This window comes from Neolamprologus multifasciatus, chromosome 9, assembly GCF_963576455.1.
Source record: "Neolamprologus multifasciatus chromosome 9, fNeoMul1.2, whole genome shotgun sequence".
NCBI lineage: Eukaryota > Metazoa > Chordata > Actinopteri > Cichliformes > Cichlidae > Neolamprologus > Neolamprologus multifasciatus.
This window is the reverse complement of record NC_140447.1, coordinates 215,750-278,926: the sequence shown is the minus strand read 5'-3', so window position 1 is coordinate 278,926 and position 63,177 is coordinate 215,750. Positions and strand designations below refer to the sequence as shown.

The following is a 63,177-nucleotide window of genomic DNA, read 5'->3' as shown; positions in this document are numbered from 1 at the left end:
TCTATGTAGATGATTTACATATATCTGACTGATGAGTTTCTGTGAAGAGTATATAAGGGGGAAACAGGAAAGAGACTGAAACAAGACTGAAAATGCCCATCCAGTGATTCTCTGTTGCCTTCACAGGTTACTTTCAAAAAATCTAGAAAAGTGGAATTTTGGAAGCCTAATAAAGACAGAGAAGAGAAGCTAGTTTGATTTTAATTGCAAAATACCATCATTACCTCTATGTCACATGATCCACACGACAGTTGATTGAGTTCAAGATATACATTTGGGTGTGAATAGTAGAAACATGTGTGAAGAGGCACTTCTGAGTTGCTGCTGCAAATATCTATAGATCTCTTGGCTGCACAGTTCTGTAATCAAGGGGAAGTTGAAAAGCTCAGTGGGCAAGACTGTTCAGAAGGAGGAATTGAGCAACAGAATCATTGGGGAAGGCAGTCCAGAAGTGAGAAAGAATTGAGAGGTGTGAGAAATGGCTAAAATTATGTGGAAGCAGAATTTACAGGAGGCAGGGCAGACTGGCAAGGCAGTTCTGTAGGATTCACAAGCTGGCCTACAGACACTCAAAGCAACAGGCACAAATGGTGCAAATCATGGAAAACATCATTAGATTGTTTAATCATTTTACAATCAGTCCAATTTCACTATTAATTTTTAAATGCCATTGCACATATTTATTTAATCTAACATTGCACTGCAGCAGATAACATACAGTGGTGTGAAAAAGTATTTGCCCCCATCCTGATTTCTTATTTTTTGTATGTTTGTCACACCTTAAATGTTTTAAATCATCAAATAAATGTAAATATTAGACAACGACAGTGTTGGGAAGGTTACTTTTAAAATGTATTCCATTACAGAATACAGAATACATGCCCTAAAATGTATTCTGTAACGTATTCCGTTACGTTACTTAATGAGAGTAACGTATTCTGAATACTTTGGATTACTTAACATATTATCATGCATTTTACAACTACGTGAATGTACTATTGCTGTGTTATTTATTACTATTACTGAATTTCCGCGGCTCCGAACCGTAGTAAAGGGACCTCTGACTAATATAGGTTCCTTGTCGGGCTCCTAGCCGAAAAATAGCTTTACTTTTTTGTTCTGGGTCAACTCTGCTTGCGAGAGACAGAGAGAGGGGTTGAAAGGCTGCTCCAACGGAACTTATTGTTTCGGAGGAAAACACGAACAGAGCGTACAGTCAAGTTTTAATAGCTTACTTACAACTGGGCTCGTCAGGCACTCTTCTTGGCTGCAGTGGTTATTATTATATTTACATGCTTCCAGCTCCCGTTTTTGCTCGATGACAACTCGTACTTTTCGACTCTCCTTTTTCTCCCACCTCGTGCTCACAGATACGAGTATGGCAGTCCATTCTCCCTGCAGCACGGACTACACTGCCCATGAAGCTACATTCTGCATTCTGCCTATTAGCTTAGCACAACAACAACAACAACAAAAGCGCTCTCTCACCCAGGAAACACGCAGAGCGAGAGCGTCACCCTGTAACCATGGCAACCGCAACGCTGCCGCCTGGAACAACAGAACGTAGCTGTCAAACAAAACCCAAACAGTCCTGACCCGCCACAATATGAAACAGGGAAGTACCGCCGTGTAATCCATTTATTTCAACAAAGTAACTGTATTCTAAATACCACCTTTTTAAACGGTAACTGTAACGGAATACAGTTACTCATATTTTGTATTTTAAATACGTAACGGCGGTACATGTATTCCGTTACTCCCCAACACTGGACAACGATAACACAGGTGAACACAAAGCGCCGTTTCTCTAATGAAGGTGTTCATTATCTGGAGTGGACTCTGGACAGGTTGTCAGTCTGACGCAGTTAGAATCGCCATCTACCCAGAGGTAATTGGAGAGAGCATGATTTGAACCCAGGATCTCCTTGTGCTGTACCACTATGTTGGCTATATACTGCAAACCATGTTTTGCATTTTAGACTTTGATTGGAATGCTCACCAAGGCTAGTGCTTATTTACTCCAAATTTTGACCCTAGCGTCTAAATATGGGACCAGCTTAATTAATGTGGTTTGTTGAGCCTGTCCAAATTGAAGTTCACTGTTCTTAGATGACTGAAGTGGCACCTAGTGTGGACTTTTATGACTCATCTGCTTAAAGGTTTGATGTGTTATGCATTCACAGATGCTTTTCTACATACCTTGGTTGTAACAAGTCGTTATTTCAGTAACTTTTGCCTTCCTATCAGCTTGATGCAGTCTGTCCATTCTCCTCTGACCTCTTGCACCAACAAGGCATTTTCGCTCAGACTGCAGCCTGCTGGATATTTTCTCTTTTTCAGACCATTTTCTGTAAACCCTACAGATGACTGTGCGGGAAAATCCCAGTAGATCAACAATTTGTGAAATACTCAGCCCTCTGGCACCAACAACCATGCCATGTTCAAAGTCACTTAAATCCCCTTTCTTCCTCATTTTGATGCTCAGTTTGCACTTCAGCAGGTTGTCTCTAAATGCACTGAGTTGCTGCCATGTAATAGGCTGATTAGGTATTTGTGTTAACAAGCAGGTAAACAGACGTGGCTTGATACACTTGATTCTGTACGTGACAACATGAGTGTATAAAAAAAATTCTACTGAAATGTATGTCTATAAAGTCCCTTCATGATTCATACATTGTTATAATAAATGTATCAATGCAATTATCAGTTTTACTTAAGAAGTTAATTTGTTTAAATTGCTTAAATGTTTAAATGATTGCATTATAGTTGACTACTAAATATCAAAAACGTAAAAGTATAAAAATATGAAAATGTAAAAAATATTCACATGATATATATCTGCTATAAGGTAGATTAAATAAGTCTACAAAATAACTTATTTTGATTTTAAATCATGAAGAAATGTTTCTGACATTAAGATCTCCCCAAACTTTGATCTATTACATTCTGTTATCCATATGAAGAAATTTATATGAATTTTGTGTTCAGCAGCTTAAATTAAATGTTTATTAAGATGGCAAATATAGACTATTTCTTCTCACGCTTGTACAGCTGCTGTTTCATTCTCTGGGTTATGGAGGACGATTAATGACTAGATAAAATTCATGAAATTTTCAGAGCAGACTAAACAGAAGGCAAATGACAAATCTCTGGATTACATTTGATCTAGAAAGAAAAAAAAATCGGACATTTCTTTTCTTTAAACAACCTTCCCTATTCCTATTGGATAACAGAACATCTCCCCCCTCCCCGGCGCTTCTGCGTGGACTCTTGGAGCACCCTGCAGACGCTTTAACTGATCCTGATTCACCTTCAGTTTGAGGTCTGTGGATCAAAAAGGAGCAGACCGCGTATCTCTCTTGGACAGCGTGTTGGAGATGCTAAATCAAACGGTTTGGGAAATCGCAGACTTCTAAACGGACCAACTTTCTGAGAGACTTGAATAATCAGTGCATCAGCAGGAAAAGTGTGGAGAGGGGAGAGGTGAGGATACAGAGGGGAGGGGGGCTGTACTTTAAAAGTTAATTAACATTAGCAAAAAAGTGTAGCTGTGCTACATTTTTTTTCTTTAAAAGGGTCTGCTACCTAGCCAGCAAAATTTCACCTAAAAGCAGACAACAGGATCGTCCTGCGCTCACGCGGCTGGTCGGCAGGAAGCGGCTGGTGGCGGCGGGGGTCCTGGGGGTCGTTATGGTACTGGTTTTGGTCATTCTCATCCCTGTTCTAGTCAGCTCAGCGGGGACAGCTGCACACTACGAGATGCTCGGTACTTGTAGGATGGTGTGTGACCCATACGGCACCAAATCTCCAACCAGCACTGCCACAGCCGATACCGTGCGCGACAACAGCTTAATGCAGTCTTTACCCACTTTTATCCAAGGTCCGAAAGGAGAACCGGGCCGTCCGGGTAAGGTAGGGCCAAAGGGATTGCCAGGTGAACAGGGACCACCCGGTCCAGCCGGCCCACCTGGTGAAAGAGGTGAACCCGGCAGATCCGGTTTACCGGGACCTCCGGGACCGAGCGGTGCTGCCAGTGCTATTAGCGCGGCCACCTACAGCACCGTACCCAAGATTGCGTTTTACGCAGGGCTGAAAAAACAGCACGAGGGTTACGAAGTACTCAAGTTTGACGACGTGGTGACCAACCTGGGAAACCACTATGACCCGACCACCGGAAAGTTCACGTGTTCCATCCCTGGGATTTATTTCTTCGCTTACCACGTCCTGATGCGCGGAGGGGACGGCACAAGCATGTGGGCTGATCTGTGCAAAAACAATCAGGTAAAACAAACGGCACGTAGAAGCAAAGATTTAAAGCAAACTCTGCAGTTCCACGAGGTTTCCATTGTTAGGTGTGCGTGTCCACAGTATCTGACTTTAATTTAACACGTCACATTTTGTTAGGTACATTTGATACATCTCTGGACTATCTACAAGTTAGCAGCCAGATATATCCTAATATAAAAACATTTTAAAGTTCTTGACAGCAACTGAACTAATGTAAAAGCCGTTCCTATTGATAGACCTGCAGTATGCAAATAACAGGTGAACAGGCATGCTGTCAGTCAATCTAACAGAGAAACAGTGGGACTAAACGAAGTGGAGTCTGTGGTTTTTGGTGAAACCGCAAGGCAGTGATGCTTAGACTGAGCAATGCATTTCTACAAGAGGCAAAATACAGTGTTGGCCACCTAATAGGACAGAGGAGAAGATGACACTAAGTAATATTTATGCTAAGCGCAATGGTTAGAGAAACAATAAAGAATTCGACAGGATCTTTGTACATCTTTGAAATGCTTTTTGACTGATTAAATGAGAACAAGAGTGTTTTTTATCATCCAGTAGCCACGTATATTTAAGAGTACAAACAAACCCACACAACTTTACCAGTGTACTTTATAATGATATTTAGACAAGTCTAATATTCAAACTGGCCAGTGAGTTCTATTCCAAACAATAGACTGCCATGGTATTTGTGCATTTGATTAATTTTATCTGTTTAGGTAGTAAGATATGTAACCGTAGTTTGTTTAAGCTGTAAAACCTCTACATGTTAGCAAAATAAATCACTAAAGAATATACATAATAATAGATTTTGCACTCACTTTCCAACATCTCAAGTAATATGGATTCCAAATCCACGGCCTGAATAAAGGAAATAAGAAAGGAAAATGAAATATCACATAAAGGTATTTTATGATACAACAACAATAATAATAAAAGTAAAAAAATAATAATGACGATAACAATAATAATAATTACAGACCGAGTGAACTACAGAAGCCATTTACTGCCTCTGTTTCATCTGGTATGTGTTTGTTCCATCACGGTGTCCTGCTCTCTGTGCGTCTCTGTAGTGATCAGGCTGTCAGCGATAGATCTAATCTGTGGGGCAAACCAGTGTTGCAGCACCGCTCCACCAAGCACATCTCTTCTGCCTGTCAGCCGACTACTGTAATACTGCTGCAAAGCACAAGGAATACAGCAAACATCTTTGGGATTAATGCAGTAGAACTGCACACCATGACAAATCAGATGCTGAAATACATATTTCAATTATGGTTACTGGTATTGGGATTTTTGACCATATATTCAGAGTGTCATGGAGGAAAATAAGCAAGACCTGCTGAAGTGATTGTTACGATTATTCCTAAAATATTGTCAAAAACAAATATACTTGTGAAAAAAATTAAATCAGCCTTATCAAGTAATTTTGTCTCTGGAAGGTACTACAACTCTTTGAGACATATTTTATATTGAAAAGTAAATTCTGAGGAGACTGTTCAAAAACTCAAACATGATTTATCTTCAAAATGTAAAGTGGCCTTACATCTTACATATAACTATGTGTGTTAATTGTGGACTGCATAGTGTGACTGTCAAGTAAAGGTGAAGCTCTCTCCGGTTCTTGATTTTCTCAGATTCTGCAAAGAAAGATGCGTCCGTCTTTGCCTCTTCCTCCATATGCTGGCTCTATCAGGCTATGAAAAAAAATTCTTAGATATCATTTGCTAAATATTGATGAAACCACTCCATATTTTAAGCCAACTTATTAAAAAAAGATAGAGTTAAGATTTATCATATCCTAAGTTCTGTGGCATTCTGTGCACTAATCCTTGTCTGAGTTTCAAGTTTGTTTTTTACATTTATGTTTTGAGACAATTTAAGTTCACTGCGTATGTGGCATCCCACTAAGTCAGTTAATTTAGAAGAAAAGTAAATAAGCACAGTTTATTTATATAGCACTTTTCACAGACATATGTCACAAAGTGCTTCACAAGAAAGGTAACAAAACACAATACACAATACAATACAGTCATAAATACATCATAAAAACTCTGGTCTAATTAAACGCTTTTTGAAATAAAATTTCTTTAGCTGCTTTTTGAAGGTCTCCACCGAGTCCACCGTAGAAATAGTCCACAGTCTGGGAGCAACAGTATGAGAAGCAGAATTAAACTGTGAGTGCATTTCATTGTTGACTCTGTAAGATTAAATTATTATTTTTAAATTATCTGTTGTTGCCTTTTCTCTCAATATGACTTTTATATGACCGAATAATAAAACAAGCTTTAAAAAAGTAAATTGACACCTAACAGTAACCACAAATAAACAAGATGTTACAGTGATAGTCGTAAACCGATTATAAATATTTATGTACTTTTCTTTTCTTTAATTCCATGCTGTTTTATAGTACATTAGGTATTCCATACAATAATAATCAGGCTCATCTTATCTTAAAGACCTCATACGTATCACCCCAAAAGAACCCGCTTTCAGACTGCTGGTTTAATTGGGGTTCATAAGGTATTTAAAAGTAGGATAGGAGGCATCCAGCTTCCAGCTCTCAGACACCTTCTTTATTTTAAAGATTAGGCTTAAAACTTTCCTTTTTGCTAAAGCATATAGTTAGGGCCTGAATCCCCCCTTAGTTACACTGCAATAAGTCTATCCTACTGGGGGCTTCTCATGAGGTACTGAGTGTTTCCTCTTCACTGAACTTTATCACTGACTATGTTTTTGAACACCTCTCTGCATTTAATCATAAGTTATTATTAATCTCTGGCTCTCTTCCACAGCATGTCTGTCCTGTCTCCCGTCACCCCCAACTGGTTGTGGCAGATGGCCGCCCCTCCCTGAGCCTGGTTTTGCTGGAGGTTTCTTCCTGTTAAAAGGGAGTTTTTCTTCCCACTGTCACCAAAGTGCTTGCTCAAAGGGAGTCATATGATTGTTGGGTTCTTCTCTGTATGTATTATTGTAGGATCTTTACCTTACAATATAAAGCACCTCGAGGCGACTATTGTGTGATTTGGTACACAAATAAAATTGAATAGAATTATTCTATATTACAGATCTATCCATGTGTTTGGACTGTGTGAGAAAGGTGCAGTACCCAGAAAGAACATTTCGATCCCACAACCTTCTCAGTGCTAACCACTGTACCGCCTTCTGAGTTTAGATAGATATTTTAAATGTTCTAAACTTTTTACTTTATATGAACACTCAAAGGGATTTTTTTTCTACAAGTAATATTCAGACACACACCTTCAAACAGTTCTGTACTCTATGTATTTAAGGGATTAATTATTATGCGACAGCAGTGAATCCAGTGGGAGCAATTTGGGGCCCTGTGGCAAGCAGAATAAACTAGCCAGCTGTCCACCAGCTTAGAATACAGGACCGTTTTGCCATAAGGTGATAAGCAATAACCACGGTAGCATCTTGCTGCCCACACTACTTGTAACGCTGACGTTATGCAATATATATACAAAACCTTTTATTCTTCTCAAATAACACAACCATACTTTACCTATTGTAATGCTGAACAGCCAACAAATACAGTAAACCTGTATGGTTATGGTAATATCAAAGGAACTAAATCCACTCATTTTATATTCATAACAATAACAATAATGATTAAAGGAAACCACGCTGACTCATAGAAGACAAGATGTCAGCATTGAGTTCATATGTATGTGGAAATAATCTCATCTTCTAGTAGTTTTCTAGACTAACGAATACAAAATAAATAAATAAATAAAAATACTTCTTGCTGGAACTGCACTAGGCCATGCTGCGTTGAAGTTGCAATTTTTTGCTGTTTTCAAGTACATAAAAAATATGTTTCACTGAAAGGTTTTGTGATGCGCTTTCATGCTATCTTAATACCATCTAAATCTGCTCTAACCACAGCCATCTCATAGAGATTAACATTTTAATGGATTCCTCCTTTAGCCACACTCCCTCAGTTTTCAAAGTTATGCAAAACAATAAAAATTCGATGTAAACTCTACAACGACTCCACTAGCGTGGCCTTTTGAGCTTCACCATCCCAGTCTTTTGAAACTGTGACATATTTATTCAAATGAGAGATGTGAAGTCAGTAAGTTAATGCTAACAGTAGATAGCTGTGTTATTAAGGTGCATTCATTAATCTCTGTGCTATTAATTAAAAATCTATTCAAAGTTAGTGAAGAACATTTTGCATCTTGTAGTATAACTGCAGGCTTTGACTAGCTGGTGGACTCTGCATTCATATTGTAATGAGTTGTCACTCACAAAGTTGCCTAAAGCATAATTTAATTCTAGTATTTTAAGTTGATTGGAACCATAATTTACAAATTGTACATTATTTTGTATTATTTTGTATTCAACAACAGATACTTCTTAATCAGGAATTTATCCACTTACCTCATTTTCTCTCAGATGCAATCAGAATTTTATTTTGCAATGAGAGGCACGTTCTTCTGGGTATTCAAATGGACACAGCTTTTAATCACTCTCTGGTGGCTCCATGCATATGTTACATACTGCACACTCCAGTGGGACACGTTTGTTTGTCCAAAAATATATCTAAAAGTAAGAACTAAGAAGAAAAAACAAACTGGCAATTAGTGACGACAACATATAAAGAGGATGCAAACAATTTGCAGAAAACAACTGTTTTAATATTAACTATTCACAAAACATTTGTGACTATTTGTTATGCTGAACCTCCACCACAACTGAAAAAGCTTTAAGGAATGATTAAAGCAATATTGTTGGCATACTTGGACAAAATGTTCACTTTTGATCATTACTGTAGAATTTATCTCTAATGTGATTGCAATTCAAAGTAAGAGTCCAGTGAATTCAGCTGAAAAGCTAAGCTCCATGTTTTCAGCAAAAGGAACTTCTAATTGTGCATGTGGAGCCTTGAGAAATATTTAAATGTGACCTGCTCTATTCTGGATGGAAATAGCAAAATAGAATCAGCATGGACTAGACTAACTGTGTATATTAAAATTAGGGCCGTAAAGTTGTGGAATATTATTTTGGAACAATTAAAGTATATGCAGTGCATACAGACTTATATACATTTATTTACTTCTTTTTGTAGTATTACAATGTACACTGCACAGGTAACCCAGCATATTTGTAAAGCAGTAAGAGTGTTTAAGTGTCTAGTCACACATTTAAATATCACTTTATTTGGCAGCACTTTATAATAATGGCACACTATTAAGTATTATTCAGGTATTAGCAAGTGCTTACTTGTCTGTTTTTATAAATGACATACTAGGGAGAAGAAATTATATATATAATTGATTGAGTACTTGCTAATATCTTACTAATGCTTAATAGTGTGACAATAATATATAATGTTATGTTATATAAAGCGTTACCCTTTATTCTACGCCCTTATGTACTTTACTTTTCACTCTATAGCCATACAATATAACAACATCCACCACACACCATGAACGTCTGTTCTGTCATATCCTTCTCTGTTTTGTGCCATTGCTCACATTTTGGACTAAGAAGACAGGATCTTATATTGCGCTTTTCTACACTGAGGACTCAAAGCGCTTTTATACAACTTGCCTTAGTTGCCCATTGACACAAGCACTTCTTTTTTTCTATGCTCTTTCTATGTAAGTGCTTTCTGTGTAACATTCACACACATTCTGATGGATTCATTGGAGAGGAACTTGGGTTAGTATCTTACCCAAGGATATTTGGCATGCAGACTGGAGGGATCAAACCAGAGAGGAGCAAATGAGGCTCTGTCCACTGTGTATGACCATTGTTGAAGTGAGGTCATGGTTTACAGCACCAGCTGTCAGTCACCAACAATTGAATCCCGAGATCCCTTCCCAGGAATTTCAACTCTCACTTACTAGTAGCCTCAGGTGACCTCAATAGCTCACAAAATGGTGGGGTGGGGGTAATGTCTCACAGAATATTAACCTGTTGGCTCAGGTGATGGGAATGACACATCTTTTTTTCACACATGCCTCATGTGAGGACATGGTCAAGTTGTAGGTTACCAAGTAAATGGTTAACAACCCTCAGGAATACATCGAATGGGACAGTCCAGACAAGTGGTTTACTACCTGGCGCTCTCCACCAGTTCTTCTATAACCAAAGAAGCCTCATGGAGAGGTGAGAGAGGTAGAAAGTGTTCAAAAAACCTAAAGAAAACCAGCTGCCTTCTTTTCAAGATCTCAGGACTAACATGACCCAGATAACCAAGAACCACACAGACATAGAGAAAAGGAGTTTAACTAGAGTTACTCCTCTGTTTTTTGCTTCTCTATCAGTAAGTCTTCTTGTACTGTCTTTGTGGATACCTATTTGAACAAGAGTAGTCAGTGACGATGGAGTTATGAATGGACAAAATTTATTTTGAGGCAAATGTTCTATTATGCCATCTATTACCCACTGACTTAACTGCTTGTCCACAGGACAACACACCGGACAGGAGACTGCCAGACTAAAACAGGAAAAACACACTAAAGGGCAGACTGAATAAATACAGGGAACAGAGGGAAGAAACAGAGAGGACTAGAGAGCTAGGGATGAAGAGAGCAAGAGAGTGAGGGACAGAGAGGGTGAGAGAGTGAGGGACGAGAGGGTGAGAGAGCAAGGGACAGAGGCAAGAGAGCGAGGGACAAAGAGGGTGAGAGAGCGAGGGACAGAGAGGGTGAGAGAGTGAGGGACGAGAGGGTGAGAGAGCAAGGGACAGAGGCAAGAGAGCGAGGGACAAAGAGGGTGAGAGAGCGAGGGACAGAGAGGGTGAGAGAGCAAGGGACAGAGAGGGCGAGAGAGTGAGGGACGGAGAGGGTGAGAGGCACACATTTCATAACAGTATGTCTTTCAGAAAGTGCTATAATTACTAATCAATTACTTACTGAGAAGACTTTCTCAGGTCTTACTCTTGGTGGTCTGCGGATGGCCTGGATCTCCTAGATCCAGGATCCAGATCCACATAGACTGCGGCTTCCTATCCTCATTTTCAAGTACATTTTGTGACAAAGTCACATACACATATACCACAATTTCTAACCTTTCTTTTTTATTTCAGAAACTCTTAAAAGAACAGTTTTCAAACAGTTAACTAATCCAAGGAGCTTGGAAAGAAAAGCGACTTGACTTATTTAAGTTTCTTGAAAACGTTTCACCTCTCATTTCAGAAGATTCAGTTCTAAGACCAAATCGGGGATTCCCAGATATTTAAGCCCCAGTGGGAGTTGTCCCTTAAGAGGGTTGTTGATCATGTGCCTCATTAGATAAGCCAAGGTGTGAAAAAGCTTCTCGGACAAGAGGTAGTCTTCGAGAAACTTAAATCTTAAATCTTTCAAAGCTCCTTAGATTACAATGACCTGGATGACTGAGAACCTACACAGATAAACAGTCACCGTATTGTTTATCGGATTATAAGGATTATAATAACCGGATTATAAGGTACATTGTCGATAAATCGATCTGTTTTCATACATAAGGCGCACCAGATTATAAGGTGTGTTAAGCGAAACAAAACAGTCAGATAAGTCAAACTTTGCTCAACTCATTCTTTTTGCTTCCTCCACTTCTGTACCATTGATTCAGTAATGTTGAAGAGAGCTGCTCTATTCCCATGTTCCCATTAATGACTAACCTCGTATTGTGGATGAATTATCTCAGTTGTTCTCCTGACTGAAGTTTGTTCCCTTTAAAGCATCCTGCCACGCGATTGCATTTGTCTCTAACCATCAGGAACCCTCACATTAACTTTTATCGAGTGGAAAAAAGTTAGCGTTCATCCTCCAGCTTCACTGTGTTTATATTATGCTAACATAGCTATGTTGCTAGCAGTCACGTAGCACATTATTATATACCAGCTAACCCAACTTCAGTAACCCTACAAAAGTCACTGCTGTTTAGTTTTCTGTCTTCATTTATGTTGGAAGTGATAGCAGAGCTGTGCGTTTTAATTTTTTCAGAAATTTCTCAGTCAGAACATGCTATATGATGTAGGGCTGGGTATCGTCACTGATTTCTAGAATCGATTCAATTCCGATTCACAAGGTCCCAAATCGATTCAATCCACGATTCGATTTAATTCGATTCAATTTGATTTAATTCGATTTAAATCTGGGAAATTTTGACAGTCAGAAATATTATAATTCAGATCAGTACATTTACATATTTTTGTATCTATAAAAAGGAAGCTGACCCTTTCCAGACTTTATCAAAGGTGTGAGCATCACAGCAAATACCTTTGTGTCAAAGTAGCTGAAGATAAAACACAGAAAAACATGAAGGTGATTTTCCTGGCATCAGATTTTATAAAAATATTCTGCAGTAGATCAAAAACGAAAGAAAACCATTAATCAACACATGAACGTTACCTCTGAAGTTACAGCGGTTTTATTAGAGACACAGCGTTTTGCATTTTGCATAATTTTAAAAAGTTGAAATTTGTTCAATATTGAACGGCAGAAATTAGGTTTTCTTTTCGGAAGTATGTAAAACGAAAAAAAAAAGTCGGCTGACAGCGACTTTTTGTAAACAACGGTAGACTTGTGCGTAACAAGCAAGCGAATAATGCAGAAAACAGACAGACAGGGAGAGACAGACAGAGAGAGAGAGAGAGAGAGAGAGAGAGAGAGAGCTGTGCATGAAGTGTGATTTTATCGTGGTGGAAGCAAAACAGCAAAAGTCAGAGTGAATTCATGACGATGTTTATGTGAAGCGTAGTTTGGATCTTCTTTTGCTGCTGGTTCGGTCAGTATTGTTTGGAGAGACATCAAACTAACAGCTTTATGATCAGCGCAAAAAGGGCGTAAACACAAAGCGCGGATCAGAATCAGCGAGCTGTCGGCTTTCAGCCCCGACCGTCAGCTGAGAAAGGCGACATCTCACTGATTCTGATCCGTCGGCGGGTCCGCGCTGTGTGTTTACGTCTTTGTGCAGAATCCGTGTACCTGCTCTCATTTACTGTCTTAGCTGTTTGGTGGTTGTTGAAATTTTGTGATCTTTCACCTGAGATTCTGGCATTTCGGGCAAAATAATTTTATATTAAAAAATCGATTCAGGATTTTAATGAATCGATTTTACGTTATCCAAGCCAGAATCGATTTTAATCGATAAATCGATTATAAAAACCCACCCCTAATATGATGTTTAGGTGGAAACTAGCACGCTAACTTCCTGCTAACTTCTAACTCTATTAAATGTAGGGGTGGGTTTTTATAATCGATTTACTTTGACACAAAGGCCTCTGCTGTGATGCTCACACCTTTGATAAAGTCTGGAAAGGGTCAGCTTCCTTTTTATAGATACAAAAATATGTAAATGTACTGATCTGAATTATAATATTTCTGACTGTCAAAATTTCCCAGATTTAAATCGAATTGAATCGAATCGAATCGAATTAAATCGAATCGTGGATTGAATCGATTCGGGACCTTGTGAATCGGAATTGAATCGATTCTAGAAATCAGTGACGATACCCAGCCCTAATTCAGTTCAGTTCAGTTCAGTTCATTTTTATTTCAAACATTTCAAACATGAGCCTTCACAATCATTACAATATATTATTTCATTATTTGTTTGAAAAGGAGTAGGTAGAAGTATTTACTTATTTGTCCCTACCCCCTCACGTTTTACCTCTCATTCATAAATTTTCTTAAATTAAAACAAACAACATATGAAACAAAAGTAAAGCAAAACAAAACAAAACATACATAAATCAAAAACAAGAAACTAGCAATCCCCACCAGGGTATAGTTTCTTTCATATGAAAAAAAAAACAGAAGGTTTATATTTGCAGATGCACAAATTATGGAAAAACAAACAACCAAAACAAAACAAAACAAAACAAAGCAAAACAAACAAAAAAAAAAAACCCCCAAAAAAGAACCACAACACCATTACCAGCAACATTACCGTCCTGGGTTAACCCCGTTTTCTTCATTGTTATACTTATTTAAAATCAGGTTTTTATATTTTACTTTAAACTGTTTTATGTTTTTACTGTCTTTTATTTCTTCTGTTAGACTTTTCCATAATTTAACTCCTGCAATTGAGATAGACATCGTTCTTAAAGTTGTTCTAGCACTTTGTATTTTTAAATTCCATTTCCCTCTTAAGTTATACCCACCTTCTCTTTCTATGAACAATTTACAGATTTCTTTTGGAAGCAATTTATTTCTTACTTTATACATTATTTGTGCTGTTTTAAGCTTCACCAAGTCTTGGAATTTAATAGCTTGCATTTTGACAAAGAGTGCATTTGTATGGTCCCTGTACCCCACATTATTTATTAATCTAATGGCCCTTTTCTGTATTACAGTTATTGTTTGTGTGTTACTTTTGTATGTATTTCCCCAGACCTCTACACAGTAGCTCATATATGGCAGTAGTAAAGCACAGTATAAAATGTGCAGTGCTTTCTGATCCAGCATATGCTTTGCTTTCCCCAGGACGGCAATGCCCCGTGCCAGTTTCCCCCGAACATAAGTAATATGTGGCTTCCAACAGAGCTTGTGGTCAATGATCACCCCAAGAAATTTTATTTCATTTACTCTTTCTAAATATACATTGTCAACACATATTTCTACTTTGATGTTTCTCTTTTGGTTTCCAAAGAACATAAATTTGGTTTTATCTAGATTCAATGATAATTTATTTATATCAAACCACTTCTATAGTTAATTCCTGTGTGATCATCTCCAAAACCTGTGGCAATTCCACACCAGAACACAGTATATTGGTGTCATCTGCAAATATTACAAACTTTAAAATCTCCGACACTCTGCAGATATCATTTAAGTACATAATAAACATTTTTGGACCCAGTACTGAACCTTGAGGTACTCCACAAGCTATATCCATCAAATTAGATTTATATTCATTTATTTGTACATATTGTTGCCTATTCCCAACATAGCTTTTTAACCATTCCAAAACCACTCCCCTAAACCCGTACTTTTCCAGTTTTTTTAATAGAATTTCATGATTAACAGTATCAAATGCCTTCTTTAGGTCTAAGAAAACGCCGAGCGCATACCTCTTATTATCCATACATTCCGTTATCTTTTCCATTAAATCTATTAATGCCAAAGCTGTTGATCTGTTGCTTCTGAACCCATACTGACTCTCTGTCATTAATTCATATTTTTCCACAAAACTGTCAAATCTTTTTATGAAAAGTTTTTCCAGTATCTTAGAGAACTGGGAGAGTATTGACACTGGTCTATAGTTTGTAAAATGATGCCTTTCACCGGTTTTGTAAATGGGAATAACTTTAGCAACTTTCATTTTTTGTGGAAAAACCCCTTTTTGAAACGACAAGTTGAATATATATTTTAATGGTTTTACAATACCATCAATAACTGTCTTTACTGTTACCATATCAATATCATTCCAGTCTGCACTGGTTTTGTTCTTAAGTCCTCTAACTATGTCATAAATCTCTTTCTCTTCCACTGCTCTTAAAAACATTGAGCTACTATTCCTTTCAATATTTTCACCAGTGTCCCTTTCTATTCCATCAACCTTTATTTCTTCTGCCAGTTTTGGCCCTATGTTTACAAAGAATTCATTAAAGCCATTTACTATCTCTTCCATGTTAATAATACTTCTTGTCCCTTCTATAAAGTACCCAGGGTAATCATTATTCCTTGATTTATTTTTGATTATACTGTTTAATACATTCCATATATCTCTTGTGTTATCTTTATTGTGTTCTAACCTTTTAATATAATACTCTCTTTTACAGGATCTCATTATATTAGTTAATTTATTTTTGTAAGTTTTATACTTCCTTTCAGTTTCTATTGTTCTCTTTTTTATGAATTCTCGATATAGGGTATTCTTTTTTTTGCTGGCATTTTGTAGTCCTTTAGTCATCCATGGTCTTCCTGCATAGTTGTGTTTCCTATTGCTTTCAATTACTGGGCAGTTTTTATCAAGTAATGTGTTAAATGTTCTTAAAAATCCTTCGTAAGCTTTATTAACTTCTGTTTGTTCAAATACAATATTCCAATCTTGCTTTAAAAGTTCATTTCTAAGACAATTTAATGTCTTCTCTGTTCTTATTCTTTTGTAAATAATCTTATGTCCATCATTGTTCACTTTATAATGGCAATTATAAGATGCAAAGACTGGTAAATGGTCACTTATATCATTGATTAACAGCCCACTTTTTATATTTCCTTCTATTATATTTGTAAATATATTATCTAATAGAGTTGCACAATGAGATGTTATTCTGGTCGGTCTTGTTATCAGTGGAAATAAACCGATGCTGTACATGGAATCAATAAATTCTTCTGTACTCTTATTATGATTTGGATTCAATAAGTCAATATTAAAGTCCCCACAAATAAACATTCTTTTCTGATTTATATTTGTAAATAAGTCCTCCATTTTATCTTTAAATATCTCAATCTTAGATCCTGGTGTTCTATATATACAACTGACAATTAGTTTTTTCCTTTTTTCCATACTTAAATGGAAAAAAAATGTTTCTTTTAAAAAGTTGTGGTCATTTAAATAACATCCTGTACATTAGGTAGATAATGGATGCGCACAGGCATAATTAAATGTAATCAATTCTGATTTCATGGATGCCTGGATGTTAAACTTAATTGTTACATCTGGTAAAGCAGCAACACTGTTCATTTTATTAAAGATGAAAGAATTTAGACAGTTTTTAACTCTCTGTGATGCTGCAGTGTTCGTTTGACTTTGGGACCTGAAGCGGAGTTTGGACCCAGATTACTCCACAAGACTCCTGACTACGGTAGCTGTAATGCTCCAACAATCCATCAAGTGCTGTGGCTTCATAGCTTACTAAAGTAGTACTAAAACATTTTTTGACAGATTTTTGAGCGCTGTTTACCACATAAAATCGGTTTGAGGTCGGTAAGCACAACCAGAATTTATACATAATACGGATTTTAAGGGGCACGGTCGATTTTTGAGAAAATTAAAGGATTTTAAGTCCGAAAAATACGGTTACTAATTAATTTGTTAGGATCCTGTGTTTTGGACCCAGTGCTTTGTGTTTGTAATTCTTTCACCTTGTCTGTCTGGTCTCTCTGTTTTGTCTCCGTGTCTATCACGCTGTCAGGTTTGCATGTCCTAGTTGCAGTATTGGCATTAATTAATTGTGTTGGGACTAACTTCCCTTGTATTGTTATTCTTGATTTGCTCCTGTTATGTTTTCCATGTGTTTCCCCTTTCCCTAATCACCCTCCTGTGTATATGTTGTCCCAGTCTCTCCTTGTCCTTCATACTGTTCAGTTACCTAGTGTTACTCTGCTTTCTGGTCTTTGTGCCCACTAGTTACCTAGAGAGTTTATAGTTTGCATTGGGTTTTTTTGGTTTAATTTTGTGCTTTGCCCTATGTGTGTTTTTCTTTCACAGTCTTCTGTTAAAATGTCTGACTAACATTGGAATCAAGGACACAGCACTCTTTGACACAATTAATATCAGTTAGTATATCATCAATAATCATAGGGCTGCTCAATTAATCGAATTTTAATCACGTTTACGATCTGGGCTTTCAACGATCATTAAAAATGACTGAGCCGATTATTAGCCCCTCCCTCGTGCTTTACTCTCGCGCTGCTCCGTGTGGCAAATCGAGCGCACCTCTCTGCATTTCGAACACGCCTCACAACAATTAAGAGGACCCGAGGGCAGCTCAGAAAGCTCAGCAGAAGTTATTTGGAGAGGAGAGTGACTGCCGTTGGTTGAAAAGAGAGGTAAAAAAACTTCAGTGGTGTGGAAACATTATGGGTTCGCGGAGTCAGACGTGGATCAAGTAGACATAGTGTGTAAACTTTGCTATGGTGTTGTAGCTGAACCACAGAGCAACACTGCAAAGTTCACTAAACATAGATGTTTACATTTTTCATTTATTTTTTATATTGCAAACATTTGCAGTTATCAGTATTTGCACACTATTTTATATTATTTTTTAAAGTCATTATTCAATACATTGTTATTGTTAACCCTTTAAATCCCTGTAGAGGAACCGCATAAGCTAGCGCAATAATTTGTTTTGCATATGAAACCAGAGGAGTTGTACTTACATCTTATGCCATCAGCTTGTCCTGGGTCACGGTTTCCTTCCACATATAGCTTTGCAAAAACTGCATAAAAAGCGCTTGTAGGAACAAAAACATAATATTCCAGAAACGGGCTTTGCCGATCCGATCAGCTGTTCATAACACTTCCCACATTGAAAAAGAGGTCAACTCGAACTATCGCATGCCCGCCATTTCCTGTCCGAATCAGGAAGTGACGTCATTTTCGCAGAAAATGTAGTTTTTTACTTGTAGGCCTATACTGGTGTTTTTATAAGTCATGTTTGACTCTATACTTTTCTGAATAGTTGCTGGGATGCTTAGAACTCGAATTGCACTGCTGGAAATAGTTTATTTTGATGCACATGCTGTTTTCTTTGCAAATTTGCATCATAGGATTGCTTTTTGTTTTCCCTGCAGTATATAAAAATTGTTGTATCTCCAAAATAAAACTATGAAGACACTCAAAATAAATTTCCTGTTGGTGTAAACTATTTTTTGCAACTTTTTTGTATGTAAAGTTTAGAGGGATAAGCCTCTAAAATTTCTCCAAGTAGAAATATATGTAAAAAAAAAAAAAAAAAAAGATTTTCATTTTTTTTGTAGTTTATTGCACTTTTTTGCAATTTATGTAGTTACTAGACTTAAGACTTAATGCATACATATTATTAAAATATGGGCTGTAACAGTTGTATTGATGTATAGCAACTTGAAATGCTCCCAAAAATGGCACTACAGCATGTAAAAAAATAATATAAGCTCTGGCGGACTTGGTTCTATGGTAGGTCTTAAAGGGTTAAATAAATATCGTCAAATAATCGAGATCTCAATTTCAGTGAAAATAATCGTGATTATCATTTTTGCCATAATCGAGCAGCCCTAAATAATCATCTTGTTTTATATGTTCTGTATGTTTTATATTTTTATTTTTCCCATCTTTTAATTAGAGATGGCACGATACCACTTTTTTTATGTCCGATACCAATACCGATATCATAAATTTGTGGTGTTTTTTTAATATCTTGCTGCATTTTATATAAGTTCATACTCAAGTTTAAATAAACAACAACACTAAAGCTATTCTGTTATACCTGTATGTAAAAAAGACACTGCACCCAAAATATTTCATAGCAATACTGATCAATCTAATAAACTTAAACCTACTCCATCTTTCCTATTCTGGTATTTTAAAGAGTAATTAGCAGAAATATTAAGCAACCTAACTAATAGGGTTGCAAACTCCCAGCAAAAAAAAAATAGGGAACCACCCCCCACCCTCCACCTCATGATGCTTAATCGACGTAATCAACTTTAATTTGATGCAGTGTGAAAAAAAATGCACAGAAATAAATTATTTTTCAAGAATAATTAAATAGATTCAACATCTTTCTTCAACAGAACTGCAGACTGCACAGATGGTATCTTCCCAAAGGAAAAAGTACTACAGCTTACTAGGGTATATTAGACTTAATAGTTACTATATACAGTAATGGACTTCTATACATTTTACATCAGATTAAAACTTTGGGTGTAAGATTCAGATAATTATTTATTAAAAGCTAGACATTTTAAATGAGAATAAGAAAGAAAAGTATGTCTTTGTGCCCCCTTTTCCCTGTTCATGCCCTATCGGCCCCCCTGGCTAAACTTTGCTAGATCCGCCCCTGCACAGTTACCAGCCGTCAGCTACGTAGAAAAAGATCCTGGTGTAGAAAGTAATATTAAATAAATTCTAACAACAGCTTATCAAGCTTAAACTGCTGCTGTTGTTCAGCCGCTGGTTTCCTCTTTCTGGCACGAAGTGAGCTAAAAACAAACAAGAGAGACGGACTCGCGACAGAAAAGCCGATCAGCTGATCATTAATCAGTTTCACAATTGAAGTAGCAGCAAGAAGAGCCACTGGCTCCATATATCGGTTGTTAAGCTTAACGTGGGAATGCTTTACAAACATTCAGAGATGATGAGTTACGCCGTGTCACAAGTTTTGTGAGGTGCTTTTTTGATATTTAATGGATCGGATTACATTTTTTATTTATCTCCAATATCCGATCCAGTAATTTACGTCAGTATCGGACCGATACCGATACGTAATATCGGATCCATCTCTACTTTTAATATTGTTCGTGTTGCTTTGTGTTATAAGGTGATGCTGAGTGTTTTTAAAGCTCCAACAAATAAAATGTATGCTACTTCTACTAATAATAATAATGAACTAAATTTATTACAAAAGGTAAGGAAATTGGTGTTTGATGAAATATTTCTTTATTGTAACAATGCTTCTTGGCAACAAATCTAGGAAAGCCTTTGTTTTCTGTAAGTAAAAGGCATTTCTGGGTTGAGCAAAAGAGTTGAGCATGGGTGGGTTGTACCCATGAAAAACTTGCCTGTTCTTCTTTGCCAATGCCAAACAAACAGCTTGTTCCCCTATTGACTCTCGCTGGGTATCATTTATTAGGCTGAAGACTGAAGTCTGAAGAAACACTGGCAGTTTACAATTTCTGAGCTGGGGGTTCAGTTTATGGCTGATTTCAGCTTATGGCTGAAATCAGATTTTTCACTCCTTCTCTTCCTCTCAGAAGATTGGACAAGAAAAAAAAGTAAACCCAGCTCACACTAGACAAAAGACTAACAAAATAAAACAAATAACAAAAACAACACAAAGCATAAGAAGAACTCAGAACCGTGAGGCTGACACCATGCATGTATTAGGTCTAGGCTGGATTATTGTAATTCATTAATATCAGACTGCTTAAAATGCTCCCTGAAAAGTCTTCAGTTGAAAAGTTGATCCAGAATCCTGCAGCAAGAGTAACAACTAGGACTAGAACAGGAGCCCATATTTCCCCATAACTCCTGAGTCCCGATCATTGTCTCCCTGTTGAGTTCAGAACTGAATTCAACATCCTTCTCCTTACATACAAATCTTGAATAATAAAAACATGTCAAAGCCTAAAGATCTAACTGGACTCTGTTATCTTAACAGAGCATTTAGCTCCTAGACTGGGGACTTGTGGGTAGCATCAGTGTTATGCAGGGGCCTATGGGGTCCAGGCCCACCCAGTAAATCTACGGATATATTTCAACTAGAAGTTTCACAAATTTATAAAACTTAGTGATGGTAAACTTAAACACCTATATTGATGATAAGTTATTATAGCGCAAGCTCAATTTCATGACTTATTTCATTTCTGCCAACCCTATTTAGAAAAGAATGGAATTGGAGGAGGAGCCTTCACCTGGTGGACCTAACAGTTTGGGTTTAAGATACAAGACCTCTCTTCTTTTAAGGTTTGACTTGAAACACTTGGGGCTGAGCATAGCCCTGAAAGCATTAACAGCACCTCTTCTAAAGTTATTCACGATACTTTTGAGCAAAATTAAAATAAAATATCAAACACTGTAAGTATTAGGCTGTCTCTTGCAGAATTCTACTGCAATAATACAATCAGTGCGATTTAAATTCTTCAGCATTGTTTGCCAACTTTACCAGAGCTTCTGCTTCTATGGTGTCATAATGGGACCTTTTAAATGTGGCCATCTCTGTCTTTTGAATGTTTATCTTTTCTTCACCTTTCCTGCTCTTTTGGTATCAATCTGCTGCAATTTTAATCTTCGCTGCTCTCTCATCCACTTCTCTCTCCTTTCCTGGGTATAAAAACAATGCAGTAGTCATGTGCCAATTAATTATATGTGGTGTGATGATGAGATATTTAACGACATCTGCCTTCACAGCCACATCGCTGTTGTAGAAAAATAATTTGAGCATTGAAACCCAACTGATTTTCTGAGATTTACTGAAAGAAAGTTAAAACCTTTGCAATGGGATCAATACAGCATGAAGTGTTCCTACCAGCATTGACAAAAAGGCAAAATTGCAACAGCTCCTTTATAACTGTCGTGTCGATACAGTCTTTGTCTATTCGCTATTCGACAGTGAGTGAAGTGCTCACTGTCATGTCGGCACCAGCTTGGTAACGAAGTGTGTCATGGCTTTGAGCAAAGCTTAGAGTCTTCATACAAAAGACAATTTGTACAAAATATACATTAGGTAAAATAAATTTTCCATAACAATCACCTCTGTTTTTGTAAATTTATATTTTCCTTTTCACTTTTCAGTATACTGTTTTGGAGTAATTATTCTCCTTCCACTGTTATTGTGACTGCATTTTAATATTTAATATTTAGTGTGTGAATGGGTGGATGACTGAATGTAGTGTAAAGCGCTTTGGGATCCTTAGGGACTGAGTAAAGCGCTATACAAATACAGGCCATTTACCATTTAATTTATTTCACACAAAGAATTCTATGTATTGTCTTTAAATGTCCACTGGAGTTCATTAATCCACAGTCAGTGTTGGGTTTAAGGCCTTCCAAAGTAATGTGTTACAACATTTTTCAGTTATACAGGGACTAAACCCAGTAATTACATTAAAGGTACAATTATATCATTACCTGCGTTTCAAAGGCTCTTTAGTTACAAGCACACATGGTGGAGAGGAACGGGGGGGGGGGGGGGGGGGAATCAAACTGACTGTTTTTGTTTTTTTCTTTCTGCCTGGTTGGGCTACAATCAGCTAATGTCAGTTAGAGGAAAATAGCAAGACAGTTTTTAATTGGATATTGTAGTTTTATTGCATGGAAGGACAAAGGTTGTGTTGTGGAATGCAAACTGTGTGTAGGACAATAGGAACTGCATAATACTGCTAACACAACTTGAACTCTTTGGAAGCATGTGCACAGACAGCAATCTCATGCAAAGGTAATCAAGAACCCAAAATGATGTTAAAGCTGAGTGAATTAGACCCCATTGCAGCAGCCAGACCGTGAACTTGACTTGCAATGATGAGCAGTCAGGCTTGCAGCATTTTGGCCTCAGGGCACCAGTCATTTAAAAGCTAATGCTTCTCTTTTGTTGCTGATTACTTCTTTAACAGACAGAAAATTAGATATATTGTTGTTGTGTATTTAAAGACAAAAATCAGGGTGTGTATGTGGGTGAAAGAGAGAGAGAGATAGGGGAAAGTGTGTGTATAGGGGGAGGAGGGAGAGGGTGAGACATGGCTCGTGTTATTTTGAGGAAATTAAGAGAAATTACATTTCAGTAGCAAGATGTGCTTTTTTTTTTTTCTTCTTCTGAATTTTCCGGGTAATGGACTTTTTTTGTTCATGATCAGCTTCCGTTAGAAATAAATTCAAATCCTCAATGTAATCTGCACTACGTTTGTGGTGAATTTCACTTGATATCCGTTGAATATTCCTGGAAAATATTATAAACGATTATTTCAATTTATTTCAATTCTAATTGTACTGAACAAAGTGAATTAACCTCCTAAGACCCAAACTCTTCCACGGCATGCATTTTTAGTTTCTCTTTGATATTTGGGAATTAGAATTACTTCATTTTTTTTTACCTAATTTTTTTTCTAAGAAAAATAAGAGCCACATATGAGGATATTTGTTTAAAATTTCAATAGAACAGTGGCAGTATAATGTCCTCGTAAGTGGATATCAGGCCCTTGTAGAGCAAAATTGAGTAATTTGGTCTAAATAACCCAAAATGTGATGTCCACATATGTGGACGCCAGGTCCAGGAGGTTAAATATGACTAGATTGAAAATTCATTAAAAAAATCATCCTTGATAGTTGACATGAAATTCTCACATTCCTGTGTGCTGAGTTTCATCTCAAGCTTCTGTACTTTTCGTTGAGAAAAAAAGGACAATTCCACTCAAACTGAACAAAGTTAATGAAGTATAATAACACTCATATCAAAAATAAAAAAAATTATTACGAATCATCCTTGATAGTTAACATGAGATTCTGCCCAGATTCCTCTTCTGACTCTGCTCTACATGTGCGCAGTTTAATCTCAAACTACTGCAAAATCTCCCAGAAAACGCAGACACCAGATTTCAGAAATTCATAAAAGATCATCCCTGATGATTCCTCATTTTATCCAAAATGCCATCCAAAAACTTGTGTTCTCGGTCAGCAGTGGTTTTCCCCTTGGAACCTGTCCTGACCTTAATGTAGACCATACCTTTCAGATGTTCAGATGTTGTTCTGGGTTCTTTTGTGATCTGGATTAGTTGTCGATATGTTCTTGGAGTAATTTTGGTAGGCTGCCACTCCCGGGAAAGTTAACTACTGTTCCCTGTTTTCTCCATTGTGTATAAGCTATAACATGCCATCAGTCAGATTTGGATTTCTGTTTTGATTTTAAAACCATCAGTTGAAAACAAGATCTAAAAAGTGCAGGCCTTACAGTTACTAACTGTAAGGCCTGCACTTTTTTCAGTTAGGGTTAGTGGTCGTGATTATACCACAAAATTCGGGAAAAAATTTCATAGGAGAGGTTCTACTGATCTTTTTGATGAGCAGAGCCTGTTTCAGTTTAAGTGTTGTTTTCAATAAATTGCATGCTCAAAAAATGTTTTGTCTCACTCCCATTTCTTCTTTTTCCATGTCGAAGCTCTACTTGGAAGCTTGTTAAGATCCAACCATGCAAAATATGATCTTTTTTTTGGCCATTTTTCAAGTGGTCTTAAACTTTTGATTATAATTGTATTTACTGGTCTAACTGCTAACTGTTAGAGCAAAGTGGATATCTAATGAGGTGTTGTGGGTCCAGGTAAGATCGGCAGGGATGTCGGTGCCCAGAAATCTGAAGGTGTAGACAGATTCCACCTGTTTTCCATATATAATAAGAGGGGAGTGGGAGTGTCTCCTGAAGTCCATTATGAGTTCTTTTCTTTTATGGATGCTCAGCGTCAGGTTATTTTCTGAGCTCCAGTGGGACAAGTTCTCTACTTGCCCTGTACTGAGGCGACTGTTGTTGTGATTTGGCACTATATAAATAAAATTGAATTGAACTGAATTGAATAGATGAGCCCAGCTGTATGCCATACTATATGTACTATATTATACTATATTATAATGACATGATTTCTTGGAATAGCTAGGGCCTATCCTCAAATTAAGGTACCACAACACATGGGGTTGACTGTTCTATTGTTTTAAAGCCAGTAGCTCCTCTCTAATTCTTTTGAGCTTTTATGCTCACTTAATATGTATGCTTCTCTATTTTTTCTTTCTCTTATTACTCATGTTGTTGACATACATCTTTTTACACAATCACATTACAGGAGACCTGCATCCATTTTGGGGACAAACTAAAATTCCTCTTAATGCAAATCATTACATTTACACATTACATTTTGAAATAAGACTTGATTAAAATAAGGGGTAGACAAATAGTAGTAAGTGTCTATGAAATATAATGTAAGTCATTTTATTGTGCTCATGATGAAACACAACTCTGTCTGTTTGTGTGTGTATCTGCATTTCACGTATCTCTGTAGGTACGTGCCAGTGCCATAGCCCAGGATGCAGACCAGAACTACGACTATGCCAGTAACAGTGCTGTTCTGCATCTAGAGCCAGGAGATGAGGTCTACATTAAACTAGATGGAGGAAAAGCTCACGGAGGCAACAACAACAAGTACAGCACATTCTCTGGATTCATTATCTACGCTGATTAAACTATAATTACTACATTTTTGCTTTCAATTATTGGCCTTCTGGCTCAGCGCTTCCACAAATCATCTTCAAATGTAATTTTTTTAAAACGTTTGTGGAGAAACCAAGAGAAAGCTGCATAATGTATTTCCTATGTTTTGCTATTCTCATGATACTTGTTGAAAGTATCTCTCGACAGGAAAATTAATTGTTTAACTTTTTTTGGAAACATTTCCTGTCTGTATACTATCATGTCATAATTAACACTGACTTGTTCCAATAGTAGAACTTGTGGGGTAATGGTGGTTAGCTCGGGGGTGGAGGGCGTTTCAGGGGTTGGAGGTTTGAAGACAATTCTGTCATGAATCTGACATCATCACAGGCAGCATGTCAACAAATCCAGCAAACATTTAAATCAACAAAGTAAATGTGGAAAAGAGGAAATCAAATATAAACATGACATTAAGAAAGTTGTTTGTGAAAACAACAACTAAGGCCAGTTAAGTCTGCTGATGCAAAATGTTTTGATTTGATTGTTAGTTTTTTTGGTTTTACAAGTTGGAACCACTTAATTGTTTATATCTAAAAGGAAAAAAAGCAATTTAATGGAAAAATGAAATGGTATATACAGCACAATTAGAACAAATATGAATGCAAATGTTTTTGCTCCATATACAGAAGAATAGTAGTTTGTGTTTCACTCCTAGTCACCTTAAAACTCATGTTTGTCATGTTATTTCCCATTTTTGGACCCAATATAATGCAACACTCAGTTAAATATATACTACCTGATATACCTGGCGATGGGAATGTTGATGTATAAATGTAGGATTGCATTTACTGGAAGACTTTTGACTCAAAACTTCATGTCATGTCCCAGTCTCTCCAGTCTAATGAGGAGGTCAGTTTGATGTCTCTGCATCTAGCATAGATCAGTTCTGTCCTTACAGTCTATACACAAGCTAAAAGCCAGTGGAAATTTTTTATTTATTTTTTTTGTAATTTTAACAGCAGTTTGTATGGCTGCTGTTGCCTGTCTGGTGTAGGTGCAGTGACTATGCACAAACTCTGAAAGGTTTTGCAATTTCTGAACAGTTTTGACAGTGTACAACTGATTATTCTACAAATGAAGATGACCGAGACAGCGCAGACAAATGTTCACAATTATATGTTTATGCATTTTGTCTTTTTCAAAGAGATGCTGGTACTGATTAGTCAAATAACAGATGGTAAAATGTCATACATGATCTCGATACACCATATTTCACAGTATTAGTCACTTTAAAAAGTATGTAGACTACAACATATTTTAATGTGTTGTTGGCTGACATATGGACTTGTGTTTGTACCAGCAGAAATAATTGCTTGACAACCGTAATCTGATCAAAGAATTGTATTAAAAACTGGAGATATTAGAGGTTCTTTACATTGAATAAAGTTTAAATTAAAGGTGTAATCATGACTGAGTCCCTTGAATATGTATAAAATCTTTTTGTAAATTGCTTTACTATCCTTTCACACTACATTACTGGCTTGATAGCCTTAATGAAATTATGGAGTAGACCTTCTCACCAAGGTCTTCTCACCAAGACCTTCTCACATAATTCACACAGAAAGTTCTCTGCATATGCTTAAGGGGACCTAGAATAATTGTTATTCTGTGTATCAATTTCTTTTTCTTTTTTGGTTTGGCTTTTTTTTTGCACCAAGGTTTTTTTTAAAACACAGTGAAAGTAAATTTTAAAAAAAAATCACAAACTGCAGGTTTGCAGGTAAATGTATGCTGGCATACTTGACCCATCAATGTTCAGCCTGCAAGCAGGAAGTTTTCGGGTGGTTGCGAATCTCCCTGGAACTTCCTCTTTTGGCTTTAGAGGAAACGTGGGGTGCCCTGGTAGCCATGTTTGCTAAGTCTTAGTCAGTCAGTTCTCATTCCCAAGGGCATCAGGCAGCTGTGATACAACTGCACCTGTGAAGGACCCTGTTGCATTACATTTCAATAAAGAGAGAATTTGGAAGAAAAGATTAAACATGAAAAACTGTGACTGGTCAATCAAGAGTCTAATTTTTTTTATGAACTGCCCTGAGATGAGGTGGAACTGGAAAGGAAGAAGATGCATGGTACATTATCTAAATGGCAGCATAAACAGATCAAAATGAAATTCAGAAACAGTGAATAAGGAGTTGCTAAAGACAAACAAACGTGTAATTTGGAGATGTCAGCAATCTAACAAAACAGTATCTGACACCCTGGAGTAGAAATGCATCGGTGCTTGTTGTATCATAGCCTCACTAAAGCTGCATCTTTCTCAATCAAATTAAGATTTTCTGGTCTACCAACTAATATCATAGCCATAAGTGCTGAACACAACTTATCATGGCCTATTTTCTAACAAAACCTTTGTATTTATATAGCATGTAAACAAGTGTCATACATACCTACAAATATTAATATGGTGTTATCAGCATCAGTGGTATCCAAGTATTTAAAAACTGTCATTTCCTGTGCCTTTGTCCAAGATCACTTTTCTTTCTAGTGCAGTTTTTACAGTCCCTGAAGTTAGTACAAATGTGAGTGCATACTGCTCATATGGTATATTTGAACTGCAATGTGAACTGGAACTACTATGCAGACATAACAAAATGACAACAATACGGTGTCATGCAAGGACTGTCTGAAAATGTTGCTCATACTGGAATTTTCTGTAAATGCTGTATTAATATAATATGTTCTTTGTTTTCTGGAAGAGTGTAGATGAAATGAGATGCTTAGTTAATCCTCTTATTAATTCAATAATTACTTATTGTAAAGTCATAGCCTGACCATTGTATTGGTGTGAAAGGCATATGTGTGGTAGATAAAGTGTGTGCAATATTATGAAAACTTTGCACACTCCTCCTGTCTTACAACAGTCCCCTGTGTAGTATTACTTCAAAAATATCTCAATAAAATGGATAGAAATAACACTGTGTCTGTGTGTGAATTTCAAAGTATTTGAAATATCACTATTATATGTTTGCGAGTAAGTCAGAGCCCTGTAGACATAAAACATATGTTGCAACATAACTGTCTTTATAGGTCAAATACTATTCTTCATCAAAAGCCAAGGCCATGCATTTAGTGAGAGTCCCCGGGCTTGGCCACCTATGCTACCCCATGCTGACTTTACCCAGCTTAACAAGGTCCACATCAGCTGTTGAGAGAACACATCTTGAGAACATACTGAATGAAAGTGGGCTACTGGAACAAGGTACACATGGACAAGGACTGACAATATGGAATTGATGGAGCGTTACTTGAACTTCCATTTTCCAACATAATGGAGTGGCTCTACCTGCAGCAAAAAAAACTTCTTAAATAGCAATTGGCAGCCCTTTATACCCATCTGCTGATAAGCCACATCCTCCTCATAATCTGCCATGGGTGTTCCCACACTCTACCAACAAGACCATTCGCCATTTTATGTATTACATTTTATAGTTAAATCTATCTATAACACTGTTTTTTGTTTTCTTTTTACATATAAAACAAATAACCCTACAAATCCCAAATGACACCTAGGAAATCCCCAAGCATTTCCCTCACTCAACTCCAAGAACCTTGAAACAGATTCAGACCTGCAGGGACACATTCGCTTGAACACTCTGAGAGGACACGAAGGAAGGAGAAGGAGAAAAGAGGTGAGTGGTTGCTACACTATAAATCATCATCAACAATTCACAATTGCACAAATACAGTCACACTTATCTAAACCACAACAATCAATCACATTTGCAGCTAATATTATTATTTCCTACAGCATCTGTTCCACTATACACCCGAGTAGCTGCTCAAGTACCCGGAAGAGAGAATTACAAATCATTACAATTTTCACTAAATGATTGATAAATATTTGAGTTCAAGGAGGTTGGTTGTCCAATATGATGTTTGTTGGTTAATTTGGATGTCATGGTTGAATAGAAATTACAACAAGATTGAGGCTCTAGAAATGGCCAATCACAGGCTCACAACTCTGGTCACTTGGCTGTAGTGATATATGAGAAAAGTGCAAGATAATAAATGGACTGCTCTTCAAAGGTTCACCCAGGGTGCTCTGCTAAAAGGGAACAATGATACAACAGCAGCCCCAACCAGATCTAAAACTGGGCAATACTAGAAAAAACCTTTGTGAAAAAAAATACCAGGTGGCTGACTTAAGAGCAGACCACAACTTCCCAGAAGAAGAACCAGTCACACACGCAGGCAGACATACAGTGAGTCTCTAGAATGAAGAGATGGAGAGCACCAGGACCTGATATGATCCATGCCTACTGTCTGAAGACTTATGGATGCCTGGCAGCACAAATAAGGGTGGTGTTAACAGCAGGTGCTGATCCAGACTGGCTATCACAGGGCAAAACAATTCTGATTATCAAAGATCCCAGTGAGGGTACAACACCATCAAACTACTGGCTGAGTCTCCAAAACATGACATCTCAGACATTGTAGCAACCAAGCCAACACCCTGTCATTAAATGAGAATTTGCTAAAAATATGAGTTGGTTTTACTTGACACCAAAAAAACATGAAAAAATATTTGCAATCTAATAGGGTTCAAAGTATTTATAACTAGGTTTAAATGGATTTTTCTTGAACATATATCAGAAATAAATTTGTCATTTGAAAATAAAAAACATAAAATAATGAGGGTTGGACCTGTGACAATAAGAGGCCCTGGATGAAGGAGGGCAGCCATCAGTTTCAATCGTTTGTGCTGACTGGAAAGTGAAGAGAGAAAAAAAGAATTTTGAACATTTCAGGCAGAAACATAAATCCATTTTTACACAACGTATTGAGATTCAGACTCCAATGACACTGATCTCATTCTTTATGGTCCAGGCAACTTACCATAGCACCTTTTCTAAAGCGCAGCCTGCGGTGAAGGGCGAGGAAGGAGACTGTTGATATCCATGTTCACACCTCTGCTAGTTATCCAGATGGAGGCCTGGGGTCTGACTGACAGCACAGCAGCACAAAAGCCAGCAAACACTAATCACAGGTTTATAGGGAAGAATGGGTTAAGATTAGCCTGTGGGTAAGCTGAAACAATTTCACCTTAAACTTAGTTATTTTCCTTTTTCATTAAGTTGTGTTGTTTTTTCTTTTTCTGGCATCACACATGTTGTTAATTTCACATCAAAAGCTGTTTATCTCAGTAAAGTTGTATCATGTATTTTGATCAAGTAAAACCAAACTGCACATAGACTCTGTTATATCTTGGTGTACCATATAAAGGAAAAAAAAAATAATTAGTTGACCTCGTTGTGTTTAGAGATTTCTGGGCTTTTCACTTTAGTCAGTGGGTTTATTTAAATGCAAAAGATGTGCAATTTTAAAAACTGAGCTAAAAGGAAAAGTTGTAAGAAGAGTTCATAAATAAAGTGAAGTAATTATACCATAATGTATAAATAACACGAGTTTGCAGAACCAGTCAGATCACACACACCTGAGGTTATCACCATTTGGCCAGAGGTGTGCCACTTCCCTTTAATATTTGATCTAAAAAGATTTCAAATGCAGCACCACAACATGCTGTCAATTAGAATAAATAAAATATTCTGCAACAGTAGATTCTATCATGTCAGCCTAAGAAAGCAGTCTGTGTTGATGCCTGATTGTTTCATTCAACTTTTCTGAGGAGGTCTCATCTGTAATGTGTCACCTCAGGGTGGCTGTGCCTCAGGAGAGGACTGTCTACCAGTCAGAAGGTCACCAGATGCTCAGTGGTGCTGTATCTCCATGTACATGCAAGTACACCAAATACTCAGTTGCTGTAATTAGAGTGCAAGTAATAATATGATGTTAGATAAAAGCCATAGCCATAAGAAAAATCATGTCCTTGTAGGAATATATGTTTAGGTGAATTAGGCTCATAGGAATGTTCAAACAGTATAGGATAGGATCAAAAAAGCATCAGCCATTTACCCTCATTTACCATCATCTTTACAAATCTCTAGACAGAGAAGGAGACAAACAGACTTCTGGACTTTGGGAATTCATACATATGTAAAAAAAAAAAAAAAAGACTGTGTAAAGCATTTTACAGCAACCTATTTTTGCAGCTTTTAGCGTTAACACTAATCACTTTATGTTACCCAGTGGCTTCCTCATCAGCTGCAATGCCAATGATGTAACAATGTAACTTCCTCACAGATGCCCTGCATATCTAGGCTTTGTAGCAGTAGGTCACAAGTAACAGACCTGCTTTCTTGCTGCACTTCAAGAAATTGAAACATGACTTTGCAGATCTCATCTTTGTACAGACTGGTCATGTGATTGTCACTCAGTAGTAATATTTATCAGATGTTTCTTGTGAGGCTCTTGTCAGTCGTGATGTACCCTCAGTTAGCAACTGGGTTTTATTAAACCTTAAAGCCAGGGGCTTTGTTTGCAATTTTTACAGTCCTACAACTGTTAGCTAATAACTTCACCCTTTCATCGTGCTATGGCTGTGTGTGGATTTTATCATAGTCTTTCTGACATACTGAGAAAACCACCAGTGTGACTTTTCAAAATTTAATTTGAAATGGGTTTAAAGAATAGGTTTGGACTGAGCAAGATTTTGGAACAACTTTCTAGAAAACATCAGAACCAGTGGCATAATATATTCTACCAAATCAATAGGGAAACTCCCTTTTATTTAAAAAACAAATTCCTTCACTTATGCTGTATTTATATTGTGTTTTTAGTGGTTTCATCGGTTCCCTTACTTGTAATCTCGCAATCATACTTGCATCTTCAAACATCTGATGACATGATGGGAAAAGAGAAGAGAGAAAAGAAGAGCACAGAGCGATGATGAACAACAAACAGGGTAAAGCACAGACTATGCAGGCATAGAAGGAGTGGCTGTAACATGCAAAATATCCTTGGGCAAGATACTAACCCCAAGTTGCTCTCTGGTGCATCCATTGGAGTATGAATGTGTGGGAATGTTAGCTAGAAAGCACTTGAAAGCATAGAAGAAAGCGCTTGTGTGAATGTGGCATGTTGTATGTTGCTTTGAGTGCTCCAGGTAGTAGAAAAGCACTATATAAGAATCAGTCTATTTAGGGCTGCTCGATTATGGCAAAAATGATAATCACGATTATTTTCACTGAAATTGAGATCTCGATTATTTGACAATATTTATTTAACCCTTTAAGACCTACTATAGAACCAAGTCCGCCAGAGCTTATATTATTTTTTTTACATGTTGTAGTGCCATTTATGGGAGCATTTCAAGTTGCTATATATCAATACAACTGTTATAGACCATATTTTAATAATATGTATGCATTAAGTCCATAGTAACTACATTAATTGCAAAAAAGTGCAATAAACTATAAAAAAAATTGAAAATTGTTTTTGTTTTGTTTTTTACATATATTTCTACTTGGAGAAATTTTAGAGGTTTATCCCTCAAAACTTTAAATACATAAAAGTTGCAAAAAATAGTTTACAACAACAGGAAATTTATTTTGAGTGTCTTCATAGTTTTATTTTGGAGTCAAACAGGGCTTATAAAAACACCAGTATAGGCTTTTAAGGCCTACAAGTAAAAAACTACATTTTCCGCGAAAATGACATCACTTCCTGTTTCGGGCAGGAAATGGCGGACATGTAATAGTTTGTGCGCTGAAGTCTGTTTCAAAGTGGGAAGTGTTAGGAACAGCTGATCGGATCGGTGTGTTTCTGGAATATAATGTTTTTGTTGCTGCAAGCGCTTTTTATGCAGTCTTTGCAAAGCTATATGTGGAAGGAAACCGTGACCTAGGACAAGCTGATGGCATAAATGTAAGTACAACTCCTCTGGTTTCATATGCAAAAAAAATTTATTGTGCTAGCTTACTTATTGCGAAGCTTACTTACTTCAGGTTCTACAGGGATTTAAAAATAGTTACACAAAACAGAGCATGCTGCTCTGACCGGCTTTAAATTGTTAACAATAACAATGTATTGAATAATGACTTTAAAAAATAATATAAAATAGTGTGCAAATACTGATAACAGTGCAAATGTTTGCAATATAAGAAATAAATGAAAAATGTAAACATCTATGTTTAGTGAACTTTGCAGTGTTGCTCTGTGGTGCAGCTACTAGTTTAAAGTTTACACACTGTGTCTACTTGATCCACGTCTGACTCCGCGAACCCATAATGTTTCCACACCACTGAAGTTTTTTTTACCTCTCTTTTCAACCAACTGCAGTCACTCTCCTCTCCAAATAACTTCTGCTTAGCTTTCCGAGCTTCCCTCGGGTCCTCTTAATTGTTGTGACGCGTGTTCGAAATGCAGAGAGGTGCGCTCGATTTGCCACACGGAGCAGCGCGAGAGTAAAGCATGAGGGAGGGGCTAATAATCGGCTCAGTCATTTTTAATGATCGTTGAAAGCCCAGATCGTAATCGTGATTAAAATTCGATTAATTGAGCAGCCCTAAGTCTATTTACCATTTAGACTGGGACATGCAGGCATATGTCCACTTTGATTTTTTCAACAATACTGTATGAATGTGTTCACTTTGTACATGAGCTACAAAGGATTTGTGGCATTTTAGAATCCATCAGTTAAATGAACTTCCATCTGCCTGTGCTCTCTCAGAGGCTCGAGATTTTGTATTCGGCTGGGACACATAGCTGGATTGGCCATCGGGCGTACCGGGCATCTGCCCGGTGGGCTGATGGTGATTTTTCGTTTTTAATGGGCCGACGGTTTTTTTGTTTGTTTGTTTTTTTGTAATGGTATAAACAATGAAAGGTGGTGGATTGGCCAAATGGTCATGATCGACTCTGGGCTGGACCAATTACAGCCGATGAGGTCGAACTTTAAAGTTCCGTATTTAGGTGTAAAGGAACGTAATTTGTCCCGAACTTCAGCAAAAATTTTTTTAAAAAAAAGACAAAGCTGGAGTTATTCTGTGTCTTTACACTGCATAGCTGCCTCTTCTTCTCTCATTCTCTCCCCTCCATCCCCTGTTGCTACTTCAATCATGAAACTGATCAATGATCAGCTTTGCTGTCCTAAGTCCCGTCTCGTTTGTTTATCCCCCACTTTGCGCCAGAAAGACGAAACCAGCGGATGTCGCGCTAAACAACAGCAACACGTTTAAGCTTGATAAGCTGCTGTTATAATTTATTTGATATTACTTTCTAGTATCAGCTGATGTTTGCTGGAGCCACAGCCATATACTTTTCTTTCTTATTCTCATTTAAAATGTCTAGGTTTTAATAAATACAACCGAATCTTACAACCAAAGTGGTCATCTGATGTAAAATATATAAAAATTCATTATTGTATATAGTAAATATTAAGTCTAATATATGCCCTAATAAGCTATAGTACCATGTGTGCAGTCTGCAATTCTGTTGAAGAAAGATATTGAATCTATTTAATTACTGTAGAAGAATAACTGGTTTCTGTGCATTTGTTTTACCCTGGCAATAAATTAAAGTCGATTACGTCGATTAAGCATCATGAGGCGGAGGGTGGTCCCCTATTTTTTTTGCTGGGAGTTGGCAACCCTGCTAGTTAGGTATATGTAATTATTGATTAGGTTGTTTGATATTTCTGGTAAGTACTGTTTAAAATACCAGAATAGGGAGGATGGTGTAGGTTTAAGTTTATTAGATTGATACATATATACCAACAAGACAGTGTCCATCACTGTCACAACAGCATTTGTTTTCATTCAAAGGCTTTATGGCTTTTCCTATAATACCTGGTGGGCCGTTCTCTAGTCAAAATGCCCGGGCTGATTTTTTGTCCCAGTCTAGTCCTGCTGGGACACCGATGTATGTGACATATCTTCCTGAAAAAGGGATCTGAAGAACAATGGCCAGAAAGCAAAAGCACAAAATATGTAACTGGATGCAGAAGGCTAACTAGCTTTTCTTGAAATCACAAGAACTGTTAGTAAAACACATTTTCACAGCATGAAAACGGGAAAAACTGTAGATGAATATGGTCGTAGAAAAGTTTCAGTTATAGCAAATATTTTTAACATATATTTTGCGTATTTATATAAGCATATATTTGAAATCTGTAACCCCTCCTGTGTTGCATCTTTTTTAAAGGTTGTCCTGTCTTTATTATAATATGGTTAAATCAGTTTGCACATGTAAACTTTCTTGGCACAAACAATTTATCAGTGACTGGTCTTTTAATTATTATGTTAAGCCCTAAGAAAAAAGCTGTATACAGCACGTACCATAAACAGACAGAAAACAAAAAGCTAAATTGAAATCGGTTTTCACACCTAACAAACTCAATCAGCTAAAACTTTTTTATTTATTTGTTTATTTATTTTTAATATTGAAGGAGCTTCTGTCAATGAGAATATAAGCCTAATACTCAAGTTGATTGATAGTTGATTGTCCTCTAGGGCCTAGAGCAGGTGACACTGAAGAAACTCGAAGTGCAGGCTAGGAATAAACATACATTTCATAAAATTCTTATCATCTCGGCAGTAACGACACCTGGCTTTGTCAATAGGTTTTCAAAATTAATACTGAGTCGATGTGTAACTTTATCAAACAAGTCGGACTCTGTAGTTGTCACTTATCCACTCCTCAGTTGGATGAGTAATGCCACGTTTAGCTGCATGTTCTCCATTAATTGCTGTCTGTCTGTGGGATGTCCAAAAATGATGTGGGCTTTATAGATAACTGGGAAACTCTCTGGGAAAAACCTGGTCTTGTTAGGAGAGTTGGCATCCCTCCCACTTTGGAAGCGGCAGCTCTCATTTCTAGAAATCTGGCCAAATTCATCAAAGTGAGGACCATTTATAAAGAAAACATCTATAAAAAGTCTTATTAAACTTTTCAAGAAAAGGGTTAGTTTCAACCTTCCTCTGATTTGTAGTCGGTTAGCTTTACTCAGATAAGCCAATCCAATCAGGTTCAGCTCTAAATTGCTCCTGAATTAAACAAATAAGTTAGGTTGTTTGGTGCTGTGCTTTCAGGTAAATAATGAAAGAAAAGGGCATAGTCTCCTCTTCCTCTGAGCAGCTCCTCAGGATTAGAAGGTGAAAAAAAGCATGGGTCTTAATCATATGGTATTTTCATGTTACCAGCCTGTATGAAACAGGGATGTTATTGCATTCACTGCATTCACTGTGTAGGGGATGTTGGAGCACCCCAAACCTGATCACCTTACCCTGAGAAGCTGCTCTGAGTTTCCACTATGCTAGAGGAGGACGCCGTGTCCCTTTCCTCCATCATTCCCTTGAGTAAACCTTTGTGGAATCGCAGCACTGAACTCATTTGTTTAATTCGGGAGCACTTAAGATCTGAACCTGAGCAGGCACCAGCTAGCTGCAAATGAGAAGAAAGCTGAACTTTAAGAGTGAACTTAAGAAATTCCAAACTATTAAACATCCCAGGGAGTTTTTCCTGTATTACCAGTTTACCCCCTGTGACAAGGGGCAGCCTAAAGTAGCTTTTAATATCGATACTTTGTGGTGTTTACACTTGTTTGTTGAGCTCAGTCAAAATTTTCCTTTGCTTTTTTTTAATGACTTTATTCATATTGTATTTTAAATACAGAAACTTCAATATACTGTATTTAAGTTAAAGTACTTAATCCCTACTACACATTTAGACTCTGGTCTCAAGGGAGTTATAATTGCAACAAATATATTTAGAGGAAAAACAATTATTCCATTATTCCAGAACCATTATTTCCAACCAGTGCTTGTTCCACATTTTGTTATGTTACAGCCTTATTCCAAATTTTTTACTCTATACACTACCCTATACACACAATATCGCATAATGAGAAAGTGGAAAAGGTTTGCTTGAAAATCTTTCAAATTTATTGAAAATAAAAAAAATATATAATATATCAATAGCTCTAAAGAAAGAAATATAAAGAAAAGAAAGTGGTTTATATGTTTATATCTACTTTATAGACTCCAACTGTTCCTGTAAATGGAGAGTCCTCTTTACACACTAAGACTAATTATGGAGTTTCACAGGGTTCAGTGCTAAGACCAATTTTGTTTACATTATACATGCTTCCCTCGGCAATATCATCAGAAGGCGTAGAATACATTTTCACTGCTATGCAGATGACAAGTTTATCTATCCATGAAGCCAGTTAAACTGCAGGAATGTCTTAAAGACATAAAGACCTGGATGGCCTCTAATTTCTGCTTCTAAAATCAGATAAAACTGAGGTTATTGTACTCGGCCCTGAAAATCTTATCTAGAGTAAGAATCTGCTTAGATACCAGATTCTTCAGTTAATTGAATTCAAAATCCTGCTCCTCACATACAAGGTCCTGAATAATCAGGCCCCATCTTATCTTAATGACCTTGTAGTACCATATCACCCTTTTTGAGCACTTTGCTCTCATACTGCTGGCTTACTTGTTGTTCGTAGAGTATTTAAAAATAGAATGGGAGGGAGAGCCTTCAGTTTTCAGGTCCATCTTCTGTGGAACCAGCTTCCAGTTTGGATTCGGGAGACAGACACTATCTCTAATTTAAGATTAGGCTTAAAATTTTCCTTTATGCTAAAGCATATAGTTAGGGCTGGATCAGGTGACCCTGAATCCTCCCTTCACCTCTCTGCATTAAATCATACTTGTTATGAATCTCTGGCTCTCTTTCACAGCATGTCTTTTGTCCCGTCGTCCTTCCCTCATCCCCAACTGGTTGCAGCAGATGGCTGCTCATTCCTGAGCCTTGTTCTGCCTAAGGTTTCTTTCTGTTATAAGTGAGTTTTTCCTTCCTACTGTCACCAAAGTGCTTGCTTCTAATTGAAATTAATTGATTGCTTCTATTATTTTCATTTAAGGTGTAAGCACTTTTGCGTATTCTCAGTTGTGACACTGTAACGGAAAACTTCCACTGAATAGTCTAGAATTAGCTGAACTTATTTCAGCCTCAGTAGTTGAAGAAAACAACCCCCCCGTTCAGGTGCTGATAATGGCAAGGGCATGAAACAGCATGCCCATTGTAGTGCAGTGTTTTGCTGGGTTTTATAGCGGGCCCCGTGTTGTATGGTATGACCAGTTTGTAATTTCTTCTACTTCCACTTCTGTCTAGGAGTCTGCTTGACGGACTTGCCATAATCAGTGTTGGGAAGGTTACTTTTAAAATGTATTCCATTACAGATTACAGAATACATGCCCCAAAATGTATTCTGTAACGTATTCCGTTACGTTACTCAATGAGAGTAACGTATTCTGAATACTTTGGATTACTTAATGTATTATCATGCTGTTTACAACTACGTGAATGTACTATTGCTGTGATTTATTACTGTTACTGAAGGTCCGCGGCTCCGAACCGTAGTAAAGGGACCTCTGGCTAATACGGTGGGTTCAGTGTCGGGCTCGTAGCCGAAAACTAGCTTTACTTTGTTGTCTGGGTCAACTTTGCTAGCGAGAGACAGAGAGAGGGGTTGAAAAGCTGCTCCAACGGAGCTTATTGTTTTTGGAGGAAAACACGAACACGGTGTACAGTCGAGTCTTAATAGCTTACTTACAACTGGGCTTGTCAGGCTCTCTTCTTGGCTGCAGTGGTTATTATTATATTTACATGCTTCCAGCTCCCGTTTTTGCTCGATGACAGCTCTACTTTTCCTTTTTCTCCCTCCCTCGCTCACAGACACATAACGGGTATGGCAGTCCATTCTCCCTGCAGCACGGACTACACTGCCCATGATGCTACATTCTTTAGAGCTATACCTGTAGCATTCTGCCTATTAGCTTAGCACAACAACAACACAAAGGCCTCTCTCACCCAGGAAACACGCAGAGAGCGAGAGTGTCACCCTGTAACCATGGCAACCGTAACGCTGCCGCCTGGAACAACAGAACGTAGCTGTCAAACAAAACCCAAACAGTCCTGACCCGCCACAATATGAAACAGGAAAGTACCGCCGTGTAATCCATTTATTTCAACAAAGTAACTGTATTCTGAATACCACCTTCTTACACGGTAACTGTAACGGAATACAGTTACTCATATTTTGTATTTTAAATACGTAACGGCGGTACATGTATTCCGTTACTCCCCAACACTCCTCATAATAATAAAGAGTGTTGATTGCAGTTGACCATGTCTGCTGACTTTGTTAATTAAATTTCCACTACATTCTCATAGGGGGTCATATGATTGTTGGGTTTTTCTTTGTATGTATTATTGTAGGGTTTACCTTACAATATAAAGAACTTTGAGGCGACTGTTGTTATGATTTGGCGCTGTATAAATAAAATTAAATTGAAATAGCCAAGGAACCGCAAGTAAGCCAGCAGTCTGAGCGCAAAGTGCTCTGTTGGGGTGATATGGTACTATAAGGTCTTTAAGATAAGATGTGGCCTGATTATACAAGACCTCGTATTTGAGGAGGATTTTAAATTGGATTCTGGATTTAACAGGGAGCCGATATGGTCTTTGTCTAGTCCGTGTCACTGCTGTAGCTGCAACATTTTGGATCAACCGAAGTCTTTTCAGGGAGTGTTTATGATAATAATGAATTACAATAGTCAAGGCTAGAAGAAATAAATGGATGAATATCCTGTCTCAGAGGAGACAGGATACTTTTTAATTTTGGAGATGTTGCAGAAATACAAGCATTCTTACTCATTTGTTTAATATTCACATTGAACGACACAGTCTGGTTATTTTGATTTTTATATAAATAAAACTGAATTAAACTTAGCTTACTCTTACTCGCTAATCTCCCTTTTTCTCCCTTCTTCTTTTTGCCTCAGCCCTGGTTTCTTCTTTCTCATTGCATCCACTTTACCTCTTTCCCTTCATCTTCTCTATTGTTACATTCCCCCTTCCTACTTTCCAACTTTGGACCCCTGTATTGCCTTCCTATCATCTACCATTTACTCTCTTTTTGCATCCTGCATTACTGTTCTTCACCTTGCCCTAACCAACCACTGTCTACTCCTCAGTTACTGGATAATTTTGCTTTCTCCAAGGCATCTCTGTGCTAATTAAATGTGGTGTACACTGTCAGGAGAATGTCACAATTGATTTTTCTTTTGACAAGAAAGCGATAAGCCATTTAATTTTGAGAAACCCACCACCATCTTGTCCCCTCCCAATCAAATGCACACAAATTTAAAGACACACACATACCAATCTACTTTTGTCCTAGGAGACACTCTGTTTAACAAAGCCTAACTCTGACTACTTACCCTGTTGACATCATGACAAGCAAGTAAAGTAAAGTTCCCATAAAACAAGAGTGGACCTTGTCTCTTTTTCCTAAAGCCTACACATGTTATTGTGATTTGACTGACCCTGGATGTTTCAAGACCCATTTTTACTTGGATAAACAGCAAAGACACATCATCCTGAATAACTGGGACACTGTGTCTAGAAATAAACATCTTTGAGGAGTGAGACATCAATATGTCCTATATAACACTGCAATGTTTCTAAGTGTTTGCTCTCAAACATATATATATTTTTGAGCTCTAGATAGCTCACAGTAGAAACAGTGGAATGCATTGATTTCACTGTCACTAAAGAAACATCCATCACATCCAAACCATCAACTGAAAGGACAGAGCCCCAACTAAAGCATGATGAACAACTTTGCCAGCCCTCATATTTGTTTTATTCACCTCAGTGCTCTGCTGAATATTTTCTTACATCAGACTAAGACTTAATCATTATCCACATTTAAAAGACAAATAATTTATTATTATTGTTGTTGTTATTAATAATATTATTATTATTATTATTACAAAAGATGTATCCTTTTACATCAACTCTCTTATATGCATTAAACATCTTCTGTTATAATGTTTCCTTTTTCATATGTAATATTTGTGAAAATAGGTTAAAAGAGGTTAAACCCAGGTGGGTCCACCACTGGAATTTTGGCATGCCAAAAAGTTCCCAGCTCATAATTAAAATTTCTATCATGTATTACATGCACTGCAGTGACTGCCTCGAGTCCACACTCCATGGACATCATGGACATCAGTGTATTGTTTTTTTTCTTTTATCATTCTTTGTCAAGCTACTGCAGCTGTGTGTTGTTTGTTCATTGTGCTTTCTACCTTTACTTTTAAGGAAGAGAAATGCATACTAAATAAGTGTTGTCACAGTGAAATCAGCACTGTCAGTCAGATACAGATGTAATACGATGACAAGCTTGCATTTACTGCATCAGATTAATGACTGAGTTCAAATTCAAATTTTATTTGTCACATACACAGTCATACACAGTACGATATGCAGTGAAATGCTTACACAACTGCTTGTGACCTAAAGAAAAATGAAAAGGCTATAAATAAGATAGGAAATAAATATGAAAATTAAAAAGGGTAAATTTAACTAGGAAAGAATAAAATAAAATATAAAAATTAAAGTTAAAAATGAAATAACTGTACAGCAGAAATTAGAATGAAGGGTAAATGCAAGAGTTGAATGCAATATGGTGAAATGTGTTTTTTTTTCTGAAGTACATATATAATCTTAATTCTTATGCATGGTAGGAGGCATGTCTTAAAAAAAGGACAAATTATCTTAAAACATTCAATAAAACACTATGTAGAATTTTGGAATAAACAAAAACAACAACACTAAAAAAGTAGGATAAAAAAGGGGAAAAGCTGAGATAGAGGTGGAGAGACAAAGACTGCGACAGATTGTGTGCTTTTGCTATCAGGCTAACCAAAATGAGTCTTTTTACACTCTGTCAACAAACTGAGATATCACAGTTATTAAAACAGACAAGGATCCCTTTAACCTACTTGGCACAATTTGCTTGGAGTTAATAGTCTGTTGTTGGAGATTTGATCAGCAGTGAGCCAAGTGGATCACATCCAGTCCAAACAGTCCATAGTAGCTGTCACTTCTCATCACATCCTTGCAGCAGGCTAATTCAGAGAGAGGAAAACTGCTGCTAAAGGAGGGGTGTGAGAGTCTGTGTCTGTGTGTTTGGGTATGAATGCAGTCTTCTGTCTGCTTAAGTCACAGCAACAAACATTTGGTTTTATGGACAGTCTAAAATACACCTTTATATTAACTATTAAATATTAAACAAAGGCAATCCAAGGGAGATTACGTGTTTTAAACTTGTGATAAGAGTATCTTCATTTATGATAGTGTGCTATTACTCAAACTAAGCATTCTCTGAAACACTTCTTCATATCTCTGCTCTACTGAGATCACTGGATGTATGATATTAGTTATTATCATTTTGTATTAATGTTTGTATGCATCTTGTCTTTCATAGTTTCAAGCAAAAAGATACACATACACAGAAAGGAGGTAAATACTTGCAATGCTTGAATATATTTTCCGCATGTATGGGTAGACGCAACCCTGTTTACAACCAGACTCACAGCACAGAACAAGAGGACCACACAAAATGAACTTACAGATGACAAAGGCTGTACAATTCCAGTGTTACATTGTCTCTAGTGCAATGACACCTTTCGCATACATGTTAACATGAGGATCAAAATAGATGTTATCTGGACTTGTAAAATCATTGTAAGGTTGCAGAGAAGTGCGACCTTACACTGTGCCTTTGATAATGTTGCCTTAGCAACAGACGGACAGCCCCCCCAAAATGACACGACCAGTCATCCAAATAACATAACACTGCATTTGGATACCCAGAAATACACCCAACAAGTTTAAAATAGATTAGATAAACAGTTGTCAAAATATGTGAAGAACAGAGGTACATGCAGCAAATCCACATTTAGTAGTGAGATTTATCTCTGGTATCAAGTTGTTTACATAAGATGTTAAAGATTGGCATCAAATAATAATTCTACGTGTTTGAAGGTGATACATTGTGACAGCTCTGTCATACTTCCTGCAGGGCCTGAACAGAACCTGACCTTATCTCCTACTCAGTGCAGTTATGTACAGCTGTTTTAAATTCACAATATATCTTCTGGAGTAACTTAAATCTGTACCTGCAAATTGATTTGACATCCCTTCTGTATTAGTGCTAATGCTCAAGGGCAGTGTATTCTGTTGACATCATTTATGACTAATTTTAGTAATTTAGATCAAAACTTAAACTTCTAGAGGGAGCCAATTAAAAAAAATGCATTTTCTTTTTTTTCAAACTCAGAGCCACGCAGGAAGTAATTTAAGAAGGGTGGCATCTACTCTTTTAGTCAGTGCCTCAAAATCATGTATGAATTCATTGTGGTTATTGAAATTATGGCAGTAGTAAACATTATTATAAAGCCACACAATTTGTGAAGGAACACTGCTGGGTGAGAAAAAACATTAAATTTTATTTGTTATCAAAAGTCAGCTTTTTAAAAAACACATTTGGTATATGATCCACGGTTAACAGCTCTTTAGCTACCACATCTTCAATTATTGTGTATCCTAAATCCAAAAGCACTATGTTTGAAGCCTCCATTGCAGAGACAACTAATAGAAGCCCATGTCAAAAGGTTATTTGTGCCTGTTGTGGTGGCAAGCTACCAACGTGGACACAAGCAGTGAGGCAGGCCTTAAAGTTAAAGAAAGATAAGATAATATAAGAAAAGATCAAATCAGATCAGAAATACTGGAATATGTTTAAATTAAACAATACTAAATTAGTACTGTGTTTTGTTTACATTTAATTATTTATTCTGAGCATTTTATGGCTCATGGAGTTTTTGGAAAACTGTAAATTATGACCTGTAACTCAGTGCTACTTGCACTGAATGGCTCAGAGCCTCCGTGTAGTGCCCTCAACAGCCCCAGCTGTTGAGGGCACTCACAGGGGCATAGGGCTTGCTGTTGACTGCAAGCCCTATGCCCCTGTGCAGCCCCAGCCTGTGCAACCTGAGAATCCTATGCAACCTGAGAGACAATGGGCCCCAACCAGAGACTGCTACTGCACCTGCGTCTGCTGACGTCGGGTCCCCTCTACCTGCCTTGACCCAGAATCTGCAAGGTCTCCAGAGCCAGCTAAATTTGAATCCAACGATGCCTTGTTGAGCATCCCCAGTTGCCAGAGTCTTCAGTGGATCCTGTTGTATCCAAGAGTCCAGAGTAAAAAAAGATCTGGGCCCAAGGCTCCATATCTGACTGCACCTGAAACTGAGATTAAGACCCTCTGGAGGGTTTCCATCACTGATGCAGGCCTCTGGAGACCTTTGCCCATTGCCAAGTCTCCTGAGGTGTCCCATCACCTCTACCAACAAAGGTCTCCAGGCAAGCCTGCAGTGGTGCAGATTTGAGTCCACCAGAGTGGCTTTGGCCACTGGGTTCTTCGTCACTGATGTTGGCTTCCCTGGTGGCCCCCTGAATCGTGTTCACTCCTCTGCTGATTCCTGCATATCATTTAAATCATGACACAATTTCAGAATCAATCAGTTGACTGAACTGAACAGCCACTCAAACCACAATTATTCCTCCCTCTAACTTCTGTTTTCTCTCCATCAGGACTGTGAAACCAATCTGAATCTCCCTTTTTTCAAATTCCACTAGTGAATTCAATTCAATTCAATTCAATTTTATTTATATAGCGCCAAATCACAACAAAAGTCGCCTCAAGGCGCTTCATAGATACAGAGAAAAACCCAACAATCATATGACCCCCTATGAGCAAGCACTTTGGCGACAGTGGGAAGGAAAAACTCCCTTTTAACAGGAAGAAACCTCCGGCAGAACCAGGCTCAGGGAGGGGCGGGGCCATCTGCTGCGACCGGTTGGGGTGAGAGAAGGAAGGCAGGATAAAAGACATGCTGTGGAAGAGAGACAGAGGTTAATAACAGATATGATTCAATGCAGAGAGGTCTATTAATACATAGTGAGTGAGAAAGGTGACTGGAAAGGAAAAACTCAATGCATCATGGGAATCCCCCGGCAGCCTACATCTATTGCAGCATAACTAAGGGAGGATTCAGGGTCACCTGGTCCAGCCCTAACTATATGCTTTAGCAAAAAGGAAAGTTTTAAGCCTAATCTTAAAAGTAGAGATAGTGTCTGTCTCCCGAATCCAAACTGGAAGCTGGTTCCACAGAAGAGGGGCCTGAAAACTGAAGGCTCTCCCTCCCATTCTACTTTTAAATACTCTAGGAACAACAAGTAGGCCTGCAGAGCGAGAGCAAAGTGCTCTAATAGGGTGATATGGTACTACAAGGTCATTAAGATAAGATGGGGCCTGATTATTTAAGACCTTGTATGTGAGGAGCAGGATTTTGAATTCAATTCTGGATTTAACAGGAAGCCAATGAAGGGAAGCCAAAACAGGAGAAATATGCTCTCTCTTTCTAGTCCCTGTCAGTACTCTTGCTGCAGCATTTTGGATTAGCTGAAGGCTTTTCAGTGAGTTTTTTGGACATCCTGATAATAATGAATTGCAGTAGTCCAGCCTGGAAGTAATAAATGCATGAACTAGTTTTTCAGCGTCACTCTGAGACAGGATATTTCTAACTTTAGAGATGTTGCGCAAATGGAAGAACGCAGTCTTACATATTTGTTTAATATGTGCGTTGAAGGACATATCCTGGTCAAAAATGACTCCAAGGTTCCTCACAGTGTTACTGGAGGCCAAGGTAATGCCATCCAGAGTAAGAATCTGGTTAGATACCATATTTCTAAGCTTTTCAGCGCCGAGTACAATGACCTCAGTTTTATCTGAGTTAAGAAGCAGAAAGTTAGTGGCCATCCAAGTCTTTATGTCTTTAAGACATTCCTGCAGTTTAACTAATTGGTGTGTGTTATCTGGCTTCATGGACAGATAGAGCTGGGTGTCATCTGCATAGCAGTGAAAATGTATGCTATGTCTTCTAATGATGCTGCCTAGGGGAAGCATGTATAATGAAACAGAATTGGTCCTAGCACTGAACCCTGTGGAACTCCATAATTAACCTCAGTGTGTGAAGAGGACTCTCCATTTACATGCACAAATTGGAGTCTATTAGATAGATATGATACAAACCACTGCAGTGCAGTACCTGTAATACCTACAGCATGTTCTAATCGCTCTAATAGGATATTATGGTCAACAGTATCGAATGCTGCACTAAGGTCAAGAAGGACAAGCACAGAGATGAGTCCACTGTCAGAGGCCATAAGAAGATCATTTGTAACCTTCACTAAAGCTGTTTCTGTGCTGTGATGAGCTCTGAAACCTGACTGAAACTCTTCAAATAAACCATTCCTCTGCAGATGATCTGTTAGCTGTTTGACAACTACTCTTTCAAGGATTTTTGATATGAAAGGAAGGTTGGAGATTGGCCTATAATTAGCTAAGACTGCTGGGTCTAGAGATGGCTTTTTGAGTAAAGGTTTAACTGCAGCCACCTTGAAGGCCTGTGGTACATAGCCGATTATTAGAGATAGGTTGATCATATATAAGATCGAAGAATTAATTAATGGCAGGACTTCTTTGAGCAGTTTTGTAGGAATGGGGTCTAAAAGACACGTTGATGGTTTGGAGGAAGTAATTATTGAAGTTAACTCAGAAAGATCGATTGGAGAAAAAGAGTCTAACTTAACAACAATGAAACTAAGAGTAGCTGTAGATAATATTACATCTGTGGGATGATTATTGGTAATTTTTTCTCTAATGATAAACATTTTATTTGTGAAGAAGTTCATGAAGTCATTACTAGTTAACGTTAAAGGGATGGTTGGCTCAAAAGAGCTCTGACTTTTTGTCAGCCTGGCTACAGTGCTGAAGAGAAACCTGGGGTTGTTCTTATTTTCTTCAATCAGTGATGAGTAGTAAGCTGTTCTGGCTTTGCGGAGGGCTTTCTTATAAAGCAACAAACTATTTCTCCAGGCTAAATGATGATCCTCTAAATTTGTGACACGCCATTTCCTCTCCAGATTACGAGTCATCTGCTTTAGGGTACGTGTTTGAGAATTATACCACGGAGTCAGGTACTTCTGATTAGAGACCTTAGTTTTCACTGGAGCTACAGTATCCAGAGTCGTACGTAGTGAGGAGGTGAAATTATTAACAAGATAATCGACCTCTGTTGGGGTAGCGTTCAGATAGCTGCTCTACTCTGTGTTGGTACAGGGCATTGACGATGATAACAGTGGCTGGATTATATTCTTAAACTTAGTTACAGCGCTTTCAGAAAGACATCTACTTTGATAAAGTCCACTCTCCACTGCTGCGTAATCAATTATTGTAAATGTAAATGTTATCAAGAAATGATCAGACAGGAGAGGGTTTTCAGGAAACACTGTTAAATGTTCAGTTTCTATTCCATATGTTAAAACAAGATCTAGAGTGTGATTAAAGTGGTGGGTGGGTTCTTTTACATTTTGAGAGAAACCAATTGAGTCTAACAACAGATTAAATGCCATGTTGAGGCTGTCATTTTTAGCATCTACATGGATGTTAAAAGCACCCACAATAATTATTTTATCTGAGCTCAGAACTAAATTAGATATAAAGTCTGAGAAATCAGACAGAAACTCTGTGTAAGGCCCAGGTGGACGATAGATGATAACAAGTAAGACTGGTTTCTGAGTTTCACAGCTGGGGTGGACAATGTTAAGCATCAGGCTTTCAAATGAATTAAAAGTCTGTCTTGGTCTTTCATTAATTAATAGACTGGTGTGAAAAATTGCTGCCACACCGCCCCCTCGACCTGTGCTTCGAGATTTCTGGTAGTTAGAATGACTCGGGGGTGTTGATTCATTTAAACTAACATAATCATCCTGCTGCAACCAGGTTTCTGTAAGGCAGAGTAAATCAATTTGTTGATCAATTATTAAGTCATGTACTAACAGAGACTTGGAGGAGAGAGACCTAATATTTAATAATCCACATTTCACTGTTTTACTCTTTGGTTCAGATGTGGATACTGTATTGTTCTTTCTTTGTAATTGTTTATGTTTAAGTTGTTTGTTGCTGGTTTTTAGTTTGTTTTTTGTCTTTTTGGAAGCTGACACAGTCTCTATGGAGATGGGGTTTGTTTGTTTTTTTTTTTTTTTTGGGGGGGGGGGGGGGTAGCAGGAGGAGAGAAGCTGCAGAGAGGCCTGTAAGACTGCAACTCTGCTTCCTGGTCCCAACTCTGGATAGTCATATTTTGAGGGGTTTAATAAATTTGTCCATATTTCTAGAAATGAGAGCTGCTCCATCCAAAGTGGGATGGATGCCGTCTCTCCTAACAAGACCAGGTTTCCTCCAGAAGGTTTGCCAATTATCTATGAAGCCCACATCGTTTCTGGGACACCACTCAGACAGCCAGCAATTTAAGGAGAACATGCGGCTAAACATGTCACTCCTGGTCTGATTGGGGAGGGGACCAGAGAAAACTACAGAGTCCGACATTGTTTTGGCAAAGTTGCACACCGATTCAATATTGATTTTAGTGACCTCCGATTGGCGTAACCGGGTGTCATTACTGCCGACGTGAATTATGATTTTACTGAATTTACGTTTACCCTTAGCCAGCAGTTTTAAATTTCCTTCAATGTCGCCTGCTCTGGCCCCTGGAAGACAATTGACTATGGTTGCCGGTGTCTCTAGCTTCACATGTCTGAGAACAGAATCACCAATTACCAGAGTTTGACCCCCAGCGGGTGTGTCGCCGAGTGGGGAAAAACGATTAGACACACGAACGGGGTTGGTGGTGTACCTGGGGCTTCTGTTGTGAACTTTTCTATTGTGTCAATGGAGACTATAAAGTGCAAAACCATTAAAAAAGGAGGATGCAGCTAACACTTGTTAAATTTAAGAAAGGCATATCAGTGAGTAGCATAGTTTGTAACTGAGTTTTGGACTATAGTCATTAAGTTAATGAATAAAAACTCCATGTAATGCCTGGAAATCTCACTTTTCCTCAAGCTTGATTTAGACTTCAGTTCAGTTCAACTCAATTTTATATACATAGAGCCAAATCACAGCAACATTTGCCTCAAGATACTTTATCTTGTAAGGTAAAGACCCTACAATAATACAAAGAAAACAAACCAACGGACTAACTGATAGTGCTGTGCGATACTGCAAATTTTAGTATACCAAGTAAATTAAGAGAAGTATTGTCGATACCAATACTGATAAAAAATAACCAAATAACCAGTAAAGGGAGCTTATGTAAGGGAGAGCAGTGTGTAATGATTTATGAGCTGAATCATTGTAGATATTTTAATGAACACTAACACAACAGCGTTGTGATTTTAGGTACCCACAATAACTAGTTAACACAGTTTGCCTATATAGTGTTTTTCATCTTTAAAGGACTTTGGGTCAGCTTCTGTTGTTTAAATCTGCTATGGGCTATAAAGAATTGACATGACGATATTGTTCATTTTTTCATTAAAAAAAAAGATTAAAAAATTTAGTATTTAACACACTTCAGTGGGATACAGTGGGGTTAGGTTAACTGGTGATTCTAATTTGCCCATAGGTTTGAATGTGAGTGTGAATGAGTGGCTGTCTCTCTGTCTTAGCATGGATTACAGACTACAGTTTCATATTTAAGAAGTTTTTGTTACTTTAATTATAATAAAAGTAAACTAAAAATAGTGCACATAATGAGGATCTTTTGCATTACTTCAGCGACCATTGATGCTTCCATGTAGCCACATACAGGAGCTTACACTATTTTTTCTTCATAGTTACACACAACTTTAGATAACAGTCCACAGAGGCAGGGTTATTGTTAGCAGCATATCATCCATCATAGAAAGAAATCACTATAGAGACATCACCTGAAACCTCTGGACCAGATTTATGTGCATTTTAGAAGTATGCCTCACAGCATCACAAAGGCTCCTCTTTCGGTCAGAAATACTCCATAAAAACGCGACTTCTGTTTATTTATCAGGTGTTCATTGTTTTATGAATTTACCTGCTAAGGAATATGTAGGAGTAACAAATGGGAAAAAGCTGGTGGGCCATCTGGTAAATCTGTGGTCCAATAATACTGGAAGAAACCAAGCACAGTCCTCTTTTATCAGTTCTTCTTGCAGAAAGTTTACATGGAAATCAACAGCCAAATTTCATTTTGGCCAGTCATCATGTAAGTAACCTATCCCAGGAGGATCCTATGCCAGCTGTCATAGGGTGAGAGGTTGTTTAATCCCAGATAGGTTCTACTTTGTCACAGGGATGACACAGAATGACAGACAATCATTCAGTCACATCAATACTCACATATCAACACTGCTGAAAATGATATTACAATCATATGACCTCCTCTAAGCAACCAGTCTGAGGAAAGAGCAGCAACCTGCCGTTGCCAACTGGTTGTGAGTGAGGTGAGGAAGACAGGACAAAAGACACACTGGAAGAGAGCCAGAGAGTAGGAGTAACTAATTAATAAATGCAGAGTGGTGTGGAAACAAATAGAGTTCCACCAGTACCCAGGCTCCTGAATCCAAACTGAGAGCTGATTTCACAAGAGAAGGGGCTGACAGTGAAGTGTCTGCCTCCCAGTCTACTTTTAAATACCCTAGGAAGCACAAGTAAGCCACCAGTCTGGGAATGAAGCGCTCTGTTGGGGTCATGTGGAACTATTTAGGTCTTTAAGCTAAGATGGAGACTGATTATTTGAGATGTAAGAAAAAAGGACTAAGAGAGATTTTAAAATGAATTCTGAACTGAATCTCTAAAATTAGAAATATCCTGTCTCAGAGTGATGCTGAAAAACTAGTTCATGCATTTATTACTTCTAGGCTGGACTACTGTAATTCATTATTATCAGGAAGTCCTAAAAACTCCCTGAAAAGCCTTCAGCTAATCCAAAATGCTGCAGCAAGAGTCCTGACAGGGACTAGAAAGAGAGAGCAGATTTCTCCTGTATTGGCTTCCCTTCATTGGCTCCCTGTTAAATCCAGAATTACATTTATAATCCTGCTCGTCACATACAAGTTCTCAAATAATCAGGCCCCATCTTATCTTAATGACCTTGTAGTACCATATCACCCTTTTTAGAGCACGTTGCTTCTATGGAACCAGTTTCCAGTTTGGATTCAGGAGACAGACAATATCTCTACTTTAAGATTAGGCTGAAAACTTTCCTTTTTGCTAAAGCATATAGTTAGGGCTGGACCAGGTCACCCTGTTCTCCCTTAGTTATGCTGCAATAGGCATAGGCTGCAGCGGGACTCCCATGATGCACTGAGTTTTTCCTTTTTAATCACCTTTCTCACTCACTATGTGTTAACAGACCTCTCTGCATTGACTCCTACTTGTTATTAATCTCTGCCTATCTTCCCCAGCATGTCTTCTATCCTTCCTTCCTTTTCTCACCCGAACCGGTCGCAGCAGATGGCCCCGCCCCTCCCTGAGCCTGGTTCTGCCGGATGTTTCTTCCTGTTAAAAGGGAGTTTTTCCTTCCCACTATCGCGAAAGTGCTTGCTCATAGGGGGTCATTTGATTATTGGGTTTTCTCTCTTTGTATTATTGTAGGGTCTACCTTGCAATATAAAATGTATTGAGGCGACTGTTGTTGTGATTTGGCGCTGTATAACTAAAGTTGAATTGAATTGAATTGAACTTAACAGGGAGCTGATAAAAACAAGCAAATATGGCAGAAATATGCTCTCTCTTTCTAGTCCCTGTGAGTTCTCTCACTCCAGCATTCTGGATCACCTGAAGAATGCTGCAGGGTGTTTTTAGGACAGCTCAATAATAATGAATTTTAATATTCAAGCCTAAAAGCCCCCCATTAATTGCTACCTTTTTGCCGGGGTCTTTTTGAAATTCTATTCACAGTCTCTGTGGGGATGGGGTTATGAGGGCATGACAGGAGGAGAAAAGCTCCAGTGTGGCATGTCAGACTTCAACATCCTGGCACCTGGATAGTCAAGTTTTCATGGTTTCATATATTTAGCCACATTTCTAAAAATGAGAGCTGCTCCATCCAAAGTGGGATAAATCCCACCTCTATTAACAAGGCCAGGTTTTCCCCATAAAGTTAAAATAAAATAATAAGTTACTTGGCATTTTCAACAACTCATGCTGCACAAAGTGCTTTAGAAACAAAAATGCAACTAAATTACATAAAATGCATGACAGTGAAGCAATAAAAACATAACAGAGAAATAATTATACAATAAGACAAAAAGAACTAAAAACAACAACTAAGGCTGGTAAAACAAAAAAAAAATGCTTTGAGTCAACATTTGCTAAAAGCCAGTCCATCAAAATGTTCAGTAGACATCTTCAGTAGAGATTGAAAATGTTCCAGTGTTTGTATAGATCTAATATTTAGCGGCAGACTTCCAGTCTGGGACCTGCCACAGAGAAAGCTCTGTTTCGGTGAGATTTAGTTTAGACCTTGGAATTGATAACACAGACCTCACGTGTTTTAGCTAGCAAAGCGGCGTGGCTGATGTGGAGTGAAGCCACATTAATGACGTGTACAACCATTGGAGATGTGAGCAGGACAGACAGAACAATTGACGGAAAAAGTGTGGACTTTATACCAGTTTTTAAATTGTTTTGATCGGCCACGTAAAACCAGAGTTATGATAAAAATATCTGCAATGTTTGGTTTTCTTCCAGAATACTGTCGTTGTTTATATTTACTGTGGGAAGAAACGGTGTTTTATAAGGAAAGCGCTTGACAGCACTCTCCGCCTGTGAGCAAAAACAACGCCAAAAAACCCCCACCCTTTCCTATTAGTTGAAAAATGTACCATGTCGACCAATCAAAAAATTATGTGGCAACATCGCATTTAGTTGTTTAGGAAGGGGAAGTTTTAGTAGTGACTGTGGTGTTTTGAGATGTGAGAGATTTGCGACGTTTAGCGCAAATCTTGTGTAGTTAGTGTGTAGTGTAGTCAATAGTTTTGTTGTGTGTGTCAGAGCAATGAGGCGACTGCTGAATGTTACAGGTGTTACAGCAGTGATACGTCTGCTGTTGTCAGGCCTGCAGGTATCAGGCTGTTGTTCTCCTTCATCTCATAGTGGACAGAAATTATTTTTTGGAGTGGCACAAATAATTTGTGTGGCATCAGATTTGATGCAGAACAGCTGATTGTTCTGTAAATAGTTTTAAATGTTTATTTAAAAAAATCCCTTGGCTGCATTTTTAGGTAAACAGCTGCAAAAAACGTTGTTGTTTGCGTAACTCAGTTACTTTTTTGAAGAAGTAACTATATAATTAATTGCCCAACGTTGGTCATTATATACTGTATTTTGCAGACAGAGAGTTACAGACTTTCTCCCAGACCACAGACTCATAATACAAGTCAGAGCTTTATACAGAAAAAAAAAGAAAAGAAAGTTGTGTTTTCAAAATTAGAGTTCTGTATTGCAGTGCTCAGATAGAGTAGAAAAGCCCTATATAAGAACCAGTCCACTTACCACTTATTTTTTCTGTTATACCTCCTCCCACTTCAGCACATTTTGAGTATCTTTAAAGGCATTTGCTATCACTACTGTGCAGATGATATTCAATTATATATCTCTTTTAAGCCCCAAGATACTTCTAAGCTGCAGATCTTAAATAGGTCCTTAGACTCCATGAAAAGTTGGATGGCTAACAACTTTCTCCAACTTAATGAAGATAAAATGGAAGTCCTTGTCTCTGCCCCAGACAGATTTGTGCCCAGTGTAATGAAAGCCATTGGCCTCCTTGCATCATTTGTTAAATCGTCTGTCAGGAATCTTGGGGTAACTCTTGAGTCTGCATTCACTTTCATTTTTTTAAACCCTTTCCTATCTGGCAGTTGTAACAAGCAGAATTATGGTCTGAAGGCTTTGTTGTGCCAAACACATTTGCTTTCCCAAGACGAGCACTGTAGACTCTCTGTAGGCTCCTCTTGTTAATCTCTTCATTTTATTTGTTTATTTTTTTATTCATATTATTATCTGTGTGAATAATATGCTGGAGCGGACAGGGGGTGAAGGCCAGGTTGGTAAAGAAAGAAGAAAGTGGAGGTATAGGTAAAGAAAAAGAAAGAAAGAGAGAGGGGGGCTTGGGATGAAACAAACAGATGTGCTGGCTCTACAACTGCTCAAATGTAACAAAACACATTCAAACAATACAAAGCACCTGAAAGCAACGACCAGTGGGGAGCAGCAGGGAGGGGAAACCCTCCACCCCTAATAACAATGTCCCAGAGGGACTGAGGCTCAGCCACAGGGCTAGCCACACATACACAAAGAAAATGCACAGAGACACACATCTTTTCCCTCTGAAGTATGGACAGCACTTTCAGTTCTTAAATTTAGTTGCAGATAACTTTAGTTATTGTTACTTGGCTCTAATAAACCTTTGTTTCTGTGTTAGATGTGCTCCTGCTGTGCTACTTCCTGTTTAATTTTGTTTGCTTTTGTCACCTTTTCCCTTGTGTTTAGTTTTACTTCCTTTATCCTCTGTGATTAGTTTTAGCCATGTTTGTGTCTTCTCCCATCTCCCTTTCGCTCATTATCTTTTGTATATTCATTGTTCTGTATATTGTTGTAGTGACTGTTTGACTCCCGTGGGTTTTCCTTGTCAATCTCCTGGATTTAACACATGCACTCATTTATCGCATCATATCTAAAATAATTGTGTTCATTCTCTTCGGCTTATCCAGTTCATGTTATGGGGGAGATGGGGTGTATCCCAGCTACCATAGAGCAAGAGCCAGTCTGTTGCAGGGCCAGAGAGACAGACAGCAATTCACATTCACATCTATGGGCAATCACCAGTGGGATCACCAGTTAACCTAACCCCCACTAACTGCATGTCCTTAGACTGTGGCAGGAAGCTGGAGTACCCACGCAAACACGAGGACAACATGGAAACTTCACACAGAAAGGCCCCAGACAGATGGTGGGGTTGAACTTCTTGCTGTGAGGCAATCGTGCTAACTACAGGGTGGGCCATTTATATGGATAAACCGTAATTACATGGGAATGGTTGGTGATATTAAAGTCCTGTTTTTGACACATTAGTATATGTGAGGGGGCAAACTCCTCAAGATGGGTGGTGACCATGGTGGCCATTTAGAAGTTGGCCATCTAGGATACAACTTTTGTTTTTTCAATAGGAAGAGGCCCATGTGACACATCAAACTTATTGGTAATGTCACAAGAAAAACAATGGTGTGCTTGGTTTCAACGTAACTTTATTCTTTCATGAATTATTTAGAAGTTTCTCTTTGTTCATTGACATGACATTGACATGTCGAAGAGGTTAACATGTGAGGAGCGGATCGAAATTGTGTTGATATCTGGTGAACGCAGTAACCGGGTCATTGCAGCAGATTTCAATGCAAGACACCCTACGAGACCACCCATCTCCCATGCTACAGTCAGCAAACTGCTTGCTAAGTTTTGTGAAGCTGGTTCAGTGTTGGATTTGCCAAAATGTGGACGCAAGAAAAATGTCACTAATGAAGAAACATCAGTGGCTGTCCTAGCTTCATTCAGCAAGAGCCCACAGTGTAGCACTCGCCGCATGTCACTGGAGAGTGGCATTAGTCAAACATCCCTTCGGCGGATATTAGCTACTCACAAATGGCACCCTTACAAACTCCAGCTACTACAGTATCTCAGCGAGGATGACCCAGATCAGAAAACCACTGCTATTGGTCTGACACTAACCCACATTGGATGGATCCCTCCAAGACTGTTGGAACAACAAAAGTGATGGTTTGGTGTGGTATATGGGGTACAACGATAGTGGGTCCATTCTTCCATTCTTCATTATTCTGGAAACCTCAAGGCCACTGGATATTTGAAATTGCTACACAGTGTTGAGAAGGTTACTTTTAAAATGTATTCCACTACAGATATACGTATTCCGCTACGTTACTCTCATTGAGTAACGTAACGTAATTCTGAATACTTTGGATTACTTAATATATTATCATGCTGTTTACAACTACATGAATGTGATTTATTACTATTACTGAAGGTCCGCGGCTCCAAACCGTAGTAAAGGGACCTCTGGCTAATACGTCGGGTTCCGTGTCGGGCTCGTAGCCGAAAAATAGCTATACTTTGTTGTCTGGGTCAAGTTTGCTAGCAGAGACAGAGAGAGGTGTTGAAAGGCTGCTCCAACGGAAGTTATTGTTTCGGAGGAAAACACGAACACGGTGTACAGTCGAGTCTTAATAGCGTACTTACAACTGGGCTCATTAGGCACTCTTCTTGGCTGCAGTGGTTATTATTATATTTACATGCTTCCAGCTACCATTTCTGCTCGATGGCAACTCGTACTTTTCCACTCTCCTTTTTCTCCCTCCTTGCGCTCACAGACATATAACGGGTCCATTCTCCCTGCAGCACGGACTACACTGCCCATGAGGCTACATTCTTTAGGGCGATGCCTGCAGCATTCTGCCTATTAGCTTAGCACAACAACAACAACAAAAAGGCCTCTCTCTCCCAGGAAACACACAGTCGCAGAGGGAGCGTGCGTCACCCTGTAACCATGGCTACCGTAACGCTGCCGCCTGGAACAACAGAACATAGCTGTCAAACAAAACCCGAACAGTCCTGACCTGCGACAATATGAAACAGGAAAATACCGCAGTGTAATCCCTTTATTTCAACAAAGTAACTGTATTCTAAATACCAAGTTTTTAAACGGTAACTGTAACGGAATACAGTTACTCATATTTTGTATTTTAAATACGTAACAGCGGTACATGTATTCCGTTACTCCCCAACACTGTTGCTACATGATGATGTGTTTCCCTCTTTGTGCACTGAAGCTGGCACGTTCCCTGAGTTTTCCAGCAAGATGGTGCACCACCACATTATGGGTGCCAGGTCCGAGCATTCCTACATGAACAGTCTCCTGGAAAGTGGATTGGTCGTCGTGGGCCAGTTGAATGGTCATGAAAGAATAAAGTTACATTGAAACCAAGCACACCATTGTTTTTCTTGTGACATTACCACTAAGTTTGATGTGTCACATGGCCCTCTTCCTATTGAAAAGACAAAAGTTGTATCCTAGATGGCCGACTTCTAAATGGCCACCATGGTCACCACCCATCTTGAGGAGTTTGCCCCCTCACATATGCTAATGTGCCACAAAGAGGACTTTAATATCACCAACCATTCCCATGTTATTACGGTGAATCCATATAAATGGCCCACCCTGTACTGTGCCACCATGCTCCCCTTAAATAATTTTGTTCAGCTTAATTCACAAGTTGTTGTAGCTACTTTATTAAAATATAACTTAATACAATACATATACAATATTGCTTCACACAGCTGTGACAGTTAGCACTGATTCAGATTGACTACACCTTTAATGGTGAGCACTATATGGAGAGAATGGCAGTGAGAGAAGAAAAGGAAGGGAAGTTCAAAACATAATTGGACTTTTCTGTGTTTTCTCTTCCTGTCTGGATTAGAGGGGAGAGTAAGGCAGGATTTGGGACACATGGTAATTATCCCATCTGAGATCCCATCTGAGATCCCCCTCTTGTCCCCAGCCTATTTTTTTAAACCTCTCTCGCCCTCTTAGCTTAAGCGGGATTGTCTTTCTCTGTTTCAGCGTCTCCGAGGTCACTAAAAACAAGCTTGGATTTTGTGTCACAACAACAAAGGATTTCAAATGAAGAGGCAGATATGTTTTAACTGTCTCTGAGAGGACCAAGGTTGTTCTGGAACCTTCAGATTTTCAAGAATGCTTAACTTTAGGGCTTTCTGAGGCTGCGTCACGTCTCGTGTGATGTGGAAAAAATCGATTGTCTAATATCAATTTTGAGTGTTTAACGGGTGGTAAGCTCTGGAAGTGACACGGATATGTTGTGGTACTCAAGCCAATCACAGTAATCCAATGAGTCTGCTGTAAGTTTTGAGAAGGGACTTGTACAAAGCAAATGCAAAACAGTAAGGCTGATGAAAGTAAACTCTCCTCTACATTGTCCTCATTCGTTAAGTGCTTTACAAACCACAAAATTACAGCTAATAGATGGATTCTCCTGTTTCAATTCAGCTAGTTAGCAACAATATACTGCTTAAGAGACAGGGAGTGAAAGTGGACAGCATATCCTTGTTTCTTTTCTTTTTTTTAACACAAAACTCATTGTTGCAGCCCAGAGGAACTGCTTTTTAGTTTTGCTGTCCTTGTTTTTCACAAGTGATGCCATATTCTGTACCTGCACAAGAAAGCGTTAAACATGTTATTTAAATGTGTACTTCCTAAATCCATCTTCATAGACATTGTTGATTCTATCACAGTTTTTTAAGCAGGGTGAAGTTAGCATTAAAACATGTACACTTTAAGTGAAAAAGTGAGGGAATCTTCAGAGATTTAGTTAGCATCATTTACACAAGAGTGCAGACCAGAGGCCTGTACTATAAAGCAGGATTTTGGTTTTCCAGGTAACTTTTTAAATACGTAACTATTTATGTACATTATGTGCACTCATATGTGCAGCCTATGTCTACCTTACTGAAACCACAGAACGAAACACAAACTATGCATTCCACTGTCAAAAGAATGGACATGGATTAATTTGATGATTAAGAAAGTGTATAAAATTTTCTAATAGTTCATTTTAATCTGCATATGCCTTTTACACTGCTACACTGCTAATACTAGACTCTATTAAAAAACAACCCTTCCTACTTTCCCTGCAGAGGCCTGAGGGTTTTTCAGGGAATGGTGACATTACTTTTGGAAAATTGATTGGTCAGTAGGTGGTGATTTCATACCTGATGATCCAAGGAAAAGACAAAAGCTGAACTTGTTGGTAGGGTTGACTCTCATTACATCTGGCATAAAACTAAGATAACATTTTATAAAAAGAACATCATACCAACACAAATGGTTGCAGTAATATGATGATCTGGGTTTACTTGACTGGTCATGGACGACTTGCTGTATCAAAGCAGGATGGAACCAGGAATTCTGGTCTCTAGCAGCCAATTCTGAAAGTAAACGTCCAGCCTTCAGTTTCTGGCCTAAAGCTCAAGCACACTTGGATTGTGCAGCACGAAAGTGATGCACAAAGCGTCAGAAAGTCAAACTATGAATGGCTCAAAAAATAAAAACTTTTTTGAGTCACAGTGGTAAATGTTGCCATGTAATAGATAAACTTCTCACAGCCTTGAAACTGACAAGTCAATAACACAAAAAAACAAAGGAGATAAAGGGACATACTGGACATCACACCTGAGTCTAACTGATCCAAATGTTGAGCTGAACAAACCCCAAGAGAAAGCCTTTATCTTGCTGAGCAAACTTGGCTTTAGTAAGTATTGTACCTTTGCAGTACTGAGAGTTTTCAGCCCTTTTCTAAAAGCATTATCTCTCCACAAATGGAGAATGATTGGAGAGATGAATGCAAATATTCATCTGTTTCTAATTATTTGTTAAGCATGAGACTTTTTTATTGAGTGCTACCCTCAATAAAATTTCTGTTTGGCACCAAAGACTTTAGGCAGGAGATCAGGAAAAATTCCAAAATTTAAGCAAAGGCTTTATTCTTAAAGAGTCATTTGTCATGACTATATAGGCAATCAGTGGGGCAATCATTACATGTAAGGAGCAAGAAAAGGCAAAGTCCACAGGGTTTTCTCATTTCACTAATTTTGACTCCTCATCTTGGGGTGGCTGTAGCTGAATAGATAGAGCAGGTCACCTACTATGTTGGTGGTTTAATCCCTAGCTGCTCCAGTCTGCATGCCAAATATCCTTGGGCAAGATATTAACTCCAAGTTTCTCATCCGTGCACCCATTGAAATGTGAATATGTGTAAATGTTAGACAGAAAGCACCTACTCATTAAAAAAAACATAGAAGAAAGTGTTTGTTTGCCTGGGCAAATGGCACAAGTTGCATTAAAGTACTTTGAGTGCTCGGTTAGAGTAGAAAAGCACTACATAAGAACCAGTCCATTTACCACCATCTTTTCTTTCCTCTTGCCTGGAACCCAGACCTGCAACTCAGTCTGAGTAAACCATGTTCAAGGATATCTCTAAAATACATCTGTGGGACAAAGGACAAAGAAAGCTTTTGGCACACGCTAAAAGAATCCGTTTTACATTCTTATCAAGAAGTGTGTCTTTTGTCCTTTGGGTTTTTACCTTCCTCACATATAGGAGGCAGGGCACACATTTGTGATATACAAGCCAAACTGCTTGCCCTCTTTACTCATCTGTTGTTGCAGTTATTTAAGATGATCAAGATTTTTACTCTTTATTATTGCGTTTAACTTTTTTTTTTTAATTTAAGTTTTATTTCTACGTCGGTACAAACTATCATTTCTAATTATGCATCAAAAGATAATGTGATATAGGTCAATACCTAGATCAATAAGCTTATCTGTGTGAATTGAAATGCCATTTTCAGCTTTTCTGATATGCAAAAAAACATAAAAAAAAAAATCAGACTATTAACATTGCTGTTTAAATGTTGACAAATTAAATATAACAACACTGTGTTATAACGGTTATTTTACATTTAATGGCCACCTCCACTTCTCTGGAAGAAATGTGAATACAAGTTACCGAACTGAACAATTGCTTTCTGTAGCTAAAGCTAAACACCGTGGCACATGCATGAATGACTATCACGGTCCCTAAGGCCTCTCCGACTGACTTTATCTGTCTCTCTTTGTTTTTTCTCTTCTCTTCTCTGTCTGTTAGAGGTGGGAATCACCATACATCCCACGATACGATATTATCACAATACTTAACGCACGATACGATATTATTGCAATTTTTTAAAAATATTTTGCAATATTCAGATTCTGTACATAAAGGTAAACTTTATCAATATTCATTTTATCTAATAACAAAGTCTCACACTCAGTCTTTCTCTCATTTCAGTTTGATTGTTGACAAACTGAACGGTTTGTATTACAGTCTAGTCCAACTGAATGCAACCATCTGGTACAATTACAGCTATTCTGAACTATGCAATTTGTGAAAACTATGCAGCCCCTTCAGCAACTGAAGAATTTGAAAGTAAATTAAAACAAAATATAATTTTACATTAAATAAAAAAGTTTTAAACTTAATTAAAATAAAACATGTCTTAAATTAAAATAAGTAAACTGTCATGTTTATTGCTACAAAAAAAAAGGTTAAACACATTTGGACAGTGAAGGAATGTCAGGATTCTTGCTCAGAAAAAGAAGCTGATCAACATGCTCTGAAGTCAGAGCATGTTGATCAGTCCACAAAAACTTTTTTTGTAACAAAATATCGATTTCTGCTGTCCCTGTATCGATACATTATTAGCGAACAAAATATCACGATACTACACAGTATTGATTTTTTCCCCCACCCTACTGTCTGTGTTGTTGTTGTTGTCTATGCGCGAGGGTGGGACTCTAGCTTGAAACACATCACCCACCTGTCACCAATGATCCCATAACTGCCAGGAGTTAAGGTAGTGATTGGCTGTCATTCTTTGCTGTAGTGTTGAACTACACAGTTAGTGAAATCCTGGTGTTTCCCTCTGCAAAGAGTTCCCCTGGATTCCCTTTCCTGGAGTGTGATGAGTCGCCCTGAGTTTTGAGAGTGTCCTGTTGTTGGATAACCAGGTATTTGGATTCCCTGGATCACGTAGAAACCATTTTCCTCTAATGCATTGGGTATAGCTTTGTTGGTGAATCAATGTAAATAAACACACTAAACATTGACTTCTTTGAGTCCAGCACTACAGTTCACTCCCCCTCAGTAGCCATGACAGCTGTTCATGACCAACACGTTCTCACTCCCAAAGCGTAACATTTTACGCTAGGTGACAAATCGTCAAGATACTACGTTTTCGGCTACCCACCACGTTCCTGAATGACGACCTCGGAAAAATGAGGAAATATGAGAACCATATGGACTCAATCTACACATGTTCGCTCTTTTTCTTCAAATCGCTTAGAAACACGCTATTTAACATCATTAAAGCCCTGGTTAAGTTCAGGAAAAAGGTTATGGTTAGGGCTAGGGATAAGGTTAGGTTTAGGGCTGGAATACAGGGCTGGAACGTCTATTACCGCGGGAGCGTCATTGCACTGGATTTTAGCCATAACCCGCCGCATACCATAAGAACGCTGAAGGTCTCCTTTCGCGTTCCTCAGGAACGCCGCGGGACGTGACAAAACGTCGGCATGTTACACCTCGGGAGTGAGAACGGGCTGTCATGACTTGTTGATTTCACGACACACCCACCAATCTGAGCCATGATCTAAGTAACCCTCATCCCTCAGACTACTTATATGTGGACTCTATTCTGACCAAGTCTTTTTAACTGCCTGTTCTCTAATGTTTGCCTTTTCTGTTGTTTTTTATATATTCCTCTTAATTGTATATCTCTCTGATGTTTATTTATTCCTGCTGTTGTACTATTTATATTTTATTTCTACACAGTTGGTGTGGAGCACCCACAATTTTGCCGTACATTTACAATGACAATAAAGGGCTATTTCATTTAAAGTGTTTAAAAAAACCATCCAAACATCTTTGGAATTGGG

At 38.0% G+C, this 63,177-nt stretch overlaps 1 protein-coding gene across 1 annotated transcript; it reads left to right on the top strand.

Annotated features, from left to right (window-relative positions):
• Positions 1–2,801: 2,801 nt before the first annotated feature.
• c1ql3a (complement component 1, q subcomponent-like 3a) lies at positions 2,802–26,425 on the top strand. Its single transcript, XM_085173126.1, has 2 exons — positions 2,802–4,281; positions 25,707–26,425. Exons 1-2 carry the CDS (start codon positions 3,691–3,693, stop codon positions 25,884–25,886), a joined length of 771 nt encoding a protein of 256 aa, XP_085029252.1. The 5' UTR covers positions 2,802–3,690; the 3' UTR covers positions 25,887–26,425.
• The last annotated feature ends 36,752 nt before the right edge of the window (positions 26,426–63,177 follow it).

Coding starts and splice junctions, on each gene's coding strand:
- c1ql3a (XM_085173126.1), top strand. CDS start 3,691: ATGGTACTGGTTTTGGTCATTCTCATCCCTGTTCTAGTCAGCTCAGCG. Junction 4,282..25,706: donor ATCTGTGCAAAAACAATCAG/GTAAAACAAACG, acceptor GTATCTCTGTAG/GTACGTGCCAGTGCCATAGC.